The sequence below is a fragment of the Onychomys torridus genome, chromosome 2 (assembly GCF_903995425.1).
Source record: "Onychomys torridus chromosome 2, mOncTor1.1, whole genome shotgun sequence".
NCBI lineage: Eukaryota > Metazoa > Chordata > Mammalia > Rodentia > Cricetidae > Onychomys > Onychomys torridus.
Window position 1 is genome coordinate 91,667,808 of NC_050444.1, and position 72,089 is coordinate 91,739,896.

Genomic DNA, 72,089 nt, shown 5'->3' on the forward strand with positions numbered 1-72,089 from the left:
AAAGACCTTAGAAGAGCTACTGAAAGAAGATATGGAGTCCCTAAAACAGTCTCATATTTTCTGTTTCCATGGCATGGTCATTCAAAACACTCCCTTTATCATTGACAATGGATCTGTTGGACTGGAGTATGGTATATATATATATATAACTTGACACAAGTGAGTACCATCTGAGAAGAAGGGACTTCACTTAAGAAATGTATTCCTTATATGGGCTTATAAACAAGTCTTAATTAATGACTGATGTAAGATAGCCTAGCTCATTGTAGATGGTAAAACCCCTAGGAAGGTGATCCTGTACTGTATAAGAAAGCAGGCTAAGCCATGAGGACCAAGTCAATAAATAGCATTCTGCCATGGCCTCTTCTTCAGTTCCTGCATCCTGGTTCATACCTTCAATTCTTGCCCTTACTTCTCTCAGTAATATACTGTATCACAAAAATTGTAAGATAAAATAAACCCTTTCCTCTCCAAGTTGATTGTTGTCCATGAAGTTTTATCACAGCAATAGAAACCAATCTAAAACAGAAATTGGTACCACAAAGCAGAATACTGTGACATACTCGACCATGTTGTTATAGGATTGTAAAGAAATTTGGAATTTCAGGGCTGGAAGAGTCACCTAGTGTTCAGAGCTTCCTAAGATGTTGGAGAAACTTGGAAGATCATGCTTAGAAAACTATAGGTGATGGAGGCCTGGTTTGTAACATTTCAGAAGATGGCAAAGACTTTATCAGATCATTTATGTGATGTTTTGGATCTGTGGAAGCAGAATCTCGGTTTGACTGGGACAGTTGATGCTGTAGTGAGTTACCATCACTAGGGTGGGAAGTGTTTTCTCAGGGTCAGCACACAGAGCTGTGTCGCAGAAGGTCTGAGAATGTTCCATGTCCATGTGACAAGCTGATAAGGGGCAATTGCCCTGGTTAGATAATTTTTTTTCTTTCTTTTTTTTATTATTATTATGTGTTTTAAATTTTATACATCAGCCATGGGTTCCCCTGTCCTCCCCACTCCCGCCCCCACCCCCACCTTTCCCCCATCCCCTCCCCTCCCTTCCCATGTCCTCCAGGATCAAGGCACCCCTGGGGATTCATTTAAACCTGGTGGATTCAGTACAGGCAGGTCTTGTCACCTCCTTCCAGTGTGAGCGAAGTGTCCCTGTGTAAGCCCAAGGTTTCAAACAGCCAGCTCATGCACTAAGGACAGATCCTGGTCCCACAGACTTGGTGCCTCCCAAGCAGGTCAAGCTATTCAATTGTCTCACTTATCCAGAGGGCCTGATCCAGCTGGGGGCTCCACAGCCTTTGGTTCATAATTCATGTGCTTCCATTGTTTAGCTATTTGTCCCTGTGATTTTGCAATCTTGGATTCAACAATTCAGGCTCTTGCAGACCCTCCTCTTTCTCAATAGTTGGACACCTGGAGTTCCACCTGGGGCCTGGCAGAGGATCTCTGCATCCACTTCCATCAGTTATTGGACGAGAGTTCCAGCACGACAGTTAGGATGTTTAGTCATCTGATCACCAGACTAGATCAGATCAGGCTTTCTCTCAACCATTGCCAGCAGTCTATAGAGGATGTATCATTGTGGATTTTGGGGGACCTCTCCAGCACTCTGCCTATTCCTGTTCTCATGTGGTCTTCATTTATCATGGTCTGTTATTCCTCATTCTTCCTTTCTGTTCTTGATCCAGCTGGGATCTCCTGCTCCCCTAACCTTTCCTTCCCTCAAAACTTGCCCTTCATTATTCCCACTGTCGTCCAGGTTGTTCATGTAGATCTCAACCATTTCACTGTCATTGGGTGATCCCTGGGTCTTTTCTAGGGTCCCATTTTCTAGGTAGCCTCCCTGGAGTTGTGTAGCAGTCTAGTCATCTTTGTTTTACATCTAGTATCCTCCTATGAGTGAGTACATACCGTGTTTGTCCTTCTGAGTCTGGGTTACCTCACTCAGGATGATTTTTTCTAGATCCATCCATTTGCCTGCAAACCTCATGATGTCATTGTTTTTCTCTGCTGAGTAGTACTCCATTGTGTATATGTACCATATTTTCTTTATCCATTCTTCTGTTGAAGGGCATCTAGGTTGTTTCCAGGTTCTGGCTATTATAAACAAAGCTGATACGAAAATAGGCAAGCAAATGCCCTTGTGGTATGATTGAGCATTCCTTGGGTATATGCCCAAGAGTGCTACTGCTGGGTCTTGGGGGAGATGGATTCCCAATTTTCTAAGGAAGCACCATATTGATTTCCAAAGTGGCTGTACAAGCTTACATTCCCACCAGCAGTGGAGGAGAGTTCCCCTTGCTCCACATCCTCTCCAGCATAAGCTGTCTTCTGTGCTTTTGATCTTAGCCACTCTGACAGGTGTAAGATGGTATCTTAGAGTTGTTTTGATTTGCATTTCCCAGATAATTAGGGATGTTGAGCAATTCCTTAAATGTCTTTCAGCCATTTGAACTTCCTCTGTGGAGAATTCTCTGTTTAGTTCTATAGCCCATTTCTTGGAAAGCATAATACTCAAATTCATATGGAAAAACAAAAAACCCAGGATAGCTAAAAGAATCCTGTACAATAAAACAACCTCTCGAGGCATCACAATCCCAGACCTCAAGCTCTACTATAGAGCTACTGTGATAAAAACAGCTTGGTACTGGCATAAAAACCGACACATGGACCAATGGAATCGAATTGAAGACCCTGACATTAACCCACACATCTATGAACATGTAATTTTTGACAAAGAAGCCAAAAATGTACAATGGAAAAAAGAAAGCATCTTCAACAAATGGTGCTGGCATAACTGGATGTCAATGTGTAGAAGGCTGCAAATAGATCCATATCTGTCACCGTGCACAAAACTTAAATCCAAGTGGATCAAAGACCTCAACATAAATCCAGCTACTCTGAACCTGATAGTAGAGAAAGTAGGAAGTACTCTTGAATGCATTGGCACCGGAGATCACTTCCTAAATATAACACCAGTAGCACAGACACTGAGAGAAACAATCAATCAATGGGACCTGTTGAAACTGAGAAGCTTTTGCAGAGCAAAGGACATGGTCAACAAGACAAAGCAACAGCCTACAGAATGGGAAAAGGTCTTCACCAACCCCACATCTGACAGAGGGCTGATATCCAGAATATATAAAGAACTCAAGAAATTAGATATCTAGATGATTTTTTTTTGTCAACTTGATGTAAGCTAGAGTCATTTGAGATGAAGCTTCATTTAAGGAAATATGTCCATTAAACTGACCCATTGGTACGTCTGTCAGTCATTCTTTTGATTAATGATTGATATGGAGGGACTATCCCAGCATAAATGGTGTGATGCCTAGGCAAGTGGTACTGGGTTGTGTAAAAAAACAGACTGAGAATTCATGGAGAGCAAGTCAATAAGCAGCAGTCCTCTATGGCCTCAACACCAGTTCCTGTCTCCAAATTCTTTCCCTGAGTTTCTGCCTTGGATTCCTGAGACTATGGAATAAAAGTCAAACAATCCTTCCTCTCCCTAAGTTTTTTGTTTGTTTGTTTGTTTGTTTGTTTGTTTGTTTTGGTTTTTTGTTTGTTTGTTTTGTTTTGTTTTTTGGTTGTTGGTTTTTGGGGTTTTTTTATCCTAGTGTTTTAGCACAGCAGTAGAATTCTAAGCAAGATAGAAATATTATATGGTAATCCTATACCTAGGGAACAAAGCATTTACATGGCTACACAGTGAGCACTAGTTTTATCCAATTTGCAGAAAGGCAGCCATGTCAGAAAAAAAAGAGACAAGACAAGATGGAGTTAATTCATGTCAATAAAATTATAGTAGACTGGTACCAGAACACTGAATTTTTAACTTTTGTTGAAGAATGTAGCTGTCAAACACTATGCATTTTTTCTTGATTTTTTTTCTTGATTTCTTTACTCTGAAAGGTAGATTTTTTTAGAAAGTCAATGGTTAGAATCATAATTGTGCAGCAAAGAAGAAACAAGGTGATGTATGTTAGCTGGAGAATGTGCTTAACTTAAAAGATGTGTTTTGATACATAGTAATCACAGAAGATACCTCTTAATTCTATCAATAAAATTCATTTGTCACCATAAAAATAGCCTTGGTGTCTTTTCCAAAGAGATATTTGCAGTAGTCAATGGTACTATTAGAACTGATTTCTAGTTCTGTCTCTCACTGGTGGAGGCTGTGAGGACCCTTGTGTGTAACAAACAACCTTTGATGCACAAGCCTCGGCAAAATAAGTTTCTCTATCACTTCCTTGTTGTGAAATTGGAAGTGAAAAGATCTAAGTATTACCCATCATAATGTCACCATTTCATTTTTTTAATATATAAAAGACACAGTGCCCAGAAGAAGGTTCAAATCAGCTTTACTAAAGGATGGATGTATACAGCTGAAGCCTGAGGCCCAAGTGGTGTTTCTTTCTTCTTCTCTGAAGTAATAACTGCTGAGCTCCTCTGGGCTCACTCATGAACTTATCTACCCAGTCAGAGACTGAGGCTGGAATGTGGAAAACAAATCTTAGATGGGTCCAACATGTGCAGGTACTGCTGATTCCATTTATGGCATATAGACTGGAAATCCAAAGGCAGGTCCAAGACAGACAGGGAAAGAGAGAAGCAGGAAGATAAGTAAGCATCAACCTTCAGCAACTATCTTCCCAAAGTAGAGAAAACTTGCCCAAAGATGCTCAAATCCCATCATCTACAACAATCCCAAGAATCACTTCAGATGTGAAAGCATTTCTGAGTACTTGCTCTTTCTTGGCAATGTTGTGGGAGAACCTTTCTTGATTCGACTCAGCAGATAGAAAGAGAAGTATCATGGAAAGGATGACAAAGTTAAGTGTTTAACTGCTCTTACATAGGAAGACTGTTTTTCCTAGTAGTGTTTCTTTGTGGTGGCAATTCCTGGCACTATGAAATAATTATACTACTTTACTGCTTATTCTGTTTTTCTATGTCTCTAGATTTCTTGAGTCATTATTTGATCATACCTTTTTATATCAAAATATGGTTTCAATGCTCATCCTATTGGCTGGGCCTCAGTAGCTTCATTAGAATGTGAATCTCCTTCATAAACTTTTCAAACTTTCATCACTAGAGGTGAACTTATTTCCTGGTCCCAACATGCATCCTCCTTCAGTTTCCAATAGATTGACTCTACAGTTTTACTTAAATATAACTGAAGTATTGAAAAACTTTCTTCATCCCAGAATAACTATTAGGGATTCTGTTATATTAACAAACAACTGTATGTTGACAGAGAAATGCAAATTTCACTATACTAAGATACTGCTCCATCACAGTAATATGACTTCCATATATTTTATAATTGAGTGACATTGAGTCATTGTAAATCTTCCCCAGAGTTTAAGAATATTATACAAACTACAAAATATACTACAAATATATAACATTATACATTATAGTTCAAGCAATGATGAAAACATATAATACTTTACCTACATCTTTCTAGTTATATAACCTGTAATATCACTAAATACAGGCTATGTATACATATACTAGTTCAGTGTATGTATGAGTGTGTATGTGTATTCAAATCTACAAATACAAACATGGTATCTTCATGGAAATTTTAAATCTTTGGGGCTATAATATTTTCCATCATAATACTTTAGATAGAAAGAAACAACAAAGAATCATAAATAATTTATGTGAAAGTTGTATAAGGTTTGTCTATAGACACATATATGTGCATTATTACCTGAATATCCATGTATCCATAATATACTAATCTACTCTCACCTGAATCAGAATTTTATTATGTTCTACACTGACCACCAGCCTCACTCTATTGTATACTGACCATCTTCTGGAGCAATTGTTTTCTCCTTTTTTGATTCAGGCAAGTGATCACTACCTTCTAAAGCTATAATGGATATATTTTTAAGACTCTGATTCTATGTAAATGAAATAACATTTTAGGGTATGAATGTCACTTTTGATATCTGTTGCTTAAAGTCATCAGGACCTATCTTCCCTTACCTATTCACAGATGTTTTTGAAAATACTACTCAGTTTGTATTTAAAATGATAAATGTATTACTTCTAGAGTTTAAAAATATTAATTTTAACATGTTTTTGAAACATGAAGGCTAAATGATTTACCTTGGATAAAACTTTAAAGAAAATGGGAAATAATTAAACAAGGGACTATTTTGAGTCAACTACTAGAGAACCCCTATGTCAATAACAATGAAACAACTCCAAAGTCATATGAGAAAAAAGTGCAAAATTAAAACTTCACTAGAAAAATAAGTGTGTTTCTATATGAATGCCTTTAAGAAGCAAGCTCTGCAGATGTAATAGCAAGTGCATGGTACAACTCAAAGGTTCCTGAGCTGATACATTACCCAGAGCTATACCAAACTGGGCAGATTTGAATGCCCACTTTGAAATCAGTTGGTGATAGTGTTGAAATTTCATTAGAGTTAGGGAGATATTATGTATTTTTATAACTGAAGGTAATTGAATGTTTTAACATAGATGGAAATCCTACATTCTATGCTGTAAACTCAGTACATTCTTTTGTCTGACAGTGTTGGTAAGCACTCTTAACAGATAACACAAGTTCCTTTCTTTCACGAATTTAATGACACAAAGGAATGTACTACAAGATTTCTCCCCTCACTTATCTTCTTTACCAAAGCTGAATTTGCTTGTCACTCTTTTCAATGGATGACCCAATTATGAATAAATTAAGATCTTAAGTAAACCCAGCAAAGAAAGGCATATATTGCCCATCATGAAAATCAAGAAGACAACTATTGTGTCTCTTTCTCCCTCTGTCTGTTTTTCTGTCTTGCCTCCCCGGACCCACACAGACATGAACACATACTCATATACACAGACACACAAACACAGACACATATGTACACAGAGGCATTCAAAGATATATACACATACCCTCCAGACACAATGTATACACATACAGAGACTCACATACACACCTGTACACACACATACAGCAGAGACATACACAAACACACATGTACACATATATACAGACCCACATACAGGTATACATATGTGTACTCACAAATACACATACAAGCTTGCATATATATTCACACAGACACACAAACACATAGATACACATATGTACAGACATACACATATACATATATACTGAAATGTATCCAAACACATATAGTTATAGACATACACATAGAAACAAACACAGACATATATGCAAATATATACACTTATGGATACACACATACACAAACACACACACACACACACACGCACACACACGCACACACACGCACACATGCGCAAATATCCACCAACACACTAACTTACTTACATACACAGTTTTGAGGGTTGTTTTTTGTTTGTTTGTTTGTTTGTTTTTCACAGAATCACAATGAATGTTGTGAAGGATCAAAAGTATTTTACTTTGAAGTTTTTCTACTGTCATTAGAATCACTGAAATGTGCTGTTGTGGAATTGGAGAGCAAGAGAGCAGCTCCTTACATTGTTGAATGTCCTGCCCTTCTATCACTTACACATGAAAGGCCATCTGTCCACAAGTGTCATCAGAGTTCTTTGGTGCCTTTCATCTGTCCAATCCATCTTCCTTCACTCCAATTAGTAAACAGTATGTAATTAACTAGTGAATCTTTGTAAGATATCTTTCTTTTCAAATTTCACTTTCTTTTCAAAACATGTTGCTTATCTAGGCTAAATCCATGGTCATAACAAAAATGAAACTCTTAGATTACCATGTCTAAATATTGAAAGGTGGCCTTCACATGCCAACTCAGTGTTCTCTGTCTGCATCTCCAATTCCAGCATCTGTTTGGGCAACTTACAACTTGATTCTACTAATTTTCTATATCATATGCAGATAAATAGTTACAAAGTATGAGATCGCTTAGCTAAACATATATTTTATAAAATTGATGCCATAATATTAAAAAACTTCCCATACATCTTTGTGTACTAGTTTTATAAACATATATTTAAATGATTCAATGGGACTTCTTTCACAAAAAAATGTTCACCAAAATTCTTTTAACACAAAAATACTTTTTAAAAACTGAATGAAAAGCCCACCATAAATTTAGTTATATAAACATTTCTTAGAGAATGCTGTTTTCACTAAGAATTATATTGAAAATCATTCTCTTAGACTAAAACTCTATTAACTATTTCATAATGCTGACAATGACAAAGAAACAGAAAAGGTAATTCACTCTGATGTAGGATGAAGAGAATGCCTAGACAACATTAAAAATAATATAACTTTGGTTTCTTAAAGGCTACCTTTCTAAGGTATAAATCAAATGACCTTATTTGATTTAAACTGATATTCAGTATATAGAATTACATAAAGCCAACTTAAGGGTTTGGCATACAAACCCATGACCATTAGGAACATGGTATCTACTGAAAAATAAATATTGAATGCAGCCTTTATTTTTATCAGGGAATCCCAACAAATACACAAAAACGTTGACCTCTAGGACACCTATTTCTTCAGGGGATAGTAGTATTCATAGTGAAACTGCTGAAATTCTGGTTTTTGCATAAGAAGGAGAGATCAATACCTGACTCCAGAAGGAGGAGGAGCAGGGGAAATACAAATAACATCAGTCCCAGGCCCACCACAAGGAGCCTAGAGCAGCGCTTGACTATAGGATTGATCCAGATACGGCCTGTCAGGATGGAATAGCTCCATGACAAAGCTTGACGAGCTTCCTTCGGCTCCTCCTCTTCAGTCATCAAAAAGGCATTTTCATCTGCTTCCAGTTCCTCAAATGAATCTGTATCTTCCCTTTCTAATTCGAGCCAAGACGGACAATCAAAAAGCATGTCAATTTCATCCTCATCTACTGCGGTAGGGAGCAGCCTGCCTCTGGGATTATATACTAGTTCAGAGATGGTCAAGGGGTCTTCTTTTACTTTATCTTCCTCTTCACTTAGAGGATCTGTACTCTGAGCTCCCTTCACTGGTGAACTGGCAAGCAGGGGCTCAGAAACATCTGCCTTAGGCAGTGGGGCACCTGAAAGGAAACATTTTATAAATTTTAAATTTCATATTTTCTTGTTTCACAAAAGTCTGGATGTAGAAATATGTAGAGTTCAAGGTATACATGAAACTGTTCTGCGGAATGTTGACTTTAAACAAAAGCAGGTTAGTAATAGACCTTACACTGTAAGTTCTTAGCTTAATAAGATAAACCTAAAATAACAGTGACCAAAGGTTGTAAATACGTTTAGGTTTGTGACTCTGGTCTGTGGACCTCTGACTATGGGCAGGTTTTCAAAAATAATGTGAACATAATTCAGCTATACATTGTAACTATAAGTGAAGTTTTGTATTATTCAACACTATAGCACAATAGAGTATTTTTAAGAGAATACTAGAGTAAAACTATAGAATCTACTGTCAAAGGAATAATCACATTATACTTCTGAGCCATATTTTCTAGTCTTCATCCTAAACACAATTTTGGTATTTCTGGTTGTTATATTGAATGAAATTTTCTCCAAGTGAAAACATTACACCTTGGAGAGAAGCCTTTTAAGGGTCAAGATGGTCTAAGGCAGTGGTTCCCGACCTTCCTAACACTGTGACCCTTTAATACATTTCCACTTGTTGTGATGATCTCCAATCATAAAATTATTCTGTTGCTACTTCATAACTTTAATTTTGCTACTGCTGTGAATGGTATTATAAGCACCTGATATGTGACCCCTCTGCGGGTCACAGTCCATAAGTTGAAAATTGCTGGTCCAAAGGGGTGAGACTCAGTAACGAAACAACTCCAAACCTTCAGAAAGTCCCTGAAACTGACCAGGTATATAAGACCTCTCCTTCTCCAAGCTTATGTAACAATAAAGATGGCGGAAAGATGCTCCTCGACAAGTTGAGCTGCTGAGAAAAATCTTAGACCAACTGAGTTTACTAGAAGAGAAGGACCAGTTAAACTGGCAGGGAAAGGTTCAGACTGACTGAGGTACCTGGAAGAGACATTCTCTACCCTTGGCAAGCTACCTAAAAGACATGCATTGGGCCCCCGACATTTTTCAGTGGATGCCTATATAAAGAAAGTGTGGTCTATCTATTCAACAAAGTATCATCCGACATATGAAACAGCAAGGTGCTGATCAACCATACAGCATAGAAAAATATCAGCACTATAAGCTCAGTGAAGGAAGCCAGACACAAAAGGTCATCTAATGTGTGTTTTCATTGAAATAGCAAATGTATGGAAAATCACAAAAACAGAAAACATTATGGTGTCTCAAAGAACTATGGGCAGAAAGGAATGTACAGTAACTGTAACAGTAACTGCTTAAGAGTTCAATTTTCCTTATAGGTGATAGAAATGTGTGGCACTAGACAGAAGAATTAGTTGCCTGCCAGTGGTTATGTCCTAAATGCCAGTGAATTGTTGATTTAAAACAGTTCACAGTTTGTTAAATAAACTGCACTCAGTGAAGAAAAGGATGTAAACCATAGATTTTTTTCTTCTCATATAAGGCTCTGTGAAAACTGAAGGGAGTATGTAGACACAGATTAAGGGAAGATGAAAGTGTTGTGGCTTTTAGGAATTTTCAGTGTCTTTATAAGAAGAGTTTTTCTCCCTAGCAGGAGGCTACCTGGACTCTTCTGCTTAGCAAACAACGAAATCTTGCATCAAATATGAATGGTTCACTGCTACTACAAGACTATCTCCTCTAACATTGTTTTATTTGTCTGGTCATAATTATGGTACTGTAGAGCGTCCCCAAAACAGTTTGACCACCCAGCTGCCATGACAGGCTTAGAGGCCCAGACATGGCTTCTGGCAGATTTCGCCCAATGGGGTCTGCATCTAAGGGGATACCTGAAGCCCAGACATAGCTTCTGGAAGGCAATACCTGGACCCAGAAAGAGCCATAAGTTAACCCTATCCAGGAGGGCCTGCATCTGAGAGGAAATACCTGACATCAGGGTCGTGAGCCATGGTAATCCCCTCACCCCAATCTCTGCTATGATAAAAACCCCACCTTGCCTGGGCTCTGGGCCCTCTGCTCTCACTGCTGGAGGACAGAGGGCCCAAGCTCCAAGCTTGAAATAATAAAGGTTCTCTTCGTTTTACATGCAGGACTCAGTCTCTGTGGTGGTGTTTTTGGTGTCCCCACAATCTGGGCATAACAGTACATGATCTTCTTTTGTTTCTAAAGGAATTTTCATATCCTCCTTTACTATTCAACTTTCTGTATCTTTTGCCTCCTCTATCCTTCTCTTATAATCAGGGTAAGGGAAATCTTGAGTTTGCAGAACACAGCATGTTTTGATGGCAATCTCATACTCCAGCTGCTTAGACCAAGATCTTTAATCTCCCTACTGAAACTCATGCTGGGCCTGTGGTTGGCTTCTGTATATGCCCTGAATCACACGTCCAGGACAACTTCCTAGTCTCTCCATTTGTTCTGCATATCTCAGAGCCAATGTCCTTTCTTATGTAGATTCTAGCAATAGTAACCTATCCTATCACCTTGTCTCAGCCTTTGCCCACTTAGGGGCTGCTACCAACAGAAACTGCAGCTACTCTTATAAACATAAGTTGGATGAGGCCACTAAAAATACTCCTTTGTGGTTTGTCTTCTACAGAGGAAATGCTAATTCTTCATAACTGTGCCTTGAGTCCTACACAGTGTGCTCTCGCCTGCACTCCTAAACTTGGTCCCTTATAACTCATCCCCCTAACCGGACAGGACTAAATGTGAACTGCATGAGACAACAGGGAACTGTGGTAGTACCTGGAAAGAATGAAACAGATTTGCTACATCTAATAACTTCAAGATGCAGTTTTTACCAAAGATCTGTTTAGTCCACACAACATATATTTTGGTTTTATTGGGTATATAGTCTGCTACTCATAAAATTTTAAGTGTATCATCTGGATTTCTGATATTATAATTTACCCAAGCATTCCAGACTGGTGATCCTGATAACAGTATTCACTTGCCTTTCCCCAAAGAGTTTAATTAGGAATTTACTAACAAGCCTGTCTTGATCCAAAGTCCAAGGTATTTTCTAATCTTCTCTGTTATTGACCTAATTTCATTCATTAAAAACTACAATCTCATTATACATAAAGTGATGACTCCTATCATTTACCTAGGACAGTCCAGTAATGTTCTTGTTATCCTATATCAGGATTAAAATGCTCCATACTCTCAATTTTACAACTACTTCATCTGATGCAATATTACCTATTATTTTATCATGTAGAGCATAAAGAACAAAGCAAAAAAAATAGTTGCTATTGGTATTTACAGCTTAAGTAAATAAGGTAAACTTTAATTTTTTTTCTTTTATTATTATTATTATTATTATTATTATTATTATTATTATTATGTGTTTTAATTTTATACATCAGCCATGAGTTCCCCTGTCCTCCCCACTCCCGCCCCTGCCTCAGCCCCAGCTTCCCCCCAGGCCCTCCCCTCCATTCCCATGTCCTCCAGGACCAAGACACCCCTGGGGATTCATTTAAACCTGGTGGATTCAGTACAGGCAGGTCTGTTATTCCTCGTTCTCCCTTTCTGTTCTTGATTCAGCTGGGATCTCCTGCTCCCCTAAGCTTTCTTTCCCTCAAATCTTGCCCTTCATTACTCCCACTGTCATCCAGGTTGTTCATGTAGATCTCATCCATTTCTCTGTCATTGGGTGATCCCTGTGTCTTTCCTAGGGTCCCGTTTTCTAGGTAGCCTCCCTGGAGTTGTGTAGCAGTCTAGTCATCTTTGTTTTACATCTAGTATCCTCCTATATCACCAACCCCTCATCTGACAGAGGGCTGATATCCAGAATATATAAAGAACTCAAGAAATTAGACATCAAAATGCCCAGTAGTCCAATTAAGAAATGGGCTATAGAACTAAACAGAAAATTCTCCACAGAGGAAGTTCAAATGGCTTAAAGACATTTAAGGAATTGCTCAACATCCCTAATTATCTGGGAAATGCAAATCAAAACGACTCTGAGATACCATCTTACACCTGTCAGAGTGGCTAAGATCAAAAGCACAGAAGACAGCTTATGCTGGAGAGCATGTGGAGCAAGGGGAACTCTCCTCCACTGCTGGTGGGAATGCAAGCTTGTACAGCCACTTTGGAAATCAATATGGTGCTTCCTTAGAAAATTGGGAATCCATCTTCTCCAAGACCCAGCAATAGCACTCTTGGGCATATACCCAAGGAATGCTCAATCATACCACAAGGGCATTTGCTCAGCTATGTTCATATCAGCTTTGATTGTAATAGCCAGAACCTGGAAACAACCTACATGCCCTTCAACTGAAGAATGGATAAAGAAAATATGGTACATATACACAATGGAGTACTACTCAGCAGAGAAAAACAATGACATCATGAGGTTTGCAGGGAAATGGATGGATCTAGAAAAAATCATCCTGAGTGAGGTAACACAGACTCAGAACGACAAACATGATATGTACTCACTCATAGAAGGATACTAGATGTAAACTTTAAAATTTTATAATGCATGTGATATCAGCCTTAAAGATGTTTTATCTCTATAGTAAGCAGCACATAGTTTAATCTTTCAAATGAAATGCATCATCCATGGGTGTAAATTTAAAATTCTCTTGAATGACATTGACTTTCTCAATGAAGATTTTCACTTTCAATTGGACATTTTCAATGAAAATTTTGGAATATCTCATACAACACATGCCTCTGAACTCTCTCAGAATGCAGCTTGTTTGTTCTATGTTTCACCTATGAAAAATTATCCTGATGATTCTGAAAAGCATACAAAAATGGAAACTTACACAAAGACTCACACAACGCGCCCCCTCAAAGCAATCCTAAAGTCTCCCTTGTTTCTGTACCCACTGCTTCTTAGGAAGGTCTCATAATACCTCAGCATTCTTTTTGTTCCCTTTTCTTTTCTAGGAAGTTTTATACGGCAGAATGATCACTCTTCTCCTTGTGGCCATCATCTACCAACTTCATGGTTTCACCTCAGTTCTTGTGGACTCCTTTATCACCTTTAGTAAGATCATTTTTTGTGTGTGTGACCAACATCTTGAACTCATGAGAACTAATGCAGTTGGTTTCCTGCATTTCTCAAACATTTATTTCTGCACACTGCCTACTGAAATGACTCTCAGCAAAATCTCCAATGACTGACTACAACATTGCTAAAACCAATATGTGTGTACATGTTCATCCTTTTTCCTCATCACTCATCACTTCCTTCCTGAAAGTCTTAACCATATGTCTAGTCCTTAATATGTGATTAAGACTTGCTCAGCCTGGTACTACCAGCTACGACTATCCTTGAAAATGCTGCCAGTTCTTTTTTTTTTTTTCATGATGAATTTTCTAGGTTAAAGAAGTTTGGGAATCTATGCATCTTTTACTTAGACATTAACATTGACTTTAAGCATACAAGTTCTGACATCACTTTGCTGAACTCTGACTTTTTACTAGTTCTAATGAACCAGTTATTTTAATTGTTATGTTCTTACTTCCTATGAATTAATTAGGAGAAAATTCAGGTCAAAATTGAGTGAGGCATGTAAGCAGAGGAATGTATGGTAAAGTATATAATGTTCCTTTCATGTGGCAAGGACTAAATGCTATTACTATTAGCTTATTAAAATATTTGAAAGGTCAAATTCCAGTCCCCTGGCTATATTTGTTTTGGAAGGAGGTATAATAGTCAGCCCTAATAGAAATAAAGAATTAGAGGAGATCATGAAAATGAGACTTCTGATAAAGGTTTTTATTCTGACAACATCCAGAAAGGTAGAAACTCTGTACTAATTAGGGCTTTTATTGCTGTGATATAAGACACCAGGACCAAAAGCAAATTAGAAAGGAAAGTGGTTGTTTTATCTTACAACTCTCTATCACTCAGAGCAGGAACCTAAGGCAGGAACTGAAGAAGCCATGGAGGGGTCTGCTTACTGCCTTATTTCCTCACTACTTGCTCAGCCTACACGATATGAAGTCACAACATGCCCACACGGTTGGGCATACCCGGCGGACCTAGACACTCCCATCTAGTTGTTTCCAGTTCAAAATAGCCATTTCCAGGTCAAAACATCTCGTGTGACTAGGACTCCTTGGCTTTGCATGGTTGCATAAAGCGCGCGCAGCCATGTAATCTGCGAGCATGCATGGAATAGCCATAAGCATTCCTGTATGCAAGCGTGGCCTACCCTTTATAAAGCCAGCCAGCACCATTTTTGCACTACTCTCTCCTTTCTCTTGACCACATGTGTTTCCCACAGGCCTGTTCATGTCTGTCTCTTCCTATCCTATCTCAATAAAAACTCTTCTGTGGATTTGTCGTGTTTTGGGACGTTTCCTCGCAGGGTAAGAGCGCCAAATAACTAACACTACATACTTATACAGATTAGAACCATCAGCTCAGGTATGGCACCACCTACAGTGGGCTGGGCACCCCCCCACACACATCTATTATTAATCAAGAAAACACACGAGACTTCCCTATAGGCCAATCTTAGAAAATATTTCAAGTTTGTGAGTGTTTTGCCTACATGTATGTCTGTATGTCCCATGCATGCCTGAGGATTACAGAGGCTGGAGAGGGTCTTGGATCCCCTGAAACTGAAGTTGCAGATGATGATGAGTGTGAGTGTTGAGAATTGAACCAGGGTACCCTGGAAGAACAGCCAGTTCTCCTAACCAACAAACCATTTCTCCTGGCCCTATTAGCCAGTCTTATGGATGTGTTTTCTAAATTGAGAGTCTCTCTTCCCAAATGATTCTAGCTGTGTCAAGTTTACATAGAACTAATACAATTGACCTCTTATCAAATAGACATAAAAACACATCACTATTAAATCATAAACTTTCCTTTTTAACCTAAGATGTCATATTATATCATTATTATAATATAAACCATTTCAATCTTTAAAAGTGCCACAGTCTTTAAAAATTCAAACACTTTAAAAGTTCAGTCTTTAAAAATACAAGGTCTCCTCTGCATACATGAGACAGTTGTATAGCTGGATCTGTTGAAGGGCCCCTGGTAGTGGGATCAGGATCTATCCCTGGTACATGATTCTGGATCCCATTACCTCTGGTTGGACACCCTCTCACCTTGCATGGGGGAAGGGCTTGGCCCTGCCTCAACCGAATGTACCAGGCTTTGCTTTCCCCCCATAGGAGGACTTATTCTTTTGGAGAAGGGGATGGGGGAACGGGGCAGGGAGGAAGGCAGAGGGGGGAGCAGGAGGAAGGATGAGAAGGGGATCTGTAGTTTGTATATAAAATGAATAAAAAATTTAAAGAAAAAAGCCCAAGGTGTCTTTAAAAGTTCAAATACAATATCTAAAATCTTTCTAATGCCTCAAAGTCTCTTAACTGTGGGCTTGTGGGCTCCTGGGGGTTAGGGAGAACAAGTTAAGTATTTCTATACTTCAAGAAGGAAGGGCCAGAGCACAGTTATAATAAAATCAAAGCAAAACAAAAGTCCAGCCATGAGAAGCTCAGGTCAGATGTCTGTGACTTGTGATCCTCTAGAATCCAAAGGGCTTGGGCAGCTCCATTATCTGGCTCCACCACACACAGAACAGGTGCATGTCTAATAGGCTCAGGCCAGCTCCTCTCCACATCTACTTCTGTCTTTGGCTGTCATCCATGGTATTTCCATCTCCAATATGCTGGGGTCTTCACTGCAACTGAGGCTGTACCCCCACAAATAACCTCTCCTAACCTCTCTTCAGGGATTCTGACCTTGCCACATCATGCCAAACCGCAATTTCTCTCCATGACCTCTTCAAACCTGGGATATTCTCTGCAACTGAGGCTGTACCTTCACAAATGGCCTCTCTCTATTTCTCACAGTGCCAGCCCTCAGCTGCTCTCCTGGCCTCTTCATGTCTTCAAAGCTAGGACCACCTGGGAAACTCATACGTGCACCAAATTTGGCTTCTGTCATAAGATACAGCCTTGAGCCCCATCAACCACAATTTCCATTTGCTAACTCTAAAAATGCTTCCCAGAAGATTTTACCTTGATGTTGGTCTCTTCTTAATCACAACTCATTCTTCACCCATATCTAAACAGTATTGAGTGTACTAACAAGGCAAAGATTTCACTATTATTTTTCTGGTCTCTTTTTCGCTATTGTTTTTCTGGTCTCTTCTTAAGCCAGTCCTTCAACTCCAGCTGACCAGAACTATAGATTCTTAACTCAAAATATCACATAAATGGTGCCTGCAGTTTTGCTTCCCTTTGATTCATCATAAGCATGCCTCCATCACCTGCACCGCCCACAGCCTTATCATCCAAGTTCCCAAATAACCCATTAATCTCGCTGACTTTTCTGGCTCAAAGTTGCAAACTCCTTCTATAGTCCTCCCTGCAACACATGGTCAGGTCTTTCACAGCAATATTCTATTCTTTGGATCCAACTTCTTCCCACTTAGGTTTCTATTGATGTGAGGAAGGGATTATTTTATCTTACAACTCTCTGGTCATAGTCTACAACTGAATGACGTCAGGGCAGGAACACAAGGCAGAAACCTGAAGACACAGACCACAGAGGAATTTCTGAGTTGTTTCTCAGAGCTTACTCAGCCTACTTTCTTATACAGTGCAGAACCACCTTTCTAGGGGCTTCACCACCAACAGTGGGCTTGGCCTTCCCAGACCAACTATTAATCAAGAATTAATTAACCAGAGATTTGCCTATAGGCCATTTGTATGGAGGTATTAACTACATCGAGAGTACTACTTTCCAACTGACTCTAGCTTGTATCAAGTTGACATAAACCTAACCAACATAGACTCTTTGACAATGTTGGAAGTGATGGAGAAAACAGAAATCACAGCAAAGGTCACTGTTTTGAGGTGAAACCCTGCCAACTGGAAAAGTAGTGAACAGAGATAAAATGAAACTTTTCTCACCATTTGTTTCTGGGCTTCATCTTAGGTTTAAAAAATTACCTTATTATTATACCAGTCTCAACTATGATTCTCTGTTCATTGCTTCTGATGTCAACTTAACTTCAGAGCTATCATTCCACCTTGTGGATCTGTTTATCAATATAACCAGACACCACACCTGCTATGGTTTTATTTTGGTCCCTTTTCCATTAAATCCTTATAATATAAAAGACAAGGACTTCAGATTTCTACTACAAAAATGACTATGCATGCTGGTGAAGGTATATAACAGCAAAGCATTGGAAGAAGTCCCATCAGTGTGAAACAAGACAGTCTCGCTATGCAACAGACTCACTCTAATAGAACTAGAAGTACAAAAATATGTTACATACTTTCTCAATTTCCTAAGGTTATATTATGTACACAAAACAAAATAAATGGGAAATTCATGAGAGTTCAGCAAAGTTTTCAAAAGCAAAATCAATATTTTAAAGTCAGTGGCACATGACACATCAGTCAAGGCTATTAAAAATATAATAACTGGCAATGTCATTGAAAATCCTTAAATTTGCAATGCTCAATAATATGTATAATAAGAAATATGTGGGGTTGGGGATTTAGCTCAGCCTTAGATTTGGTCCTCAGCTCCGGAAAAAAAAAAACAAAGAAAAAAAGAAAAAAAAGAAGCTCTGATTTTGCGGGACATGGTGGCACATGCCTTTAATCCCAGCACTCGGGAGGCAGAGGCAGGCAGATCTCTGTGAGTTCGAGGCCAGCTTGGTCTACAAAGTGAGTTCCAGGAAAGGCACAAAGCTACACAGAGAAACCCTGTCTCGAAAAAAAACAAAAAAAAGAAATATGGAAAATTTGAATGAGAACAATGTTAAAATATAACAATATATCAATAAATTGAAAAACTGTGATGACATTCTTCAATAAGAGGCCTAAATGATTAAAAAATTCAGTTCTTTTTTTAATCTAAAATTCAGTACAATTTATAAATAAGTATCTACAAATTTTCAGAAACAATAAATGGGGAAAGATTACAGGATTAATTAAAAATAAAAGTTTAAAAATTATAAATATATCCAATTATGTTATACAATTCAGTGTTCAAATGATGTCCTGAATAAATCTTAGATGCTAGTGGCTAAAAGAGAAAAATCTGAAAAGGCCGCATCCTATGTGGTTCCTACTATGGTACAGTCTGAAAAAGGAGATGGAGATTTATTTAAGTGGCTGCCAGTGGTTGGAAGAAAAAGGTAATTAGTAAGAGTAACAAAGAGAGCCAGGCAGTGATGGCGCATGCCTTTAATCCCAGCACTCAAGAGGCACAGCCAGGCAGATCTCTGTGAGTTCAAGGTCAGCCTAGTCTATAAAGCAAGATCCAGGACAGGCACCAAAAGTACACAGAGAAACCCTATCTCGCAAAAACAAAAACACAAAAACAAACAAACAAAAAAAAAGTAACAAAGAGGATTTGAGGATTTCAGGAATTTAAGTCAAAGTGTTTTATATGATACAGTACTGATACAGACCTGTCCAGATTCATAGCATGAACAACACAAAGAATGAACCCTAATGTAAACTCTGGGTGCTGGGCAATCAGTTTGTGTCATCTAAAAAAAACTTTATCTCTCTTGCAAAGGGTGCATATAAGAAATGACTGTACTTCTTATGTTTTTAGGTAAAACAAAAAACACTGGAACATTTTTTTAGGTTATTGAAACTCGAACCTAGTGCATAAGGCATGACTCCACCACTAATCTACATGCCCAGGCATTTTGCCTCCCAAATGCCAAGGAAGCAAGTCTAATAGATTTAGTAGTCATGTGGGGAACTGTACATTTTCATACTTATTTTGTTAGTGTCTTCTAAAGATAATTGGGTAGTTTCTATCAGAATTGTATTCTAGACCTTAACAAATATACTTCTAAGAATGATAGAAAACTACCTGTTTCTAAATTATTTCTATCACTGTTATGACCAAAAAATGAAGAAATATTAATTTCCAATGATAATTTTGTGATTAAGCAGTCAATTATTATTTCTCTACATTATATAATATTTTCTATATTAATTGGTCAGTTTTTAAAAGGTTCATATTAAATATGTATTAACATGGAAATTCTTTTGGCAATCATAAGTTTTAAAATGTGTTATAAAATACTATACCTAGAAGAATTATATTCATAAAAAATACTTTATGTGCTGTTTTCAACATTCCTAAACTTGATACTGAGGATATTAATGCAAGAAAAAATATTCTTTATATTTGTGCTCTTACAAATGAGTTGGAAATAACCTTGTACTATATAAATCATACAACTCGGGAAGTTAGAGGAGGATTGAGAGTACCCAGCTACCTTTGTGCCGCACAGTGTGGTACAGACTAGCCTAGGCAGTCAAGCCTTCCTCAAACAAAACAAAACAATGAACATGCAGGTTTTAGAACATGAGCACAAAAATACAGTTAATCTCAACTAAGTAGGCAATTTTATGAATATTATTAAGCTATGACAAATTTCATCTATTTTCCAGAATAAATTTTACTGTAACCATTTGCTGAAAAACACACACAAACATAAGTATGTAATTACCGCAGCATTGTGGCTGAGGATCCGATTTTAAATTTCTATTTCAATTTCTGTTTCAACTTCTCAGATCATGAAACTACATAAAACATGATCATTATCAAGATAAGAAATGAAGTAACATCAGTCTGATGGGATGGTGGCTACTTAGCTAGTTATTTTTATTTTATTCATTTTAATTATAATTTTGCTTATGGTGCATGTGCATGTTTCTCCCTGTGTGTGAGCTTACAGAGGCCCAAAGAGGGTCTGGTATTTTATTTTAATAAAATTCTGATTTGAAGATGAAAAAGGGGCTCTGCCTCATAGTCAGAAACAGACCTGAGATCTGAAACTCACATAATGCAAGGCAGAGAAGTGTTTAGATTGTTCATTATGCCTTATAATCATCATTTCTCACTACTAAGCAATCTGCAAAAATACACAACAGCCTTCCTCATGTCTTTTGAATAAATCTTTAGGTAATCTTTATTATTTTGTTGCAAAAAGAGCTTGACCTCCCATTCCCCCTCACCTACTTGTTTACACTCCCCCGTACCCTTCTTATTTCTCTCCTTCCCGTTTCTCCCTCTCTGTTTTCACTCCTTAAAAAAATAAAAATGTATGCCAAATGCATCCTTAGCTTCTCTCTGGTTTATCTAGGTATAGGATGACAGCCCAGGGCAAAGCACGTACCAGCATTTCGAGGTATGACCTTGGAGCCATGTTTCAGCAGACGGACAAACACATTACTGCTGCAGTGGTTCATCATGTGCAATTGGAGGCTTCGTTGAGTCCGTATCTTGACCAAGCATTTTGCCATATTTAATATTATGATCTTCCTATGGCTCTGTTGTCAATTGTGGCCCTGAATATATGCAACCAGCAACAACAGCTTTGACCTTTTGCTCACTGTCCATTCTGTTTCAAAGGACCAAGGCAGAGCACACTGAGAATGAATCAAATGTCAGGTTCTTAATGTGGCCAACAAAAATAACTCATCAGGGATAGACATTGGGCAAGAAGGGAGGGAGGAGATGCTATTTATAAACTCTGACCCCTCCTCTGATGGACAGTAAAGTTTTATGCCTAGTCCTCACTTAGTTTTTTTCTAACTCATCTAGATAAGTGATCTCTGCCAAAAAACAAAAGCACCCAGTATAAAAAGAAAATTCGCTAATTCTATATTGGAGGGAAAAAAATCTACTTCTACTTCATTTCTGATATATTCAATAAGCTCCATTATGTTCTAAAGCATATTTGCCCCGTAGCAAATAATGCAAGGCACAGTCTTTTTAAGTGGGAAAAAATATTTAGGCAGAAAATTATAGTTATTTTTAATAATGTGTTTTATTTGAAAACAGAATATCTCAAATAGTACTGCTTCAACATGAAATGATTTGTTAAGAAGTTTGCATTTTTCAGTGAGACTGATGTGTGTTCAACAAGTAAAGAAAGTTTCATCTGGGACCAGCCACACTGCTGGTGGTGCTCAGCAGCCACATGTAGCAAGTACGTGGACTCTACTGCTCTCACCAAAACAGTGACTTTTTTGCATGTTTCATTTCCATCCTGTCACCATGACAAGACTTTGTTAATTATATAGACAAGGCTTATGGAGAAAATTGACCTGCACAAATTCATGAAATCAATATGTCAATGACCTTGGCATTCAAACAATAACAGTTGACTAAAATATAAATCCCCATATTGACAGCTGTTGGTGCTTGAATTACTAGCTTTAATGTGTTTTAAATGCAGGAGTCAAGTATCACATTTTCCTTACACTTTGAAACACTTGGCACTTGTACATCTGACAGAAATGTGCCTGCATTCTAGCATGGTCACTAAGGGCACAAACATTCTCATGTTTACAACATGCTATGTAATTGAAATTTTTAACTGGTTAATAAAAATACATTGACTACTTTCATTAACGTTTTTGCTGGTATATTTCTTATAGATTGATTTCAGAAGACAAGACATTGCATTATGCCATCATGCATTCATGCATTTCTCCACTTCTAATAGCTAAGTTACTAGCACACAAAGATTTTATATTGTCAGTGGATTTTTCTTTTCTCAAGAGACAAAGGGTTTACATTTAGAACCATCATTTGAAATTCTACATTGTTATATTTCATTATGAGACTAAAATTAACAGTATTTATAGAAAGAACTTTAGTAAAACTTATGGAGTTTTACAAGTCTGGCATTCCTTAACCCTAAAATCCACTTTTAGAAATTTATTGTGAAAGAACAGTCAGAAATGTTGACAAAAATATTCATCAAGGCATCATTTATTTATGAATAAAAACACCAACTTAAATTTCCAAAAGGAATATTAGTCAATATATGTGATAATTCATAAACATTGGAATTTATGTTTATATAAATTGGTGTGAGAAAATGCCTCCAGTATACTACTAAATGAAGAAAGTATGTTTACATAAGCAGAAGAAATTCAACCATGTAATCATACACTCAGGAGTAAAATAAGAGCCTAGTATCAACTCTGAAAGAGAAAGGCATGGTGCACTGTAATGGGAGGTAGAGGAGGCCAACCCTGCAGCCATCTCTGGGGCCTCCTACTCCATCTTATGGGTTGGTAGTTCCAAGAAGAAGAATAAATCCTATGTGAGTAGAGTGAGTCAGTTTCAGTTTTCAAATTTGAGTCTTGAACCAAAAACTTCAAAATTTCAAATCCCAATTTGCCATACCATAAATTCATAAATCTTCAACCATTTTCAACTAACATCTCGATATAATTCTGACTAAAACCCCCACATACAAAATAGACATATAACAAAAAAGTAGGTCCTGGAACAGCGACATTAGTCCTTCCTCACTTGTCACCAACAATGGTTCTTCAATATATTACTAAAAAATATTATACACCATAAATGTTGAATTTTTAAAAATTCATAGACATTTAAAAATATTATTGGAAATGTTTTTTTAATTAAAAATGAAGTTTGAAAACCAATTCTCAATAATGAATTTCTGCCTTGTACCAAAACAAAGAATTTCAAAAGATTAGTAAGGACTCATTTGAATGGGGCAAGTACTCAGTAATGAGAAATTATCCTTTTTATCCTCTTTGAGAAGAATACACCAATCTTATAAATCGAAAGCTGCTTCCATACATATTTTATGTTAAGAATAAAATTTTGCTAATAGTGAAGCTTAACTTGATATGCACTCTTGAAACAAAGGTCTAGGTCACAGCAAATCACAAGCCAAATGTTCTTTCCGTGTTCAAATAAGACAAATGTGAGCTATAACCTGTCAAGTTGTCTGTATTTCATTTCTGTTTTGTGTGCTCACTTCCTCTTCTGTGATGATAAAAATAGCCATCCTATGTAGTAAGCCAAAGAATTCTGAACTATTTTTGGTCCAGGCTACCAGCTGATTCTATAGTCACAAAGCCAAAAGATGAGCTGCAAAACTAGTTTTGCTGTAACGTTGACTTCATATAAACCACTTTACCTCTCATCATATTAGAACAACATGTGACATGATGGATCACGTGAAAGAAGCAGAGCTCCCAAAAAAACAAAACAGAAAGGATGTAAAACACTTGAAAAAAACTACTGCTGTACTTTTCTTTCCCCTAATTCCCAAGCACAAAATCTCACCATAGTTTGAATATCTTCTTTCTTCATTGTATTTCACTATTTTATTACAAATCAGAATTTTTAATTAAGGTAGTCACAATATTTACCATATTTCATTTATTCTCTCAAATTTGAAAAACCAATTCACTGCTCTACTTTTCAGAGTTCTTAAGTAGACAGCTCTTAAGCACTGTCCTCTGAGGATGCTCTGATCTTCTGCATTCACATAGGGAGGAAAACCCGACAAGGATGGCTTTCTATATTGTCCTTGCTACTTTTCTTCAGCTGGTTAGATTCAAAGAAAATCTATATGCAGCTGTCTTTCATAGAAGAAAAGAGAGGCAGATATGTGCAGTCCCTCTACAGACTTTGCACAGATCTTTGTTTGGAGTTCCATGCTCCAAAGAACAGTATCAGCAGTACAACATTAGGATGCCCGTGAAAAAGAAAATTCCTATTTGATTCATTCATTTATTTTTAAAAAATTTAGAATGCATGTCCAGTGGCAAAGTGAGAGAGCAGTATGTTATTTTCATCACTGAGACAAAATACCCAATAAGAAGCAACTTAAGGGAGCAGAATTTAGTTTCCCCCGCAGCTCAAAGAATACAGCAACTTCTGCCACACTTCTCAGTGAACCATGAAGCCGAGTGGGGTGAGGCCATGGAAAAAACCTCCCTCTTTCCACCATAATGGTCCCCTGAATGCTACTTACAGCATTTTAGGTGTTGTGCAACTTCCTGAGGACACTTGAAAAAATATCTATTTATCAATTCTAAATTCATAAACTAGTGAGTTTATTGGGATTAATTCCAATATGGTTGAAAGGTTACCTACAGAATCATGGATCACAATAAAGCACACTGTAGTGAGACAGTCTAGGACTCTAGATAAGGTCCTTCTTCTCTGCTAGTTAAAGAACTAAAATACAGAAAAACCTCCAGTGCAACAGGTAGTAGCAGAGAAATCTCCAACACTGCAGACAGCAGGCGACAAAATCAGCATTTGAAGAAAGGCTTTGGCGGGGATGCGGGGCGTGAGCGGGGGAGGGGGGGGTGAGGAAACACAACATGCAGTAGACACACAGAGAAAAAGACCCTCTACAAAGAGGTGGACTCTAGAAGTCAAAAAAAATCCAGTCTCTTCTCCAGGGCTGGGTTGTTTGTTTGTTTGTTAGTTTGTTTGGTTTTTAAGTCTCCAAAAACTTTTTCTCCCCTAATTTAGGGCTTGTCAGTTGGAAGAAAGATAGGATGACATATTAGCCTACAACTATTGTGTAACCTGTCCTGATCAGGCCTCAAACTTGTTGAATTAGTCCATGAGCAGAGGACCTGCCTGTGGGAAACGAAAGCATACAAGACCTTTGTTTTAAACGTCTGGCTTTTGTCTCAGGTCAGGTGGATGAGGAGCTAGCTATTTTGAAAGTCCACCATTTATTACCTAGCCATGGCCACTCCACCTATCTGCCTACCAGGGAACCAGTCTAGGAACTAGTCTTTCACTAGGAAGGGTAACAATTCATAAAATCAGCATTGCAGGACATCCCTGCTAGTCACAGACTCATCTCTTCCAGAATTGTTACTGTTTATATAACCTTGTAGAGGGGATTTATAAGTTTTGTAGCTTTCAGAAACCTCCTGCCCTTGTAAATTTCATTTACTTCCTGGGTCCTGCATGTTTTATTTACTTTTCAAGTCCTAGGATCCTCCACTTAGGCCTGAATGTTTCAATTTAGAGGAAATAGGTTACAACACTAGTGTTTAACTAGTTCACAGCTCCAAACTCTTCTCTCACACAAGTATGTTTTAAATGCTTAAGAACTACATGCTCGAAATAGGATAGATAATGGAATTATTTTCTGTGAACTTGTCAAATGCAAATGGACTAAACATTGTTTAGGTATTTACTGCTTGTTTATATGGTATATAGTTATTGTACTTTTGTATATAGTTTTTTATATTAGTTATAACTTTTTTTCCTTTTTTCTTTTTATTAAAATAGAAAGTGGGAAAATAAAAAGGGGGAAATATAGTGATTTTAAAAAAAAAAAGAACTACATGGTCATATTTCTCACAGCAAAGCAAGTACCCTACTTTTTAGTAGCAATTTTATGTAAGTTATGTTTCATATCATTGTAATCAAATAAAGGCAAGAAACAATTTAAAGGAAGACAGTTTGTGTTGTTTCATATTCAGCAAAAACAGTCCCTCAAAGTTGTGAGTAGGGTCCCTGGTAGAAGTAGGCAAAAGCTGACTCTTATTTCAGTGGACAATGAAAAAAGTCAGAAAAGGAGCAGGGTCTATTTTTAAACATCAAGACCACTCCTCCCCATACACCTACTTCCTGGAGCTAGGCCTACCCTATAACTTCATACAACAGTGCCATAATCTGATGACCGTGTGTTCAAACACATGGGCTTACAGAGGGCATTTTACATCCAAATGACAATGCAAAGGATATTTGAAGGAGAGAATCAATTTTTTCATAATAGGATGCCAAAAAAAAATTAAAAATAAACAAAGGAGGAAATACATAATCCAATGATAAGAGTTGTTCATAGGTCTACTGCAGCTCCTGGAGCTATGAACTCTGCAATGTGTACTTAGAGTAAGAATGACTCTGTTTTGCTAATAACTCCAACTTACCAGATACTTGGGAGTGCTGGTGCCTCCAACTATAAAATGAAGGCTAAGAACCCTTCTCTTGGTTTGAAAAAAATGAAATGACATAAACACATTAGTGCCAGTCATGGTGCTAGCTTCTGGCTGGTAAACTGGTACTTGCTAAATGGGTTTGGAAAATAAAGCTTAAAACACAGACTCCAAAGACATCCTTGATTGCTAATCTTGGATTCTGGGATATACTACTTTTTTTTTACTCTCAGCCTCTCTTTGTAATGCTGTAATATGAGTCTTTTACAAACAGTTTGTACTTCCAAAGGTAGTTGTTATGATTGAATAATATATGGGCATAATCACTCAGATCACTGCCAGGCAGTGAATTATTAAATAAAACCTAGAGATCTTTTTCAAAACACAATCATTTGTTTATCTCTGTTAATGATACAAGGGGAACATAGTGATGACAAACAATTGTGTTCTCTTCCTATAACCTTATGTAAAGCAGTTTCCCTAAACAACTGTGTTCTCTTCCTATAACCTTATGTAAAGCAGTTTCCCTAAACATCTGTTTTCACTTCCTGTAACCTTATGTGAAACAATTTCCTTAAACAACTGTGTTCTCTTCCTATAACCTGATGTGAAACAGTTTCCCTAAACAACTGTGTTCTCTTCATATAATCTGATGTGAAACAGTTTCCCAGATTTCATGCATTTATCTGACCTGTCTGTTAACTTGGGAAATTTGTATCATCCCAAGACCCTTGCTCACTATTTTACCTGAAAGTTTGGTAGTAGTATTAGTACTTATAGGACTAGATGTTCAATTTATTGAAGGTAACTTCAGAAAAGTCAACTGTAATTATAACATCAGTTGCATGTACTATATTAGGTGTTTGGTAACAAATTTTCGCAAGTTTAGTAGATTCATGCATTGGTTAAAATAGCTATATTCACTGACATTTTAATTTGAACTATGGAATATTACATATGTACATTGCATCTTTATTGCCACATATAATATGCACCAAAAGTCTTTTCTATCTATTCTTTACAAAACAAACGAACAACACAAAAAACTTATTCAGAGGCCCAAGGCATTTCAAAATCCCATAAATTAAAAAAAAAAAAAGTATTGTTTGGATATGTACAATGAGCCCCATTCTAGGCATAGTGGAAAACTAGAAGGGAAATCTATCACAGCGGTTTGCCTCTCATGAAGTTATGATAAAATACTCAGTAGGGTTTCTATTGCTGTTAAGAGAAACCATGACCATGGTAACTCTTATAAAGGAAATTCATTTAATTGGGATGGCTTACATTTTCAGTGGTTTAGTCTATTATCATGTTGCATAGTGGCATGCAGGTAAACACAGTGCTGAAGAAGTAACTGAGTATCCTACATCTTGGCTTCCAGACAACAGGAAGTAGTCTGAGTGTCACACTGAGGGATGCTTGAGATTAGGAGACTTCAAAGCCTACCCCTACAGTAACATACTTCCTCCAACAAGGCTACACCTACTCCAACAAAATTATACCTCTTAGTAATGCTACTCCCTATGAGCTTATGAGGCCAGCTACACTCAACCAAACTAGCAAAAGCTACTTAAGGGAGAAAAAGGTTATTTTGGTGCATAGCTCCAGGTTATAGTCCATCATAGTAGATGTCGACACAAAATAGGGCTCTCGTCTCGAAGGGAATAAAAATTGTTTATTCCAAAGCCCTTTGGTTGGTGAAGAACTGGGTTTTGTTATGCTAGTATACTTGGAAGTTTTTTTAAATCTTATTAGCAGGATGTTAGGTCTGACAGAGGTGGGCAAGAATGGCTCTTTAGAGGGCTAAACATAGTCCAAAATTAGTTGTTTCTAAGCTATGGACCTGCAACATTCCCACTTCTCCACATCATTGGAGTTCTAATCAGTCAATCAACCTTTGAAGACACAAGTTTTCTCCAGAAATTCTTGTTCACATAGGGAAGATACAGCAACCAGCAGGGGACTTACAGGGTTCCCATCTCGTCTACAATCAAGGACAGAACAATAGATTCATGCATGCTAGTTAGGGCTAGGCTCACACTCCCCTTTTCATTCATTCTGTGGCCTAGTCCACAAAATGATACTGACCATTTTCAGGGTGGGTATTTCCACTTTAGTTAACACAGTGTTGATAACCTTCCACTAACATGCCCAGAAATTAACCTAACATAGAGTCCTTCAATGAGACTATTTTTCTAGGTAGTTCTCAATTATCTCAAATTGAAATTAAAACTAAACATCATTCTCTCCATAGATAAAGTCTCTCACAGACATTACACATGAAATAGAATTATCACAAGTACAATGTATCCCTCAGAAACATGTGTGAAGAGTTTCCTGTGAGAGGAATTCACATTGTCTTACTCATCAATATTTCACATAACTTAGATTCTTCCTCAGATATAAATAATCTTTCTTTTCTCTATCTTGGTTGAACATAGAGCTTTAATAACACCCTGATACTGTCTAACTTGGATTTATTATGCACTCTGTCACAGTTTCCTTGAATAAAAATATGATCTCCCTGAGGCCTTACTGGATGAACAAACACACAATGCGACTATGCTGGCTAGTTTCATGTCAATTTGACACAAGCTAGAGTCACAAGGAGGGGGAACCTCAACTAAGTAAATTTCTACTCCAGATTGACATATGGTACATTTTCTTGATTGATGATTGATTGGAAAGGCCCATCTTGCTGTATGCAGTGCCACCCTTGGGCTTTTGGTCCTTGGTGCTAACAAGAAAGAAGACCAAGCAAGCCATGAGGAACAAGCCAATAGATAAACAGCATTCCTCTTTGATGCAAATGCTACAGCCAGTAGAGAAAGAATCCTGTGTGAGGTAAGAAAGAAATCTGGTTCAGAATGATTTAGCCATGTTGGTTCAAACTTCTAGAGTCTAAACCTGGGCAGTTGATTTTAGACATATTTAAGTAGAGTACAGTTTTGTATAGAAGTTTCCTGGTAACAACTATTTCAATTCCATGTGCACAATAAAGTCTCAGTTGTAACTACATCAAAACTCTTTTTCAAAGTACATGTGACCTCTATAATGAAGATGGGTTCTATGGTTTAAGGGCTAAAGATCTTGTATCATCTCAGCTATATAGACAGCATAGTGGTCACAAGGCTATAAAATACATGCAACTAAGGATGGGTTCTATTGACTAAAAAGCAATGCTCAAGATAAAGATTTAGGGTGAAAGAATTTGGCATAAACATAATAGTCTGGGGGATTTCAGGTATGGCCCAGCCCTACAGATAGTATTGGGAACCAGCAAAAAACTCTTGTCCAAAGTACTGCCATTTTGACTTCAGATTCCATGTAACCCAAGATCCTAAGCCCTCTCTAAGCAACAATAGTTCCCCAAAGTGTAATGCCTATTCCTAACAACAAAATCTCCTAACAATAAAAAGAACAAATGAATCTGATTGGCTACTTGTTTCTAAGAACAAAAAGAACAAACAAATCTGATTGGTTGAACATTCTGTGTTGGTTGACAATGATGGAACAGACAAGGAAAACTCCTAATCTTTGACTCCTGATTGGTGAAAAATGTAACCGTGACTTGGCACAGATGTTTGTGGTTTTTATGTTTATAAACCCTGCTTTAACATCTGAGTCCTTGTGCTGCATTCCTGATGACCAATGACCCTGCTTATGTGGTGATATATTGAACACTTTGCTGTTTCATGAGCCCATGGGTCTTATCTCTCTCCTTCCTCATGGTGTACAATGGACATGTTGTAACAACAGCACAGATTACCAGGCTATTAACAACATCCACTCCCAGCTTTCTGGGTGGAAAACAGGTATACACATCCCTTGTATTGAGACAAGCCTACATACTTGACATTTCTGGTTTCTCTATTATTCATCAGTGAACACAAGGACCTTGTACCCTCAACACTCCTCCATAATATTCATTAATTCTTGGCTTCAGGTTCCTGCCTTGTTTGAGTTCCTTCCCTGATTTCCCTCAATGATGGACTGAGGTGTGGAACTGTAAGATGAAACTAACCCTTTCCAGCCTGGATTGCTTTTGGTCATGGTGTGTTATCCCAACAATAGAAATCCTAACTAAGACAACTGCTATAGTCCTGACTCCAATTAGAACATCTTTCTCTGGTTTTTGTGTATTATTTCAAGGAAGAAGCTACTTCCTGCCTCAGTGTGTGGTGGGTTTGTTTTTACTTCATTTCTGTTCCATTAATTCTGTCAAAACACAACTCACTATTCCAACTAAGCTACTATTCTTTGAATAAGAGTAATCAAACTGGATTGCATAAATAAACAAAATGGTAGAAATTTTTTCTTAATTCCTCTTAACATTCTGGCAAACAATCTGAAGAAACAAGACATTAGTAAAGGCTTTTCTGAAACTCTGGCTTGTTTGTGTTGCTATTGTATGGCCATGATTCTTGAACCATGCACTCATTCAGAATGACTAGCCACACCTGTCATTCTGCTATAGTCTACCCACATGTTCAGAAAGGCATATAAACATGAGAACAATGTCCAACAATGCTCAGTTTTGCTTTTGATATTATTAAAAACTTCTAAATTGCTTTACCCACATTTTGTAAGAGTACAATGGGAAATATTCTTACAAATAATTTAGAGAAGAATAAGGGGAAGTTGAGATATATAGTGTGTGTTCACTGAACAAACTGTGGAATAATATTCAGTATGATGGACAAATGTTCACGTTACATTGTAAAATGAAAAATCAAACTTTAAAATGGTATTTGTCATATATTTTATGTATTTGTATGTATGTGTTATGGAGCATATATGTCATATTAATGTGTGCACGTGTAATATTTGTGTGTAGAGGCCAATGATTGACATCAAATATCTATACTCAATCATTCTCTCCTGTGTATATTTTTCATTTATTGTTTATTCATTTATTTATTTATAAATTCACGTAATTATATGTAGGTGAATTTCTAAACAGTCTTAGTAAATAAGAAACACAGAGCCAAATACAGAGGAAATAGCCAAAGAAATCAGAGCAATAGCTACGACTAGCTTCCAGCTTACCTGTAGCATGAATCTTAAAGGAACTTATTAATAAAATCAAATCTGAGGCCAGTTATTGGGGTGAATGCCTGAAGGTCAGAGAGACAGAACAAGCCACAGCTATCTCATCTTGCTAGTTCCTCAGGTGATCCTGTCTCCTCAGGCTAGAAGCTTCTGAATCCTCTTCCACATGAATCTCAGCTGAACTGTGTTGCTCCAAAGCCTGAACGCTTAACCAACCAAATGCTTAACTAACTACATGATTTACTCTTCTAGTTCCTGGTCCTCAGGCCTTATATACCTTTCTCTTTCTGCCCCCACTCCCTGGGATTAAAGGTTGGGTTTCTGGGATTAAAGGCGTGGGTCACCATGCTTAGCTGTTTCTAAAGTGGCCTTGAACTCAGAGATCCTGCTAGCTCTGCCTCCCAAGTGCTGGGATTAAAGGCGTGCACCACCACCACCCAACTTCTGTTATGGCTTACTCTTCCCATTTTCTAGCCACCATTTTTGTCTTTGTTCTAGTGGCTGACCCCAGATATGTTTATTTTGGGGAACACACAATATTTCAGGGAACACAATACCCACCACATTTCCCCTGTTTTTGTCTAAAATTTAAAAAAGGTTATAACTAATACAAGAAAAACTATCCAATAAGTATATACAATATATACAGTCAAGATTTACATTAATAATGTCTAGTCCATTAACATTTGTCAAATTCAGATAAAAACTCCATTATATATATATAAACAATGTCCAGTCCAGTAACATTTGATAAACTCTGGCAAAAAATTTTTCAGTACTTTTACTATTTAAAACAAGTAGTTCCTTTTCAAATTTAGATCCAATAATTGACCTTTTTATCTGATTATATCCATATTCTCTCTTTTTCCTTTTCATAATAGCTTCAGTAATCTACCTTTTGTCGTTTTTTATATCTTCTCCTTTTTTCTTTTTACAGTAGATTCAGTGATCTACCCATTTATCCTATTATTTCTTCATCCTTTTTTTCAGAGTAGATTTATTGATCTACCTCATATCTAATCTCCATGTTCAGTTCTTTTCCTGACCATTAACAATTAACAATTTGTAACCAACCATCATAAACAATGACAATATCCAAAACTCATTAAATGACCGAAAACCTCCCATCCCACCTTTTGGTGATGTGGGCATTGTCTTCTTAAAATTACTTCCATCTTTAGGGGATCCTGAAAAGAAAATTTTTGGGTTAATTGTCAAGTCCTATATCATTTGTCCAGCCGCTGCATAGTGATAAAGTGCAGGGCTTGTTTCAAGTCCTTGTTCAAGTAGTCTGTCAGGCTGTATCATCTCAGCCAGTCATCTTGAAACTGTACTAAGTAGTTTGTAGTCCAAAGTCAATCTTTCCATGGTGTTATTCAGCTTAATGGCTATATCATAGTCCATGTGGATCATCATTGTGGGATCCTGTCATCTTTTTGAAGATTTCAAAGTCACTGTTAGGCATGACCTTACCATCACCAGTAGCTTCCTCAAAGAGCTACTTCCTGTCTGACTTGTGTTTTTATTGCCTTTCTTTCCTGCTTTCTCATTGGCTCTAAGCCCAGCCACATGATTTCCTCATCACTGCCTGTCTATACAGACCTCCAGGTCTCTATGGTTGGTACTGGGATTAAAGGCTCATGTCACCACATTTATCTGTGTCCTTAACCACACAGAGACTCTGCCTGCCATGTGATCCAATTAAGGGCATGTGCTACCACCACTGGACTTCTGTTTAATGGCTAGCTGACCTCTGATCTCCAGGCAACTTTATTTATTAACATACAAATAAAATATCACATTTCATCACAAATAAAGTATCATCACAATTATATTTCTTTGTATTATTTATTCCTTGTAGAAAATCTGAGTGTTTATTTTGGGCAAATAGAAAGGAAAGTGGAAAGGTTAAAGAACAATTACAGAAGGGTTATATTAAAATCTACTTACCTCCAACAATAGTACTTGCCTTAGTTAGATTTCTATTACTGTGAAAAGACACCATGACCACAGCAACACTTATGAAGGAAAATAATTAATTGAGGTGGCAGCTTCCACTTCCAGATGTTCAGTCCATTATCATCATGGTGGAATGTGGCAGCATGCAGGCAGACATGATACTGGAGAAGTATTTGAGAGTCCTACATCGTTCAGGCAACTAGAACTCAACTGTGGCACTTGCAGTAGCTTGATCATAAGAGAACTTAAAGCCCATGCCCACAGTGACACACTTCCTCCAACAAGGCCACACCACTTCCAAGAAGGCCACACCTCCTAATATACCATTCCTTTTGGGGGACATTTTCTTTCAAATCACCTCATCCCATTCCCTGGTCCCCAAAGGCTTATGGCCATATCATAATGAAAAAAAAAAAAAGCATTCAGTCCAACTTCAAAAGTCCCCATAGTCTATAACAGTCTCAAAATTGTTTCAAAGTGCAAAGTTTCTTCTGAGACACATGACAATCTCTTAACTACAATCCTCCTGTAAAAAATAAAATTAAAAAGTATATCACACACTTCCATCATATAATGACACAGGATATACATTACTATTCCAAAACACAGGGAAAGGAGCATAGCAAGGAAATACTGTACAAAATCAAGATCAAAAAACAACTAAGCAAACTCCAAACTCTGCATCTATATTTCTGATATCAAAATGCTCTTCAGATGTCCAACTCCATTCTGCTTTGTTGACTGCAACAGACTTCTTTCTCTTGGGCTGGTTCCATTCCCTGTTAGCAGCTTGCCAAGAAGGTATTCCATGACCCCAGGTTCTACAACATCTTGGGATCTCCAAGGCAATCGAGGCTTCAACTTACAGTTTCATCCAATGGTCTCTCTAGGCCTCCATTCAGTGACACCCCTGACACATGCCTAACCTCAGTGGCTTTCACTAGGTGTAGAGGCAAATTCCATACTCCTCTTCTTCTATCATTAATTCCAGGACCACATGGCCAAAGCTGACAAGTTATATTGCTTACTGGGGATAGAACATAGCCCTCTCGTTCAATTACATCTTCATTAGCTTTCTGTCTTTCACTGCCTAAGCTTGGTTGTCCTGAAACATGCTCTGTAGACCAGGCTGGCCTCAAACTCAGAAATCCACCACCTGTAGTTAGAGTTTTCCTTCCTGGCCCAGTCAGGACAAATCTCTCTTACCCGCCAGTCCCACAGTCGCTCAGACCCGACCAAGAAAACACACAGAAACTTACATTGTTTAGAAACTGTATGGCCGTGGCAGGCTTCTTGTTATCTGTTTCTTTTATCTTAAATTAACCCATTTCTGTTAGTCTATACTTTGCCACATGGCTTGTGGCTTACCAGTGTCTTTACATGTTGCTTTTCATGGTGGTGGCTGGCGGTGTCTCTCCCCAGTCTTCTACTTCCCAGAATTCTCTTCTCTCTTGTCCCGCCTATACTTCCTGCCGGGCCACTGGCCAATCAGAACTTTATTTACACAGAGTGATATCCACAGCACTTCCCCTTTTCTTTTTTTTTAAGGAAGGTTTTAACTTTTATATAGTACAATTATATATAACAAAACAATTATCAAGTAAGAATTATAGTTACAATATTAAAGAAGATATCCTATCTATCTTATATTTGTGAGTCTAAAGTTTTATATCTAACTTATCTTGTATCATAACTGAGGAAATTATAACTATCTAGACTTTAACCATATCAAAGACCTCAGAAGGTTATAATATTTCCTGAGAACCAGGAGAAGGATGTAAGCATTTTTTAGGAGCCTTATAAGAGTAGACAGAGACAGCTGGCAGCCTGGACAGTCACCTAATGTTCTTTTGTAGAGTTGGGGCATTTGTCTTTAGCCCACAGGGCTAGAGTCTGTCGGTCATTTTTCTTAGTGTCCTGTAGAATGTCTGGCAGTTTCCTCTGTGAAGCAGGAACCTGAAGGACCATTTTGTCAAGCAAAGTTTAGTGGTCATCTTTTTATGGGTCCTGCATGTCCAGTCGATCAAGCAGTACAGGCAAGAACAGTTTCTTGCCCAAATGGCTATTTTTGTCAAGGTGAAGATAAACTTCATATAAAGTGTCTTCAATGCCCATCCTCCTCTCTGAAGTAAAATGGTGTTGTCAGGAGCAGACATGTCTCATTGTCCAGAAAGTCTAAATTTTAAGTGTTTTAAATGCTATATTTTGTAGGTCTTTGAAGTATTTGAAGATTACCTATCTATCTGAAATATGTCTATGTATATCTAGAAGACTTAACTAACATGGCTACGAGTATGATTATCATAGATGACTAATTATTAATCTATTTTTAATTATCCATTTTAATTTAAAATGAGCTATACAAACATAATACCTTAAACATGATTAGAAATATACATACAGTATAACAAAATTAACTTTAAGTTTGTATCAATAGACTAAAATCTATATCAATGTAAAACATTTTAAACAAGTTGTTGTTCTTTAGAAGTTCCTTAATCTATCCTTTTATCCTATTATATCTATATCATATCCCCTTTTTATCTTTAGAAAGTAATTGTATTTTTAATCAATCTGTTTTAAATAAAATAGTGGTTTTTCTCTGTCCCACATCAGAGGGCTCTTCTGATTTGGGACATAAGAAGCTCTTACCCTTTTTTTTTTAGCAATATGTCTGGGTTTAGAGAAGGAGTGAGCCAATTCCATCTCTAAAGCCAGCTTGATAATTTTGGGAATGTGGACGTAGTTTTTCTTACTACTTCCTGTTGGAGGGGGGCGCTGTATCTTATGGGGACATAAAGAATATTTTAGGATTATGGAGTAGTCCGTGAGGGTGAACCTCTGAGCCAGTTGCCTTGAAACCATTTTGTATGTCAGATCATCTGGGCCATGGTGTCATCGGAGACCTTTTAGGTGGTCTTGGCTGATCAAACCTGATATATCTTAATCTGGAATAAATCCATAGCCTCTGGCTTTCTGTGGAAACAAAAGCAGAGACTCTTTTCCAAAGCAACATATCCTTATATCCAAATTTTAAAGTCAAGGTACCTTTAAAATTTACATTTTTGTTTAACTCAACAGCTTTTATGATCAAATCTTTTTCTGTGGTTAAAAATCCCAAAGACAAGACAAACCAGATTCTCTGTGTAATATCCATCTTTGTAAGACTGAAACACCACTGTGGCTGTTGGCTCCGCCCACCTCAGCTTCCCAACATGGCGCTGGTACAGTTTACCGCCAGCTCTGGGTCTGGAGCCATGTGTACCATCAACTATCAGAAGCAGTTCTATCAAAGCAGTGTATAGCCCAGAAACTTTTTTTTTTTTTTTTTATACTAGCAAAGGCTAAATCTACCACACAGCAGAGTAAAGTGTCACTTGTAGATTCCTCATTCCCGCCGCATTGCAGGTCAGACGCACATGCCAGGAACCCGCCACAGTAGGTCAAACCGGCAGGCTGCCGCTAACTTAAGAAAGAGAACTAGGAAGCTGTTTTTAGTTACGGTTTAGAATCTTTTTTTCAGGTTTTAGGTGGAAACTCTTGACAACAGGTTGGAACCACCACTTGCTTTCCCAGTGCTGGGATTAAAGACTTGTACCATTAAAGGCTTACACCCAGCTCTAATCTTTTCTTTAATTCTTTTTCACAAATTGGAAACTTAGCTAAATGGGATCTTGGCCTGAAGTCACCACTCCCTTTTTTCAATTTCTAATCCATTCATCTTCTTGAACACAGGATTTAGCTCTATTTCACTTCCTGGTGCCCCTTTTCTTAATAGGGACATTTTTTGTTTCTTCTTGCTCAGATTGCTCCTTTTCTTTATAAATCTTCACTAGAGTTAACACTAATAAGCAAACGACAGTGTCTACACTGGACTGATTTGAGATTTCTTCTGCCAATGGAATTAATCAAAACCCTTCACTCTAGCCTCGTTCACACTCTCCAGACAAAAGGCAGCCACATTCTTTACCAAAATATCACAAGTACTATCATTAGGCCATATATTAATATTCTTATCCTCTGAGTAAGTTTCTAGTATTGTCAAGTGCTCTAGGAATTAAAACAGGGGAATGAGATGAGGAATTTAGACACTCAGAATATGCTTCCAAAGAGCTGAAGTTTGAGACAAGACTTAACATACATACATAAATAAATAGACACATCATACATACATATATACATACATACATACATACATACATACATACATACATACTTAACCTGGCAGGGGAGATACCATGATCACAAAGGTGGTTTTCCCAGGGCGAGGCTTATCCATTGTACTCTGGATGTGCTGACCCTGTGATTTCCCCTAATGAGGGAAACTCGACTGCATAATTTGTGGTAGTGGGGGACTGTGTTCGCACTCTCCCCTGTAATAATAAATAAATAAATAAGCTCCACAGAACCTAGAGAAAAATCATTTTAGAAAAGAAACAGTTTGTGAGAAGACCCTAAGATGACAATGTGCTTAGACTATTCAATGAATCATGCTCTGAAGTTAGTGACCCCTGCATAAAGACCATAGATTTATTCCAACTATAATTAAAAGATTTATTGATTAGCTGTTAGCATGAAAACAGTCTTAAAATCAAATCTCTGGCATGTTGTGAAGGAGAGGAATAGGAAAGGGTTTTTTAGAGGCAAAAGCCACAAGAAGACATTTAATAACTATGCAAACAAGCAAAAACTGGTGTGTCCTATCAAGTTTAAGTGGTTAAGGTGACTCAAAGCAATATTTGGATATCTGCATAAGTTGTGGAAGCCAAAAAAAGCAATTAGTTTCATCATAACAAGTAGACAGTCATGGCTGTACATATCTGGATAGGGATCAGTGAGTTAGGGCTCTTTTCTGTTAATCTATCTTTGTGGAATTTTGAGTCTAGGGCAAAGAGACATTAGGTACTAAAATGGAGGCCTAGCACAAAATGGAGTTTCTTTGGTCTGGCCTTTTCGAGAAAATGAAGACCACTGTGGAAGCAACCCTAAGAGTACTTAAATAAGTCACTTGAGTCTGCAAAAGCACTAACAAGTTAAATGAAATAATGAAAACAAATCAAGACATGAAGGTAGAATTTTAAAAAGAGATAGAATCACTAAAGAAAACCAAAACTGAAATAAAACTAGAAATGAATATTTTAGAATGTCAAACAAAACCTCAGAGGTATGTAGTTAGAGTTTTTCTGCATGACCCACAGTCAGGACAAATCTCTCTCACCAGCCAGGCCCATAGACACTCAGAACCAACCAAGTAAACACATAGAAACTTATATTGGTTACAAACTGTATGGCTGTGGCAGACTTCTTGTTATCTACTTGTTCTATCTTAAATTAACCCATTTCTGTTAGTCTATACTTTGCTACATGGCTTGTGGCTTACTGGTGTCTTTACATGTTGCTTCTCAGGGCAACGGCTGGCAGTGTCTCTTTGCCCCGGCCTTCCACCTCCCAGAATTCTCTTCTCTCTTGTCCCACCTATACTTCCTGACTGGCCACTGGCCAATCAGAATTTTATTTACACAGAGTGATATCCACAGCAGAGGTAACCCTCACCAACAGATTATAAACCATGGAAGAAAGAATTTCAGGTTTTGAAGACAAGGTAGAAGAAATAGATAACTCAATCAAAGACAATGTTAAATTTTTTTAAAAATTGAAGCACAAAACACTCAGGAAGTATGTCACACTGTGAAGATATCAGTTCCAAGAAAAACAACACTAGAGAAAGGAGATTCCAGGGCAGAGGGACAGAAATTACTTTTAATAAAATCATAGAAGAAAATTTCCCCAATCTAAAAAAAAAGAAAAGAAAAGAAAAGAAAAAGGTGAGGTTTCTATCAAAGTATAAGCCTACAGAGTACCAATTAGACAGAACCAGAAAAGAAAATCCTCATGAACAATAATAATCAAAACACTAAATGTACAGAATAAACAAAGGATATTAAATGCTTCAAGAGAAAAAGAACAGGAACACGATGGGGAAACCTGCAGAGATGACCAAACCAAACTAGTGGGAACTCATGAAAGTTGGACCAATGGCTGTGGAGCCTGCATGAGACTGGACTAGGCTCTTTGCATGGTGAGACAATTGTGTAGCTTGATCTACTTGGGAGGCCCCCTGGCGGTAGAATCAGAATCTATCCCTGGTGCATGAGTGGGCTTTTGGGAGCCCACTACCTATGATGGGACATCTTGTTCAGCCTTGAGGCAGAGGGAAGGGCTTGGACTTGCCTCTACTAGATGTGCATCCCCATGGGAGGCCTTGCCTTCTTGTGGGGATGTGGCTGGGGGGCAGGAGGAGGGAAGAGGGAGATCTTTAATTGGTGTGTAAAATGAATGAAAAAAAAATTTCTTAATTAAAAAAGAACCAAAAAAAAAAAAAGGAAAAGAAGAAGTAATACATAAAGGTGGACCTATGAGAAAAACACTCAACTTTTCAATGGAGATTCTGAAAGTGAAAAATGACAGGGAAGATGTTCTACCAACTCCAAAAGATGACAGATTCCAGCCCAGTCTACTATTCCCAAGAAAACTATGAGTTCAAAATCCACAGGAAAGCAAAACATTACATGATAAACAAATTTAAACAATATCTATCTACCAACCAAGCTCTATAAAAGGTGTGTGATACTGTGTTTCACAAAATATTGTGCACCCTAATAAACTTATCTGAGGTCAGAGAACAGAACAGCCACCAGATATAGAGGCCAGAAAATGGTGGCATACACGTCTTTAATCCTAGCATTCCAGAGGCAGAGATCTGCCTGGATCTCTGTGAGTTCAAAGCCACACTGGCAACAGCCAGGAACGGTGACACCTGCCTTTAATCCCAGGAAGTGAAGACAGAAAGCAGAAAGGTATATAAGGTGTGAGGAGCAGGAGCTAGAGTCTCATTAAGTTTTTAGGCTTTTGTGCAGCAGTTCAGTTGAGAGCCATTTGGATGAGGACTCAGAGGCTTCCAGTCTGAGGAAACAGGATTACCTGAGGAATTGGTGAGGTGAGGAAGCTGTGGCTTGTTCTGTTTCTCTGATCTTTCAGCATTCACCCCAATACCTGGCACCAGGTTTATTTTTATTAATAAGACCTTTTGAAATTTGTGTTATGAAAAGGCTCAAGAAGGAAATTTTTTTGTCTGTAGAGGATAATCACCCCTCAGAAGACACAAGGAATAAATAATTCCAGATAAGCAAATCAAAGGAAGGGGAAACCCAAACCCATAACAACAAATCACAGAAATCAATAAATACTTCTCAGTGATAACTCTTAATATTGTCTTAATTCCCCATAATAAGACAAAGGCTAATAGAGTAGATTAAAAAACAGGATCCATTTTTCTGCTATATCCAAGAAACACAACTCTTTATCAAGGACAGACACCAGTTCAAAGTAAATGATGCAAAAATGTATTCCAAGAAAATGATAAGAATAAGCAAGCAGGTGCATCAATTTCAGTGTCTGACAAAATTTATTTCAAGCCAAAACTAACAAGAAGATGTAAGGAAGATCCCTACATACTCTTCAAAGGAAAATTCCACCAAGAGATTACTGCCATTCTAAACACTTATGCATCAAACATAAGGACACCCAAGTTCATAAAAGAAACATTACTACAGCTAAAATTACATACTTACCTTCACACAGTGATGGTATGTAGTAAGCGTTCTTTTCAGACTATCTTTGGATCACCATTCCCAAATAACAACACAGAGACTTTTTATTAATTATGAAAGCTTGACCTATAGCTTAGGCTTGTCTCAACTAGCTCTTATAACTTAAATTAGCCCATTTATAATAATCTATGTTCTGCCATGTGATGTTACCTCTCTTCCATCTTGTACCTCCTATTTCCTCTCTGTGTCTGGCTGATGACTCCAACTTTCTTCTTCCCAAAGTTTTTTCTCTGCCCCGAAGTTCTGCCTAGCTATTGATCATTCAGTTTTTTATTACATAAATTATAGCAACACATCTTCATACAGTATACAAATATTCCTCAAAAATAGTGAATGACTTAAATATACCACTTTCTTCTCTAGACAGGTCATCAGGACAAAAACTAAACAAAGGAATGGTTGTCTTAAATAATATCATAAGCCAAATGAACCTAGTGGATATCTATAAAACATTTTACATAAATATGAAAGAAGATAATTTTCTTCACATAGACTCATAGAACTTTCTCTAAATTGACCATATACATGAACATAAAACAGGTCTCAACAGATATATGAAAACTAAAATTATATCCTGCATCCTCTCTGGTCATTGGATAACATCAACAACAAAAAGAACAGAAAGTACAAACTCATGGGAACTGAACAACTATTGAACTCAGAGACTAAGGTAGCATAAATAGGGCCTGCATGTGTATACACCAGCTAGGGTCCTAGAACTGAAATGAGAAGTGGACACATGTCCCCATTCCTATCCCTGAAGCTATATCAAACTAATAACTACTTACAAACAAAAATTTAGTTTTCTCCAAGAGAGTCTCACTGGGGAAGCAAACTACTCTTGGGGTGGCATGCATGTCTAGCTATCAGGGGCCAATAGAAAACAAACTCAATAGGATATTTGCAGGTTCCTTGTCTTATACTGTTTTTTGGGGGTTTTGCTGTGGTTTTTTTGTTTGTTTGTTTGTTTGTTTGTTTTTTGGTTTTTCGAGACAGGGTTTCTCTGTGTAGCTTTGAACCTTTTCTGGAACTCACTCTGTAGCCCTGGCTCTGCCTCCCGAGTGTTGGGATTAAAGGCATGCGCCACCACTGCCCGGCAGTCCCATAATGTTTTGCCCACTATGTGTAGTATTTTGGAGTATTTTTATTTTTATTTATATACTTTTTCTCTCTTTTTACCTTATAGACCCTTTGGTTATATATTGTGACTTCCATTTTAGTGTTTTTATGGTATTCCTGAGTGTACAAACAGGTGGGTCTCTGCATCTGTATCTGCTTTTTGTGCCTTTTCTTAGGCTCTTTTCCTTCTGTTGCTGTTGTCTTATTTCAATATGCTAGTTTTTGTTTTATCTTATTTTATTTTTATTATTATCCAAAAAAGCCTGTTTGTTTTCTAATGAGAAAAATAAAGGAGGTGGATCTGGATGACAGGGGAGGTGGGGAACAATTAGGAGGAGTAGACAGAAGGAAAAGTGTAATTAGGATATATTGTAGTATATTATATGAGAAAAAAACTATTTTCAATAAAAGAAAAAATGGAATTTCTCTTTCAAAATCTTCTCCTTAATGCTCAGAGGTCTATGTTAAAGAGAAGGTGGAAATATTACAAGAACAAGAGGTAAAGACAACAGGATGGATACACACATATGAACTCACAGCATGCCCAAGACAAAGTTGAGCCAGACAAATACTGGAACTGAGAAGAGGAAGTGGACAGAAAATCTAATGTATTAGTAAGAACTGATACCCAAATGAAAAAGGAAAAATCAGTTTTCTCCAGTGGAGTCTAGCTAAATATATTAACCACAATTCAAAACAGATACTATGCCCAAGAATAGTTGGTCAATACAAAATAAACTCAATGGTATTTTTGTAGACATTTGTCTCATTTTGTTTTGTTCATGCATTTTTAGTCTTTGGCTTATTTTGATTTCCACTTTAGTATATTTTTGTGGGGGATTTTTGTGTATGTTGATTTGCTATTCATTTCGTTTGTTTGTTGTTTTTAAAGAGAGGAAAAAAACATAATGTTGGGTGGTTAGGGAGGTGGGACAGATCCAGGAGGAAATGGAGGAAGGAGAAAACATGATTAAAACATTTTTATATTAATAAAATGTAAGAAATGGGTGAATAAGATTAATGAATATGAATACAGGGCTGCATGGACCAAAGGAAGGAAACAATATTTTCTTATTACTAAATCTGAGTTTCATTTGTACAGAATCATCTATGCTGCTTTGTGTTAAATAGTGGCCAGAGAAAAATAGAAATGGAAGCAGAAATCTCACAAGAAGTAATAATTGCATCATAATCGTAGATGACTGGACATAATTGTTATGAATATATCTCCAGTTTCCCCTGGGCTTAATGCCAGGAGCATTTTCAGTTCTCATGCTACTAAAAGAGAAGAATTCAGATAGGACACAGCAGTAGAGCAGGCTTAATTATAGCAAGCAATGAAACAAGAATACATCCTTCAGAATCAGATGGGTTAAGAAGTGCAACAATGGGCCAATTCTAGAAGGCATGGGTCTAATATTTTTCTTCTCCCCATTATTTCCTCTCTTCTTTTTCCCTTGTGGGCATTTTCCAAGATAGAAGTGTGTTTTCTTTCTTTTTTGGCTTTTCGAGACAGGGTTTCTCTGTGTAGCTTTGTGCCTTTCCTGGAACTCGCTTGGGAGACCAGGCTGGCCTCGAACTCACAGAGATCTGCCTGCCTCTGCCTCCCCGAGTGCTGGGATTAAAGGCATGCGCCACCACCGCCTGGCAGAAGTGTGTTTTCTTGAAAGCAGCTAAATACATCCAGAGTCAAGAGCAGAGATAGAATGAATGATAGATCCTGTGCTGTTGGAATGGTGCCGCCCACAATCATCAAGTCGTCCCACACCAATTAGTACATTCAATACAATCTTCCACAGACATACTCACAGGCCAACATTGTGGGATGACTGAACCCTAATAGGCCTGAGGGCTAGCCGGCCCAAACCAGTAATAATCTATTTCTGGAAAGCCAACCTGGATCTACCTGAGGACATTTGCAACAGCAACTGATACATGATCTGAGATGAGCTGGACCAATAAGAGGCAGCTATGTCTCACCAGGAGATGCATATTCATCAGACCTTCCCATGAGGCAGGATGGAGGGTATATAAGGCTTGCCTCTTCCTAAATAAACTGAGCTTGCTGTTTCAAGTTCCTTCCAGAGTCTGTGTAGATGACTCTGTGCCTACTCGCCCCCTCCCCCAAAGGAAACAGCACAGGACCCTGCCACACAATGTGATATAGACAATACCTCATTGAAAGTTTACAATTAAACTAACAATCACAGTTGCCCACCAAAACTAAATGTTAAGTTCCTGTTGCTGACCTACACATTGTGGTGGCTAGACATAGAGACATCACCCTGGAATTGGTCTAAAAATCTTCCTTCAAGTTAACTACCCTTCATAGTTCAGGATGATACTGTGTAGGATACTCAGAGAGGAAAGCCATCAACAATTTAATCCACTTGAGAATCACCCAACAATTTGATCCAGTTGTAAATCATGTACGCTTCAATACCAGCCTGTCAGACAAGATGTGCTCAGAGATGCTATCAGGGATGGGACTTATGCTTTCCTTCTTTTTTTTTTTTTCTTTATTATTATGTGTTTTAAATTTTATACATCAGCCATGGGTTCCCCTATCCTCCCCCTCCCGCACCCACCCCCACCTTACCCCTAACCCCTCCTCTCCATTCCCATGTCCTCCAAGATCAAGGCACCCCTGGGGATTCATTTAAACCTCATGGATTCAGTACAGGCAGGTCTTGTCACCTCCTTCCAGACTGAGCAAAGTGTCCCTGTGTAAGCCCAAGGTTCCAAACAGCCAGCTCATGCACTAAGGACAAATCCTGGTCCCACAGACTGGGTGCCTCCCAAACAGTTCCAGCTATTCAATTGTCTCACTTATCCAGAGTGCCTGAATCAGCTGGGGGCCTCACAACCTTTGGTTCATAATTCATGTGCTTCCATTTGTTTAGCTATTTGTCCCTGTGATTTTGCAATCTTGGATTCAACAATTCAGGCTCTTGCAGACCCTCCTCTTTCTCGACAGTTGGACACCTGGAGCTCCACCTGGGGCCTGGCTCCATCAGTTATTGGACGAGAGTTCCAGCATGACAGTTAGGGTGTATAGCCAACTGATCACCAGACTAGGTCAGATCAGGCTTTCTCTCGACCATTGCCAGCAGTCTATAGAGGATATATCATTGTGGATTTTGGGGGACCTCTCCAGCACTCTGCCTATTCCTGTTCTCATGTGGTCTTCATTTATCATGGTCTGTTATTCCTCATTCTGCCTTTCTGTTCTTGATCCAGCTGGGATCTCCTGCTCCCCTAAGCTTTCTTTCCCTCAAATCTTGCCCTTCATTATTCCCACTGTCATCCCGGTTGTTCATGTAGATCTCATCCATTTCTCTGTCATTGGGTGATCCTTGGGTCTTTCCTAGGGTCCCGTTTTCTAGGTAGTCTCCCTGGAGTTGTGTAGCAGTCTAGTCATCTTTGTTTTACATCTAGTATCCTCCTATGAACGAGTACATACCATGTTTGTCCTTCTGAGTCTGGGTTACCTCACTCAGGATGATTTTTTCTAGATCCATCCATTTGCCTGCAAACCTCATGATGTCATTGTTTTTCTCTGCTGAGTAGTACTCCATTGTGTATATGTACCATATTTTCTTTATCCATTCTTCAGTTTGAAGGGCATCTAGGTTGTTTGCAGTTTCCGGCTATTACAAACAAAGCTGATATGAACATAGCTGAGCAAATGCCCTTGTGGTATGATTGAGCATTATCTCTTCATTCTTTACTTTTTATCCCAGAGTAGACCATCCAGGAAAAAGGTCTTTTTCTTTTCTTCAAAGTTCATTCTATATAGAAATAATTCTAAGTAGATGTATAAGATTCAAGAATATGTATAGTTACTTAAGTATTTCTAATATGGAAAAGTTCACCAGGGAAAAGGACATTATATATGGGCTCTCCAATGGGGAAGTCTCTGCAGTTTGTTTGACCTTCTTACTTATAGTAACTACTACTATGTATTGTTTGCATCCTATTTCGGTAACTCTGAAACGGGCCAGCTGGAAAGGCCACCACCAGCTAATTTTACCTGTTATTTTAGAGGATTTGAGATGGCTTATCTGGAAAGATCACCATCACCTATTATTTATTACTTATGATCAATCTATTGGTCAGTCCTTGTTAGAATTACTTTCCTGCCTAAAACAAGTAGGTTAGCACCACAGTAATGAATTTATGATAGATTTGGAAACCTAAAGTGAATAGGATTTTGTGAATACATTTGACAAAAAGACTTCAGCCAGTGGTAAACAGGAGGAGCTTGGTCATGGGCCTTCAAAAATATGACTGTACTCTTCAAGACTGCGAGGACAGATCTTCTATGTAAAGTGAGACAATATGGCCCTGGTAGACACAGGAGAAAACAGAGGGCTAGGCAAATTTTCAATCACCAGAGGAGGGGCAAGTTTCCAAAAAAGGTTCAGGGTCAGGAGCAAGACCCAGCACAGGAAGAAACAATTAGGTATTGGTGGACAGAACAGTGGGGACCACAGAGAAGTTAGTTAGGAAAGGAGCTGGGATGATATGAGGTTCAGAAGACAGGACAGAGCAATGAGCAAAGCTAGACTACAAACCTAATCTAAAGGGCTTGGTTTTCCCTTCTTAGACCCTGTACTCTGAATAACTCATTCAAAGTTTGATGGTAGGCCAGATCTCTTTTCTGGGACCAAATGATTCAACTCTAGCAGAGAAGGCCAGGCTTTGTTGGCAATTTTTTCAATCTATGTTCAGATAATCAGGCTGAAATGATCTGGGAAATTTCAGGTAATCCAAAGCCTCATCAACCAACAGTGTTTCCCTTCTTGTGAAAAGGAATGCTTGCAAGGTGTTTCACAGATTGGAGAGTTCCCTTTTCCTTCCAGGGAGAAGACCTGATGTAACAAACTCTTTGTCCAGAGAAATGATGTTTGTATGGTGTTTTACAGATCAAAGGGCTCCTCACTGAACCTTATGGGAAAGGGTCTTACATTTAAAAAAACAAATTATTCATCATCATCACCATCATCATCATCATCATCATCATCATCATCATCATCACATTCATCCCTCAGCCTGCATCTGGTATGATATAATTGCAGTCATTTTACTTTTGAAACTCTTGCTTTACTATAAAAATTTCCCAAGGCACTAGACTTCCTTTGGCCACTGGCTAATAAAAGACTCATTATACTTTTGTTTGGGGATTTTTTTTTATTAAGAAATTTTTTATTCATTTTACATATCAATCACAGATTCCCCCTCTCATCCCTCTTCCCATTTCCCCCTCCAGCCTTCTCCCCCAGCTCACCCCTCATCCCCTCCTCCAAAAAAGGTAAGGACTCCCATGGGGAGTCAGCAACACCTGGTACATTTTGTTTAGGTAGGTCCAAGCCTCTCCTTGTAGTGGGTAGCCATCCCAGCATTGGCCTGGAAGTTCCAACACCCATTGAGGCTTCAGTAATGATCACACCCACAAGGCGGGGCAGAGGAGGGAGCGGAAGAGGGAGGAGCAGGAGGAGGTGGCTCTCTTGGTGCCGGGACGCGGGACGCTAGAGGTGGACCGAGCCGAGTTCTCCAGAGAACGCCGCCGGACTACCCTATACCTTTGCCAGACTCTGCGACCTACCCCTTCATTTGTAAGTTACCCCACAAAATAAACCTCCCTTTTAACTACGTGGAGTGGCCTTAATAATTTCACCAATATCTCCTCCTGCCTCAAGGCTGTGCAAGGCGTCCCACTACAGGTAATAGGCTCCAAAAAGCCAGTTCATGCACTATGGATAGATCCTATTCCCACTGCCAGGGGCTCCTTAAACAGATCAAGCTACACAATTGTCATGCGTATGCAGAGGGACTAGTCCTCTCCCATGCAGGCTCCAAGGCTGTGTTTCATGAGTTCCCGCTAGCTTGGTTAGGTTGTATCTATAAGTTTCCCCATTAAAATCTTGTTGCCCCTTGCTCATAGCATCCTCTTCCCTCTCTTCAACTGGACTTCTGAAGCTGGGCCTGGTGCTTGGCTGTGGATCTCTGCATCTGTTTCCATCAGTTACTGGATGACATCTCTATGATGACAGAGTAGTCACCAATCTGATTATCAGGACAGGCCAGCTCAGGCACCCTCTTCACTATTGCTAGTAGTCTAAGCTGGGGTCATCCTTGTAGATTCCTGGGAACTTCTCTAGCACCAGCTTTCTCCCTATCCCCATGATGTCTCCCTCTATCAAGATATCTCTTTCATTGCTCTCTCACTCTATCCCTGTTCCAGCTTGACTATTGAGTTACCTTGTGTTCTCACCCCCATATCCTACCCTCTATTGCCCCCCTTTATCCCCAGTTTACTCAGGAGATCTCATCTATTTCCCCTTCCCAGGAAGATCCATTCATCCCTCTTTGGGTCCTCCTTGTTACCAAGCTTCTCTGGAGCTATGGGTTGTAGTTTAGTTATTCTTTGCTTTACATCTAGTATCCACTTATGAGTGAGTACATACTATTTTTGTCTTTCTGAGTCTGGGTTACCTCACTCAGGATGATATTTTCTAGTTCCATCTGTTTACCTGCAAATTTCATGATGTCATTGTTTTTTACTGCTGAGTAGTTCTCCATTGTGTATATGTTTTCTTTATCTATTCTTCAGTTGAGGGGCATTGAGGTTGTTTCCAGGTTCTGGCTATTATGAATAATGCTGCTATTAATATAGTTGAGCATGTGTCCTTGTGGTATGTTTGAGCATCCCTTGAGTATATACCCAAGAGTGGTATTAGTGGGTCTTGAGGTAGATTGATTCCTAATTTTCTGAGAAACCACCATATTGATTTCCAAAGTTACTATACAAGTTTACACCCCACCAACAGTACAGGAGTGTTCCCCTTTTCCACATCCTCTCCAACTATTACTATAGCTCTATAGGACTCACTATCCTCTTAAGTGGCTAAATAAGTATGGTAATGTGTAACTTTATCACATAAATTATTTCACATCACTATGAAAAGCCATTTTTTTTTCAATTTTTGCAAAGGAACTATCAATTGTCCCACTTGTAATGGTTAAATGGAGACTTTAATAAACGTTCTCAACTAGACTTCTCTTAAGGAGTTCTTTTATATGTTAAATCCAGCAAGTCAACAGTGAACCTCAGCCTGGTAATAGAGCTGCTTTGATTCCTGGAGTGGTTCAAAAGAAAATGCCTCCCAAAAGGAGTGGCATTATTAGGAGGTGTGGCTCTGTTGGAGCAGGTGTGGTTTTGTTGGAGGAAGTATGTCACTGTGGAGGCAGGCTTTGGGGTCTCATATATGCCTAAGCCACATGCAGTGAGATAGATCATATCCTGTTGCCTGTGAGTCAAGGTGTAAGAACTCTCAGCTACTTCTCCAGCACCATGTCTGCTCGCATGCTGCCTTGCTTCCCACCATGATGATAATGAACTAAACATCTGAACTGTAAGCAAGCCACCTCAATTAAATGTTTTCCTTTATAATAGTTGCTGTGATCTTATTGTGTGTTTTCATAGCAATAGAAACCCTAAGACAGTCACGGTTTTGGTAATTATGACCCTCTACTAGGTACTCTGCCACCTAACCCAGACATCATTCATCATTTTAAAAAAGCACTAATCCAAACCATAAGTATAGAACCCTTATAGCCAAATCACATCAAAACTATCATTTTGGGTTTTCAACACATCAAAATATTCTTTCTGAACCTACAAAATTCTTGTCCTTATTAAATACATTCATCCTTCCCCTCAGCTCTAAAAGTCTTAGCTTATTCCAACATGAATTTAGAATATAAGTTAAGAATCTCATCTAAATATTATCTAAATGAGGTATGGATGAAAGTCGTAATTCATCCAAAGGCAAACTGCTTTCTACCTTGTTTATAAATCACAAAAACTTGTGTGCTCCTAAAGCACACTGGTGGAAGAAGCACTAAATAGTTATTCTCATGCCAAAGGGATAAATAAGAGTAAAATAATCAATACCAAACAAACTAGAACACCAATATTAAATCTTGAAGCTTGTGATTAAACCCCTTTGACTCCATGTACAACCCTCTGGACACACCAGATGTAGGGTTGGGCCTCTAAGGCTTCAGGCAGCCTCAGTGGGTGGTCTTGACAGGAACATCTGCATGTGTTAAATTCATGTGACAGTGGCCCTCCCAGGATGTCAGTGCATATGCCACTATAATTCTGAGATTTCAGCATGGTCCCAATTCCTTAGTCTCATTAGGTTGTTCTAGAAGAGTCTCTTTGTGGTATTCTGTGCTTAGAATTTTTCAAAGGCATCAGTCTCATTAGGTTGTTCTAGAAGAGTCTCTTTGTGGTATTCTGTGCTTAGAATTTTTCAAAGGCATCCTTTAACACCTAGATGGAAGAATCTATGTGCTGAAACATTCCCAGAGAAACAGAACAATGTAAACACTACCACATTGCCTAAGCCCTCAGCAGAATGACCTGAACTGCACTTTGGCCCATTACAGTTTTGTCTAATGTAGCCAAGTAGTACTGTGCTGAATGAATGAGCCAAGTCCTGATGTATCATTGGCAGCAAAATCCAGAATGTTATGGGAACCCAGCCCACAAAGCCCTGGCATGTGAGCCATGTGATGGAAGCAGAGACTCCACAGATCTCCAAATTGCCATTGGCATTAGTCTCTCACTGTCTTGATAGGTGATATGTTGCTTCCTTCTGTTCATACTAATCTTGTCAAATGATCCTTGTCTATATCCTTGGTACTTTGTCAACTGGTTTAGTGCTGTTAAATGAAATTCTAAGCGTATCTCATGGCCTTACCATTTATCTTTTGGAGTTAGAAGATCTAATATTTTCCACATGTCAAATCCTAGCCTCTTTTTCTATTGAGTGCCTCTTGGGTCAATAAACTTGTTCTTACCTAATTTATATTACCAGTATGTAATGAAGAAGGACAAAGTTTCTTCCTTTTTCTCTTTTTCATCTTCTCTACAAGGAGATAGTGTACATGACAAAAGGTCAAGATTTGAGCAAGTGGCCCCAAGGCTAGCATTTATCATAGAAGTCTCAGGCTCTGCTAGAAGTTCTCTAGTGGCACTATTTGATGAAGAAGTTGAGTTTCAGAGACACCTTCTTCCCTATAGAGGTTGCACATTTGTCTCCACTTGTGGGTTGCAATGACTTCAGTCATTTACTCTTCAGATCCCCCTTTTCGGGTAAAAACACAAGTATTTGCCATTCTATGATGACTGCTTTCTATGGGACCCATAGGACACATAGGCAGCACTGGTGTGTCTTCATTCTGTAAGGTTCCATAGAAATGGCAACTTACAGGGTATTCTGGCCTCTGAACTTGGCTGAATTTCATTCCAAGACTTTCACACTATGCTAGACCTCAGTATAAGCTGGCTGACTTAAAAAGGAAATATATTTCTCCTATATGTTCTCTCTGTCTGCCATCCCCACCTATTTCTCTCCTGCCTTGCTATTGGCTGTTCAGCTCTTTTATTAAACTATCAGGTGTTCTAGACAGCACAGCAACACAGCTTCACAGAGTTAAATAAGTGCAACATAAACAATGTTAACACACCTTAAAATAATATTCCTTAACACAAGCCTCTTTTGTAAACATATTAAATAGAATGCCAAACCTGTTTGTTAAGGTGGGGGGCAGATTTTGGGAAAAAAAAAATAAAGAGCAGACTCCAACAATGAAACTGTTAACTATCTAAAGCTAATGAGGACCAGAAATAATTGAAGTATATCCTAAAAATTAGTAATGTAATATAAATTATTCTTTGAGAAAAATAGTAAAACATATTTTCCTTTTGTAAAACAAGCTGTAATGCTGTATGCCTAGTGATGGTGATGGGGGAAAAGTTATTGCCTTTGAGAATTCCTGGTCTTATTTTTTCTCAGCCATTTAAAATTTTTAATTAAAATATAATTGCATCATTTCTTCCCTTCCCTTCTCTTCCTCAATGACTTCCTGTGTCCTCTCCCTCCAACCACACCTGCATCCCACCATTTACTTTCAGATTCATGGCCTCTTTTTCTTTCATTATTACTACCAATATGTGCATAAATATGTAAATACAGCCTACAGGGTTCATTTAGTATTGTTTGTATGTGTGTAATTTCAGAACTGATCACTTGGTATTGAATAAAAAATAAGGGCTCATTCTTGTGGAAGAATAATTCTCTCTGTCTCAACAATTGTTAGTCAACTGTGGTTCTTTGTGTAGAGTTGGGGCTCAGGTGTTATTTCCCCTTTCCTTGTTAGAATGTCTACTACTGTTGTCACTGTTCGGGTCTTGTCTAATCAACCAAATTGTTGCAGTATTATGAGTGTAGCTTCCCTGTCATTTCTAGGAAAGAAGATCTCTCAGTGGACTTTCTGGTGCTTGTCTCTCACAAATTTTTCACCCACTGTTCTGAGTTGTTCCCTAAACCAAGGTGGAGGAGCTGCATCATAGTTGTGTCCATTGTGATGGCCACACCGTAATAAGTTGTTTTCCGCATGCTGACCAGTTATGATTTTCTGTGATAGTGTCATACTACATGGAGGTGGTTTGAAGGAGTTCAATATGGGTAATGTTTCACCTTTCTCACTGCAAAATTTAAAAGATAAAGGTCTTTATTCAATTTAATTGTTTTTGGTTTTGGTTTTTGCTTTTTTGGTTTTTTTGAAACAGGGTTTCTCTGTGTAGCTTTGCACCTTTCCTGGAACTCGCTTTGGAGACCAGGCTGGCCTCGAACTCACAGAGATCCACCTGCCTCTACCTCCTGAGTGCTGGGATTAAAGGCATACACTACAGCCCAGGTCAATTTAATTGTTTTTGTTTTTGTTTTTTTTTATTTTCCACTAAAACAAATGCTAAGCTTCCTAATGAAGAAAGCTTAAGAGAAAATGAATCCCACACCTTTGGTGGACTGGTATCACTTTAATTAAATTTAGTAGTTAAGCATTTCTTGAAAATTTACTGCTTTATCTTTGTACATATTATTGAAGGATGCTGCTTCACTACTTTATGATCAAGGTCTTAAAACTTGACTGAAACATCAAATTCTTTAAAATAAAGCACCCTACACAATGTAACTGAAGTGAGTATGGTGAAGCTCTAGCTGTATTCACCACCCTATCCCTGTCTGATTTATCCTGTTCCTATCTCCACCTGCACCCAGTCCATTCACAAAAACTGTTCTATTCCCTTCCCAGGGAGACCCATTTATCCCCTACTTGAGTCATTCTTGTTACTAGATCTATAGATTGTAGCGTGATTAGCCTTTACTGAATAGCTGATATTCACTTACAATATACTACTGTTGACTCTAATCATCCTTCTATGGAGTAGATCTCAAAATCCAGTTCACTATTCAAAAGAAACTTTGTCTTTGTACCCTTTCACTAAGGACTCCTCATTCTCACTTTAGTGCCCATCCTGCATTAAGTCTCTAGGCACTATCATTCCACTGTTTATTTAGAAATGTTTCATAGATGAATTTACCTGTTTTAGATTTTACACATATGTGATATTATGTGGTGTTTGCAATTCTAACCCTTTCTTATTTTACTTAGTCTAATGTCCTCTGTGCTCATCATGACACAGGTTAGTCCTGTCTTAGTAAATACAGCTAGAGCTTCACCATACTCACTTCAGTTACATTGCGTAGGATGCTAGAAGTGGGATCGCTGAAACGCATGTACAGTTCCACATGTTTTAAAAAATTTCATACTCTCTTCAATAACAGCATCCCAAAGATGTCACTATTTACATTGCTAACATTGAATAAAGATTGACCCATTCTCACCATCTTCAGCCAAACTTAATAATACAAACTGATGTTCCCAGATAGAAAGCAACACCTGAATTGAAAATTCTACAGGCTGATTGACAGCTTATAACTGCATTATCTTGGAGAGTTGGAATGCAGCTGCTGGTCCAGAACAAAAATACCACATACTGCATTTTAATACTTTGAGGAATACTTTGTTTCTAATCTAATATCATCAGGAATACTATGCATGCATTGCAGTATGTATTCACTAGCAGGACACTAGTTTCACCCACTCAAAAGCTTCTTTTCTTCTGGCTATTTCCCAGTGGGACCCTGTCACTGAAGAATGAGCTAATGGTTGAGATCAGGACTTTTTTTTTTAATTAACTGTTCTTACATGTGTCTGTGTGGGAACACAAGTATGTGTGTTGAGAGTTGCTGGTAGCAACAGGCCATGGGAGTACAAAGCAGGTGACAATTAGTGTTTAAAAAGTCAAACTAACAGAGCCAAGGGTTCTGGTATAGGACTAAGCCATCATGCAAAAAGCATTTTGGAGTTACTGCCTTTTGAATGAATTGGCTGTTTCTTGATGTAAACTTCTTGTTTAATAACAGCTATGATATCTCCCCATTATCACACATTTTCATAAATATATATTTATGTAATCTCATGATTACATCTCAGTCTTATGAGCACATATATCTGTAGGTGGTCAGGAAGATGACTTTTCATTTAGCTGTATAATTTTGATATACAGAAAATTTACTAGAATATACTTAATAGCCAGATCCATTGTCCCACGAGACTGTAGACACTTAAAGCCTGCTTTGTTCATTTTGCTCAGATGAACACAGAAAATAATAATCTCTCCTCAGTCTAACACAAACTGCACACATTTAGCTCATTTTCACTTCAGAGCAAGTTCAAACTAGACTAAAGGCCTTTGTAAACAGATCATAAGTTTAAAACTTTACAGTTATGCACAAGGTCAGAGTCCCGGGTGTCTTAGCAAGGTTACTAACACAAAACACCCTAAGAAAAGCCTGCCAATTCTTTGCTTGCCAAGTCTGCTGATTAAAAAGCTATGTGTTAGAGTTTGTTGCACTGGGCACTGTACCCCCTCCCTCTGGTCCTGAGACCTTGAAATCTTGTGTTCCTATGGTAATGGCTCTGCTCCTTATCATCTGTTCTAGAAATGTGCTATGACCTTGAGGGTTTTGAAACTTTTCTCAGGATTACAAGGAGTCTCCTGTTAGAAGTGTAAGGATAATCAAGCAAGAGAGGAGCTAAGAATGAGAGCTGAAAAGGAGCTGCAGATGTAGAGAAGCAGAAGGACAAAGACAGAACAGCAAAGAGAGCAGGAAGCTTACTTAGAATAAAATAAGAATAAAGTGGATGGACTGAAAGAGCATGTTGTGTGTAGATTTATTCATAGATAAGTATTTTCACCAGCCAATTGTAGTGCCTTCCCCAGACTCTAGGAGAAAGTTCTCTGGGGCAGGCACCCCAAAAGCTTTTGGTGTGTGTGTGTGTGTGTGTGTGTGTGTGTGTGTGTGTGTGTTCTTAAATATGTAAATACAACCTTGATGTGCATGTCACTTTGATATAGATTTCCAAGGCTGAACATTTGATACTGCACAACCGGTCTGTGTGCTTTTCCCTAGGGAAGGAATTTTCCTGCTGTCAGCCTTCTTTAGTTGCATCTAGTTCTTTGTGTATGCTTGAAGCCTGAAGGACTTTCACCTGTCCATGTTAGTATGTTTATTGCTGTCCTTGTTCAGGTCATGTTTTAGCAGTCATGTTCATGAGATTTTACAGATGTAGCCTTTGACATTACTAGGAGGAACAATCTCAGAGTAGACTCCATGTTCATCTGACTCTTACAATATTATCAGCGCCTCTTCCACAATGATCACTGAACTTTAGGCTTTGGAATCACATTGTACATGTATCCATGGGGATTGGGCTTCCTAACTCTGTACTTTCCTGGCTGTGGTTTTCTATAATGGTCTCTCTCTTTCTGTTGCAAAGAGAATTTTCCTAATCCACAGGTACTTTCTCAGCCATGTTCATTGCTGCTCTATTCAAAAGAATAAAGAAATGTAAATAACCCAGATGCATTTGAGCTGATTAATAGATAAGGAAATTGTGCTACATATATACTATAGAACACTATTCAGCTGTGAAGAAAAATGAAATCAAGAACATTGTAGGCAAATGGATGAAATTAGAAAAGATCATAATGAGTAGGGTAATCCATTCTCAGAAAAGCAACTGTCATAGGCTCATGCATGAATGTATATCCTAGAGTAACTGCAGAAACCAAGAAAGTAAAAAGGCACCGCAGCTGGGGAGGTGAATATAATACGAAGAAAGATCAAATTTGGAATCTACTTTTAAAAAGGAACTACTTGTTTTAAATAGGATAAGTAATGAAAATTTTTTTGTCTGAGTGAGTTATTACTGGACTGGACATTGTTACATATAATGGAGTTTTTCTCCTGAATCTGTCAAATGTTAATGGACTAGACATCATTAATGTAATCTTGACTGTGTATATTGTATATACTTATTGGATATGATTTTTCTTGTATTAGTTATAACCTTTTTTAAATTTTAGACAAAAAACGGGGAAATGTGGTGGTATTGTGTTCCCCACAATATTGTGCACCCTAATAAATTTATCTGGGGTCAGAGAACAGACAGCCACTAGTTCAGAGCCAGAAATGGTGACTAGAAAATGGGTCAAAGCAAGTCATAGCAGAAGTTGGGCGATGTTGGTGCACGCCTTTAATCCCAGGACTTGGGAGGCAGAGCTAGCCGGATCTCTGAGTTCAAGGCTACTTAGAAACAGCTAGGCATGGTGACTCACGCCTTAGTCCCAGAAATCCAGCCTTTAATCCCATGGAGTGATGGCAGAAAGCAGAAAGGTATATAAGGCCTAAGGACCAGGAACTAAGTTAGTTAAGCATTTGTCTGGTTAAGCTTTTAGGCTTTGGAGCAGCACAGTTCAGCTGAGAGCCATTCTGGATGAGGACCCGGAGGCATCCAGTCTGAGGAAACAAGACCAGCTGAGGAACTGGAGAGGTAAGGAAACTGTGGCTTGTTCTGCTTCTCTGATCTTCCAGCATTCACCCCAATAACTGGCCTCAGATTTGATTTTATTAATAAGACTTTTAAGATTCTGCCACAGGGAGGGGAATGTGGGAGCAAGAGAAGGGCATAGAAGTGTGCAAATGATCGAATGGGAGAAACAGGAAAAAATGGGGGCAGGGACTTTAATTGTGAAGGAAGATATATTAAAAGGAGAGAGGAAGGTAAAATGACAAGACTGTCTAAAAATCCTTAAAAATCATACTATTAATTATACTTTTAAAAACCCTATCATGTACATAAATCTGTATATAAATATACATATATAGTTTAGATGTAAATTTCCTTTCTGGGCTGACAATGCGTCTTCCAAGAACTTAAGAACAGCTAACAAAAACCCCAACACCAGCCATGGAAGCCCTCTTTTAGGTTGTTAACCAGCATTGCCCAAGAGACTCCTAAACATTATAGGCTATTGCTATTGCCCTTGGATGGGGAAGATAAATAAGTCCTTATTGCTCAAGACACCAGGGACCAGAACACCTGAACTAGAACTGAACTGAAAGCCTTCTCCCAGAAGAGTAGCTTTTATGGTACCGGAAGGCACCATGAAAGTTTCTAAAGAAAAAAAGGAATCAATCAAAGGAATCAACCCTGCTAGTATTCCTATGAAGCACAGCAATGACCAGCATGGCATGATGACCCTAAGAGTGCATACCATGGTGAAAGCAAATTACTCTATAACAGGACTTAAGACATCCTCAATAATAGGGAAATTGTGGCTGGTACTGGAAACCTAGGCAACTACCTAAGACTAGTGAAGTCATCAGTCTTGGAGGAGAATCAACAACCTTCACTTTAATAAACCAGCATAATTCCTAAGTACTTTCTGAATATTTGTCATTATGTTCTCACCCCTACATCATGAATTTTTTTTTAGGCGATTTGCTTTTATTTTTCCCATGCCATGATCACACATATTTGGCTCAAAATAAAATACTTTTATTCCATTTGAGGTGATGGCTGTGTTTTGTGTAAATATTTTGCTACTCAAGTGTGGGGCCACATGGATCATCCACTTTCACCAGATGATCTGCCTTGATTAGCATCAGTCAGTGGCATGAGCTTTTTGCTTCCAACCATCTGTGTTGCTTCCTTGGGTATATGTTGGTGAATTTTTCCATGGGTGACAGAGTCCCATAGTCTGTGAAATTGGTTTATTAAGAGTTCTGTGTTTGGATATCCTCTCATTCTGATGTCAATGCATGTGTTTAATTAAATATTTTATTTTGTTTTAAGAACATTTGGTCCTTTGGAAATATTTATTTGTATATCTGAGCACTTGTTTTCAGACTATATGGTTCATTCCTCTTAATTTTTAAAACATGCGTTTATTTACAGAATAACATTTGATATTTTGTTCATGTCTCCTCTCTAATGTGCAATTCTCCATTTTTCTGCTATCTCTCCTGCTCTTTGAAACTTTGCTTCTTTTACCTTTAAAATCTTTAAGTGACTGGTCATAGCATACTAAAAATAAAGGAGACTTGTTTCCTTTCACCCAACTGAGTGAAAGTGTTGAGGATAATACCGCAGGATGTGAAATATCCTCCTAAGAAATTCCCCCCAAATAAAAATACACCATTCCTGGATTGGATGGAAATGTATTGACTCGTTAAGGAAGGCTTCACAAAAGGGCTGGTCAATGAGTATCATGAGCCCCCAACACATTCCAGTTAGTATGTAGAATAAACCCAAGAAACCATAGAAGGAGCAAATTCCTGGTGTGAGTCTAGGGAACTGCTCCCTCCCATAACCAGCAAATGAATCTGACTTAAAATGTAAATCACTAGGTATAATGGAGAAGCTTGAGATTTTTCAAGAGAAATGAGTAACAGAGATTCAAGTAAGAATGAAGTATTTGAGAAAAAAAAACACCATTTAGTACTCCAGCTGGTTTCATATTTAATAACTACAAATTAGTAACTTGAAAGATGTTTTGAATGTGAAATATCTTCTATATTCATGAGGTAGAAGAGATGATCTGAAGCTGGTACTGTTGCTTTGAAGACTGAAAGTTTTAAGAGCCTGAGTCTTGCTCAAGGAAATGAGTCACTAGAGGTGACCTTTTAGGTTTGGTCGTCTGGCCCACTCCTTGTCCACTCTTTTTATATACTGTAGGATAAAACTAATTTTCTTGACTGCTTGATTTAAGATGTGTGTAAAAGAATAGAAAATTATAAAAGTTATTTTTGAATTTGTAATCATGGCATCAATGTATAAGATGTTCTTCCCTGGCCCTGCCATTGTCTCTTCTGAAAAATCAATATTCAAAGGTCCTTATCACAGCCAGACCTTTGTTAAAATATGGGAATTTAAGGGGTAACTTTAGAATTTCAGACAAAAAGGAAAAACTAGTCACATTAAAACATCTGGTTATTGTTGCCAGCTTCAAAGCTTACCAAAGGCATATTGAAATTTTCCTGTGGGGACAAGTAATTATAATATGCTTCCTGCAGAGGTATGTAATGTTATGTTTCCCATGTTTCAGTGCATGGCCCATATGCATGCACATACAGGTAGGTACCACTAATTGGACTTTACAGTGTAAAGGGTAAATTTAAGCCTGAACTCCCATCTGGACCAGAGGTGAGTGCCTGGGTTATAGTCAAAGAGGCAAATGCGCCTGGGTCCCACCGCTGGACACAGGCCACTCCGGGAGGACCTGACTAACTTGGCCCCAGTTTCCTGCCAATTGGCAGGCCCTGCGGGAAGGCTGCCCTTTTACAAGCCTGCAGGCAGACACAGCACTCTCAACACCCTACCCACACCCATCTGCTGGAGACCCCACCCACTTCCTGAGAATCAGAGACCAGCCCCAAGCTTCCATCCTGCCCTGGAACTCCCATCTGGACAAGGGGAGCTCCTATCTGGACAAAATAAGGAGACCCCAAGGACTTCCCGACACTCAGAGTCCAGCCCCCCAGCTCCTATCAGGCCAGCACTCTCATCTGGACCAGCGCTCCCATCTGGTCCAGAGCTTCCATCTGGACCAGAGAGAGGCTCCCTAAATCTGTCAACTCTCTCTGGACCAAGTACACTGATAAGAACAAGAACGAACAGAAGAGGAGATGGGCAGACATCCAGGCAGAAGTATATACAACAAAATAAAGAGCAATACAGCATCACCAGAACCTAGCACTTCTCCAACAGCTAGACCTGAACATCACAGAATGGAAGAAGAAGAAGAAAAAAAACAACCTTATAAGTAACATCATGAAGAGGCTAGAGCCTTATATAGAAGAAATCAAAAATAAAGTAGAGGAACAGACAAACAAAAAATGGGAAGAATGCTATAAAAAACTAGAGGAAAGGACAATTAAAGCAGAAGAAAACAATAAGTCCCTGAAATAAAATCATGAAAAAGCAAGGGAGACAATACAAGACCTGAAGAGGGAAATAGAAAAATTGAAGAAGACACTAGCAGAAGGAATGTTGAAAATAGAAAATCTGAGTAAACAAACAGGAACTTCAGAGGCAAGTATAATCAAAAGAATGCAAGAGATGGAAGAGAGGATCTCTGGTGTTGAAGATACAGTAGAAGAAATAGATTCATCAGTCAAAGAAAACACTAAAACCAACAAAGTCATGACCCAAAATGTCCAAGAAATTTGGGACACCATGAAAAGACCAAACCTATAGCCTATAGAACACCAAACAGACTAGACCCCCCAAAAAAGTCCCTTGCCACATAATAATTAAACAACTAAACGTAGAGAACAAAGAAAGAATATTAAGGGCAGCAAAGGAAAAAGGCCAAGTGACTTATAAAGGCAAACCCATCAGAATAACACCCAATTTCTCGATGGAGACTTTGAAAGCCAGAAGGACCTGGACAGATATAATGCAGACACTAAGAGACCATGGATGCCAGCCTAGACTAATATACCCAGCAAAACTTTCAATCATCATAGATGGAGTGACCAAGACCTTCCAAGTCAAAACCAGATTTAAACAATACTTATCCACAAACCCAGCCCTACAGAAAGCACTAGAAGAAAAATTCCAACCTAAGGAAGGCAGATACACCCATGAAAACACAGGCAATAGATAAAACCACAGCAGTAAACCCCAAAGAAGAGAAGTACACACACACTACCATCAAAAAATAAAAATAACAACAGGAACAAACAACCACTGGTCATTAGTATCCCTTAATATCAATGGACTTAATTCACCTATAAAAAGACACAGACTAAGAGAATGGATATGAAAACAGGACCCATCTTTCTGCTGCATATAAGAAAAACACCTCAAATTCAAAGACAGTCACCTCCTAAGAATAAAAGGCTGGGAAAAGATTTTCCAATCAAATGGTCTTAAGAAGCAAGCTGGTGTAGCCATCCTAATATCCAGCAAAATAGACTTCAAACTAAAATCAATCAAAAGAGATGATGAAGGACATTACATAGTCATCGCAGGACAGATCGACCAAGATGAAGTCTCAATTCTGAACATTTATGCCCCAAACAAAAGGGCACCCACATATGTAAAAGAAACATTACTACAGCTTAAATCACTTATAAAACCCAACACATTAATAGTGGGAGACTTCAAACACCACTTTCACCTCTAGACAGATCAGTCAAAATGAAACTTAACAGATACATAATGGACTTAACTGATGATATGGCTCAAATGGACTTAATCGATATCTATAGAACATTCCACCCAAACAAAAAAGAATATACCTTCTTCTCAGCACCTCATGGAACCTTCTCTAAAAATCAACCACATACTTGGCCACAAATAAACCTCAACAGATACAAAACAATTGGAATAACCTCCTGTGTTCTATCAGACCACCATGGTTTAAAGTTAGATTTCAACAACAGAAAAAAACTACAGAAATCCTACAATCTCATGGAAACTGAATAATGCTCAACTGAATCACCAATGGGTTAAGGAAGAAATAAAGAAAGAAATTAAAGACTTCCTGGAGATCAATGAAAATGAATACACCACACACCCAAACTTATAGGATACTATGAAAGCAGTGCTAAGAGGGAAATTCATAGCACTGAAAGCAAACATAAAGAAGCTGGAGAAATCTCATGATGGTCACTTGACAGCACACCTGAAAACCCTTGAACAGGAAGAAGCAAAGTCTCCCAAGAGGAACAGATGCCAGGAAATTATCAAATTGAGAGCTGAAATCAATAAAAATAGAAATAAAGAGAACAATACAAAGGATTAATGAAACAAAGAGGTGGTTCTTTGAGAAGATCAACAAGATAGACAAGCCCTTATCCAAACTAACCAAAAGACAGAGAGAGAGCATCCAAATTAACAAAATCAGAAATGAAAAGGGGGACATAACAACAGACAATGAGGAAATCCAGAGAATCATCAGGTCACACTTCAAAAACCTCTACTCCACAAAACTGGAAAATTCAAAAGAAATGGATAATTTTCTGGACAGGTACCACATACCTAAGTTAAATCAAGACCAGAAAAACCATTTACATAGACCCATAACCACTAAGGAAATAGAATCAGTCATCAAAAGTCTCCCAACCAAAAAAAGCCCTGGACCTGATGGTTTCACTGCAGAATTCTACCAGATCTTCAAAGAAGAATTAATACCAATACTCTTTAAATTGTTCCACCCAATAGAAGCAGAAGGTATATTACCAAACTCCTTCTATGAGGCTACAATTACCCTGATTCCTAAACCAAACAAAGATGCAACAAAGAAAGAGAACTACAGACCAATCTCCCTCATGAACATTGATGCAAAAATACTCAATAAAATTCCGGCAAACAGACTCCAAGAACACATCAAAACAATTATCCACCATGATGAAGTAGGCTTCATCCCAGGGATGCAAGGGTGGTTCAACATAGGAAAGTCCGTCAATGTAATACACCATATAAACAAACTCAAAGAAAAAAAACACATGATCATCTCACTAGATGCAGAAAAGGCATATGACAAAATCCAACACCCGTTTGTGATAAAGGTCTTAGAGCAATCAGCAATACAGGGAACATACCTAAACATAACAAAGGCAATCTACAGCAAGCCAACAGCCAACATCCAATTAAATGGAGAGAAACTCAAAGCAATACCACTAAAATCAGGAACAAGGCAAGGCTGTCCCCTCTCCCCCTACTTATTCAATATAGTACTTGAAGTTCTAGCCAGAGCTATAAGACAACATAAAGAGTTTAAGGGGATACAAATTGGAAAGGAAGAAGTCAAGCTCTCCCTATTTGCAGATGACACGTTAGTATACATGAGTGACCTCAAAAATTCAACCAAGGAACTAATACAGCTAATAAAAACCTTAAGCAACATTTCAGGATACAAGATCAACTAAAAAAAAAAAAAAATCAGTAGCCCTCCTATATACAGTAGACAAACAGGCTGAAAAGGAAATCAGAGATACATCACCCTTTACAATAGCCACAAATGATATAAAATACCTTGGGTTTACACTAACTAAGCATGTGAAGGACCTATATGACAAGAACTTTAAGTCCCTGAAAAACGAAATTGAAAAGGATGTCAGAAAATGGAAAGATCTCCCATGTTCATGGATAGGCAGGATTAACATAGTAAAAATGGTGATATTACCAAAAGCAATCTACAGATTCAACGCAATTCCCATCAAATTACCAGCACAATTCTTCACAGATCTGGAAAGAATAATACTCAACTTCATATGGAAAAACAAAAAACCCAGGACAGCCGAAAGAATCCTGTACAATAAAACAACCTCTGGAGGCATCACAATCCCAGACCTCAAGCTCTACTATAGAGCTACTGTAATAAAAACAGCTTGGAACCGGCATAAAAACTGACATGTGAACCAATGGAATCAAATTGAAGACCCTGACATTAACCTGCACACCTATGAACATATAATTTTTGTCAAAGAAGCCAAAAATGTGCAATGGAAAAAAGAAAGCATCTTCAACAAATGGTGCTGGCATAACTGGATGTCAATGTGTAGAAGGCTACAAATAGATCCATATCCGTCACCATGAACAAAACTTAAATCCAAGTGGATCAAAGTCCTCAACATAAATCCAGCTACTCTGAGCCTTATAGAAGAGAAAGTAGGAAGTACTCTTGAACGCATTGGCACCAGAGATCACTTTCTAAATATAACACCAGTAGCACAGACACTGAGAGAAACAATCAATCAATGGGACCTGTTGAAACTGAGAAGCTTTTTTAGAGCAAAGGACATGGTCAACAAGACAAAACGACAGCCTACAGAATGGGAATAGGTCTTCACCAACCCCACATCTGACAGAGGGCTGATATCCAGAATATATAAAGAACTCAAGAAATTAGACATCAAAATGCCCCACAGTCCAATTAAGAAATGGGCTATAGAACTAAACAGAGAATTCTCAACAGAGGAAGTTCAAATGACTGAAAGACATTTAAGGAATTGCTCAATATCCCTAATTATCTGGGAAATGCAAATCAAAACAACTCTGAGATACCACCTGACCCTGTCAGAATGGCTAAGATCAAAAGCACAGAAGACACCTTATGCTGGAGAGCATGTGGAGCAAGGGGAACTTTCCTCCACTGCTGGTGGGAATGCAAGCTTGTACAACCACTTTGGAAATCAATATGGCGCTTCCTTAGAAAATTGGGAATCCATCTCCCCCAAGACCCAGCTATGGCAATCTTGGCCCTATGCCCAAAGAATGCTCAATCATACCATAAGGGCATTTGCTCAGCTATGTTCATATCAGCTTTGTTTGTAATAGCCAGAACCTGGAAACATCCTAGATGCCCTTCAACTGAAGAATGGATAAAGAAAATATGGTACATATACACAATGGAGTACTACTCAGCAGAGAAAAACAATGACATCATGAGGTTTGCACGCAAATGGATGGATCTAGAAAAAAAAATCCCAGTGAGGTAACCCAGACTCAGAAGGGCAAACATGGTATTTACTCACTCATAGGAGGATATTAGATGTAAAACAAAGATGACTAGACTGCTACACAACTCCAGGGAGACTACCTAGAAAACGGGACCCTAGGAAAGACCCAAGGATCACCCAATGACAGAGAAATTGGTGAGATCTACATGAACAACCTGGATGACAGTGGGAGCAATGAAGGCCAATATTTGAGGGAAAGAAAGCTTAGGGGAGCAGGAGATCCTAGCTGGATCAAGAACAGAAAGGGAGAATGAGGAATAACAGACCATGATAAATGAAGACCACATGAGAACAGGAATAGGCAGAGTGCTCGAGAAGTCCCCAGAAATCCACAATGATATATCCTCTGTAGTCTGCTGGCCATGGTCGAGAGAAAGCCTGATCTGACCTAGTCTGGTGATCAGATGACTACACACCCTAGCAGTCGTCTTGGAACTCTCATCCAATAACTGATGGAAGTGGATGCAGAGATTCTCAGCCAGGCCCCCAAGTGGAGCTCCAGGTGTCCAACTGTTGAGAAAGAAGAGGGTCTGCAAGAGTGTGAATTGTTGAATCCAAGATTGCAAAAAGCACAGGGACAAATAGCCAATTGAATGGAAGCACATGAATTATGAACCAAAGGTTGTGGAGCTCCAAGCTGGATCAGGCCCTCTGGATAAGTAAGACAATTGAATAGCTTAATCTGCTTGGGAGGCACCCAGTCTGTGGGACCAGGATCTGTCCTTTTGCATGAGCTGGCTGTTTGAAACCTTGGGCTTACACAGGGATGGTTTGCTCAGTCTGGAAGGTGACAGGACCTGCCTGTACTGAATCCACCAGGTTTAAATGAATCCCCAGGGGTGCCTTGATCCTGGATGACATGGGATAGGAGGGGAGTGTCTGGGGGAATGCGGGGGTGGGTGCGCGAGGGGGGAGGACAGGGGAACCCATGGCTGATGTATAAAATTTAAAACACATAATAATAAAGAAAAAAATATTTTTTAAAAAAAGGTAAATTTAAGAAGCTGCCTGGCATCGTGAGGTACCAGGAAGTCAACTACTCCTCTGCCACAGGATACTTGCAATGGGTGGGTAGAGATCAACCATGAGCCACCTGGTGCCATGAGATCACAGACCCAGGAACACAGCCACAGCTGCACTTCATGCTGGGCACCATTATGGTGAACAAGTATATGGTAGTGAAATGGGAGTCGGGGAGACGGGGAGGGAGGGAGAGAGGGAGGGAGGAGAGCAGAAAAGTTCATGCTAGGAGAGAGACAGATCTGAAGAGTAGAGAGCAGTGAGGAACTGTTACAGGAGCTTGCCTGCCACCTGGGGCCATGGTAATGTCTGGGTCTGGGCTACTGCCAAGGGCCTTGTCTGGGTCTTGGCCCTGATGCATCCATAGTGGTCTGTATTGATGTCCACTGCTCCTGTTACAACTGAGGTCCCTGTGGATACCTGAATGCTGGACCACCATGTGTGACTATGTTTGTCTCCAAAGGATGTGACCCCACAGAAGCCATGCCCACCTTAGAGGCCTGTGCTGCCACCCAGGTCCATGGTGATGTCCTGCCTGAACTGATGCCAAGGGCCATGTCTGAGTCTGTGGCCCTGATGCAGCCAGGCTCTGTGATGATGTCAGTGTCTCGTATTGCCATGCAGAGGCCATGTTGGTGTTTGGGGGTCATGCTGCTACCAGAGCCATACAGATCTGGGTAGCCCGTGTAGCCACCCAGGGCCATGGTGATGTTTGGTTCTATCCCAGGTCTCTGGGTTATCCACCCTTTGATTTCTGGCCATCCAGGCAGTGGCAGGCATGGGCTCCCTCTTGTGGTATGGGACTCAAGTTGGACCTTATCATTAGTTAACCACTCCCGTAAGTTCTGCACCACTATGACCCCAGCACATCTCTCAGGCAGGACAGATTGTATGTTGGAGGTTTTATGGCTGTGTCCATGTCCCAGTCCCACTGCTAGAAGCCTTGCCTGGTTATAGAAGGTGGCCAGTTGAGTCTTCCTAGCACCTATTAGCAGGAGTCTTGGCTAGGGTCACTCTCATAGATTGCAGGGAATTTCCACTGGACTAGGTTTCCACAACACCCACCAAATGGCCCCCAATTTCAATCGTCTTTCCTGGTACTCTCTCCCTCCACCACCACCCTATCCCTGTCTGATTTATCCTGTTCCTATCTCCACCTGCACCCAGTCCATTCACAAAAACTGTTCTATTCCCTTCCCAGGGAGACCTATTTATCCCCTACTTGAGTCATTCTTGTTACTAGATCTATAGATTGTAGCGTGATTAGCCTTTACTGAATAGCTGATATTCACTTATAAGTGAATACATACCTTGTTTGTCTTTCTGTGTCTGGGTTGCCTCACCCAGGGTGATTTTTTTTCTAATTCCATTCTTTTGCCTGTAAATTTTATGAAGTATGTGTAGTGTGTGTGTGTGTGTGTGTGTGAGAGAGAGAGAGAGAGAGAGAGAGAGAGAGAGAGAGAGAGAGAGAGAGAGAGAGAGAGAGAGAGACATAGAGGGTAGAGTATGGTGTGTATTGTTCATTCATGTCAGTGTTCTAGTTTCATGTCCATGTGTTCACACATGTGGAGGCCAAAGCATTATTCTAAGTGTCTTTGTCTCTCTCTGTGTTATTGTTTTGAGACAAGATCTCTCACTAAGCCAGGTGCTTGCTCTTTGGAATAGGATGGTTGGCCAGAAAGTTTCAGGATCTTTCTGTTTCTACAATACAATATTGGGGTAACAGCCATTTCCAGATTTTTAAATGGGCACTGGAGATTCAAACTCAGGTCTTCATACTTGATGAGCAAGCTCTCTTTCTCTGAAGTTCTCCCCTCCCACCATAACCATAAGATTCTCCATGCTAGCTAGAAATCCTGTAGTTAAGATCTTAATCATATGCTGTTTATCAGAGTCATTCCCTTGGTCAAAAGGGAAGTTGATTCACTGCATTGAGCCCAGGAATATGAGCAGATCAGGACACAATATGACAGACTTTCATTAAGTCTTTTTAGCTGTGATAATAAGACCTTTATGTATACCTTTTGGGCTGTGATAATAAGGGTTTTCTCCAACCTAGGAATGATATATATTTTCTTTGCCTTCTTTATAAGGCAAATACATGTCTTCAGGAGTTTGACTGTGCATTTCTATAAAGCTAGAGTGGAAAAAAACAAACACCCTTTATCTGCAGCAATAAATAATCCATCATTCACTTATAGAATTCCTAAACTTAAAGAGGCAACATTACAATAAATGGGAGAGGTCTAGTAAACGCAGATGTTTGGATTACTTCACTCAGGATGGTTGTTCTGAGCTCTATCCATTAATCTCTGAATTTTATAATTTCATTTTCTCATCAGCTGAATTATATCCCATTGTACCACATTTTCATTATCCACTAGTCAGTTGATGGACATCTAGAGTGTTTCCAATTTCTAGCTATGATACATAGAGCAGCAATTAATACCAATGAGTAAATATCTCTGTAGTAGGATCAGAAACTAGTCAATCAAATGAATTCTCTGGAAAAAGGGAGGAGCTATTTAAATAACAAGCTCAGATAAATCAATGGACTTGAACCAGCTCAAGGGAGGACTGAGCTCCAAAAAGAACTAATTAATTTCCACACACAAAAAAAACAAAAACAAAAAACCCTGCACAGATGGTTGGGCACAAACATCTGATATTTAATGATAATCTAAGCAACTTTTCTGGTGCAATTTGATTGTTCTTATGAACCTACTTCAGGACACAAGAAGTACTAACACCAAACAACTCACTCTCCCCTCAAAAGCAATATGAAATTATTCATTCTTGAGCCACAGTTCAGAACACAATTTCAGATTGACTCAGACAACATGGCCTAAGGTGATAACAGTTTCCTGAGGCTGTAATAGGTAGAAAGCAAAGGACAGTCAATAATCAAGGCATTTTCCACATAAAGTATTAGAAGTAACATATGGGCTGATTATAGAAAAGTAGGCAATGCTCTGATATGGGTTGCAAATGCTATCTAATGACCTTCTTATCTTGGGCTTGATGGAAACTAGTATTGTGCTAAATTAATATAACCCCAAAAATTAGTATAACATGATAGTCACAGGATTTTAAGTCAATGTGTGTGAGCAATGAATGACAATGAAGGGGGTTAAAGACAGCCCAAGATAATTTAGCTCTGGATTTGCACCATTCCAAATCTCTCACAAAGGTCTAAATAACTCTTCAGTCTTATATAATCTATAGCATGGGAGTGACTTCTTCTGGGAACTTTGATTCACATAGGTAACAGGAGGTCTTGCCAACTCCCATGAGGTGCAGCTGAAGAAGAGAAAGAGGGAAATCCCTGGTTTCTGGGATTTAACTCAGAAGTCAGACAGATTTAGGAGTGAGTATAATTTAAAAAAATATATCATCTGGGGTGTGGGTTCTTCGGAGAAAGTGAGAATGCTGAAACTGTGAAGCAAGCCTGCTTGTGAGTTTGGACAAGGTCCAAAAAGAGAAACAGAAATAGGACAAATGACATGCTTTATTTTCTGAGTTTGACTCAGAAAATAGGCAGCATTGAGGATTTCTAGCAGTAGTATGGCAAAGAAGGCTTCTACACTGATAAGTACATATCTCACTAAAAGAGTACTTGCTCTTTTCACCTTCTTAACATGACTGCAGGTATTTCATTGTTTCAGGCCTACATCACCATGCTCAATAGAAAATGATTGCAATGTAATAATCTTAAATATCCCAGTAGCTTGTAAGTAACGATTAATCTCAAAATGATAATTACTCATGACTCTATCTAATCAACTAGAATTTTCACTCTTATTGCCAACCTGTTTCTTGTACATTAGCTGTATGCCAACCAAATAACTAATTTTCTTATCTATTTTGATTATAAGTTATTTATTTCCACTATATGATAAGCAGACCTCTTCAAGATACTTGTGCTCCATGTAAATGCTCATCAAAATGTGACTTCAGCAATCAAAGAATTCAGTGATCAGGTAAATAGATGACCCATTCTATAGACAGTCCAACTCTTTCCCTGACCATCCTTCCCATTGCATAATGGTTGCAAAAATTAAGTGGCCATGGTGGCAGAGAATGAGGTTATGCACAAGCTAGACAACATGGACTTCTACAACAATTGTTCTGAGTGCTATATATCTGCCAGCAGCTGAGACCAACAATGAAATCTTGTTATGGCACCATTTCCCCAGGTGACCAGTCATTGATTTTATGGCAAGCTAACTGCATTGGACCTCCTCCTTCACAGAAAGGGCAATGCTATGTTATTACTGGGATAAATTTATATATATAGATAGATAGATAGATAGATAGATAGATAGATATAGATATAGATATAGATATAGATATAGATATAGATATATAGATATATAGATATATAGATATATAGATATAGAAAGAGAGAGAGAGAGAGAGAGAGAGAGAGAGAGAGAGAGAGAGAGGCTGTAGATTTACCTTTCCTGCATATAGTGCTTCTGCCAAATATCATTTATGGACATAACTCATTTGTGGTCATGATATTCTATAGAGCACTTAGAGCATTTCTTCTGACCAAGGAACTCACTTTATAGCTAAAACCACTGGTTTTAACATGTTCCTCACCCAGCCAGATCCTGCACATCCTTCTACAGAGACTAGCCTCATGAACCTACCTGATCATTCCATCCACAAACCCTCCTATGATATTTTCCTGTCAGCTTAGTGGTTTCATAGGAATCTACTGATATCTTAATTATCATCTGTGGGCCCAAGGGCCCCCATTCAGCACCCTGCCATCCACTCAGGCCACAGCTTCAAGGACTTTCTGGTCCCGTGGCCCTGGCTCTGCCAGTGGCCACAATATGTAGGTTTAAACTAAGTTTCTATCATTCTATTTACCAACAAAGACTCAAAAGTCAGATGTGGGGGTGAAAACCTGCTAGATCAGAGAAACTGAAAGGTAGCCAGCTGACCTTACTTTTTGGCTGGAGATGCGGCAAGACCAAACCAAATGAAGTTCCAAACTCTAGTCCTTCCTTTTCCTTCCTTTTTGTCTTCTCTATCCAAATTCCTAGCTTCTCTATGGCTAAAGCCAGTCCTCTAGTCACTGGATCCACCCCTGATTCAAGGTTCAGTTTATTAACAGTCCCAGAGTATCATAGTGCAATCAAATATATCATAATACTTCTAAAGCCTCCAGATTTATCTCAAGTCACCATCCAATGTCTTGGCCTACTGTTGATACAAATTCCTGCACCATCCCAACCTCCAAGCTCCTGCCAAGACACTCCCTGCTTGCTTGCCCATACTGAACAGACCCCTCCCCAACAACACAGAGCTTGATTGCCAAACCAGATCCTTCACATCCTTCCCCAAGATTTAGCCAATGAATCTACATGCACTCTACCCAAATCCCAGATTTACTCTGAAACCTCAAGCTTAGAAGTCCTTAACATCAGTTCACAACCCCACATATCCAGTTGATTTCAGTCCACCTGAGCCATATCCAACCATAGGGCCAACACTGTTTATATTTCCTGTGTTCTCCCTGAACCTACTTTGTCCATATTAGACATAAAATTAACAAAAATTGTCCAGATGTTATCCACAAAATACAAATAATATGGAAGTATTATGATTCATAAGTCCTTTAATGGTGGTAACCAATGAGAATTATCATATGAACTTCAGAACACAGAATTTAAAACAGTAAGCAGAAAATTAA

At 38.6% G+C, this 72,089-nt stretch overlaps 1 protein-coding gene and 1 non-coding gene across 2 annotated transcripts; one reads left to right on the plus strand and one right to left on the minus strand.

Moving 5' to 3' along the window:
* Nucleotides 1-8,508: 8,508 nt before the first annotated feature.
* LOC118577340 (FERM domain-containing protein 3-like) lies at nucleotides 8,509-21,312 on the minus strand. The gene is made up of 2 exons (XM_036177502.1): nucleotides 21,186-21,312; nucleotides 8,509-9,035 (listed from the first exon to the last, which is right to left on the minus strand). The coding sequence occupies exons 1-2, from the start codon at nucleotides 21,310-21,312 to the stop codon at nucleotides 8,509-8,511; spliced, it is 654 nt and encodes a 217-aa protein (XP_036033395.1).
* Nucleotides 21,313-37,983: 16,671 nt separating this feature from the next.
* LOC118578990 lies at nucleotides 37,984-38,147 on the plus strand. The gene has a single exon (XR_004944365.1). It is a non-coding gene; the product is annotated as a U1 spliceosomal RNA (small nuclear RNA).
* Nucleotides 38,148-72,089: the final 33,942 nt, after the last annotated feature.

Coding starts and splice junctions, on each gene's coding strand:
- LOC118577340 (XM_036177502.1), bottom strand. CDS start 21,312: ATGGCAAAATGCTTGGTCAAGATACGGACTCAACGAAGCCTCCAATTG. Junction 9,036..21,185: donor GGTCATACCTCGAAATGCTG/GTACGTGCTTTG, acceptor GTTTCCTTTCAG/GTGCCCCACTGCCTAAGGCA.